Genomic DNA, 72,089 nt, shown 5'->3' on the forward strand with positions numbered 1-72,089 from the left:
CCTGACTCTGCTCCTCCCTACTTATTGTGGCGACTGATTTTGCACAAATACCGTGCCTCTGATGTTTTGTTTGAATCATGACTAAAATCTTAAACAGGATAAACTTTTTATGTTTTCTTATTGTCAGAGGTGTCATCTTACAAACCTCATTCGTGTTTCTGGGTTTCAACTCAAATGCTCGTGGGACCAGTCATTGTAAAATATACAGAGGTTGCTTAACTTTTTTCTTTATGTATAAATGTAAACTATAGGGGTGATGAGAGGGTGGCACTTATGTGGCTAACTCAGTCACTCAGAGTTAGAATACCACCCGGTATACCACACAGAGATGACATAGCCAGTATTATGTCCTCTGCTGAAATAAGAAACATCAAATTAGAAATGTCATCCAAATACTCATCCATAATATAACAGGGTCGACAAGTTTAGAAAATGATTCTGTTGTTCTTCAATAGTAACATGATTTGCAATATTTGTATCTTTGCATTCAGTATATTTTCCATACTTTTCACCGACTTTTCTGCCTCCTTCCAAAACCGTTTCGGGCGGTCGGGTAGCCTAGTGGTTAAAGCGTTCGCTCCCGAAGCGATCACGCCGAAGACGCGGGTTCGATTCCCGACATGGGTACAATGTGTGAAGCCCATTTCTGGTGTCCCCCGCCGTGATATTGCTGGAATATTGCCAAAAGCGGTGTAAAGCCATACTCATTCACTCACTCCAAAACCGTTTCCTGGATTCAAGAATGGAACACGTGCCTCCTTCAAGCCACAATGACAAAATCTGGACTTCTGAACTCACCTATGTAACAATAAATGTAACTGTAACACAAAGAAAGTATATTTTGACATTCACTAAAGTCATTTAATGAAATGACACATTAATTCAGATGCACATGTACAATATGTACAATAAGGTTAGAGAAAGAACATCACATAATATAAACAGAATGAAAGGTACAAACATCACAGTAGCTGTTAACAGAAAAACGTTTTAGTTTGTCATTTTAACGCAACAAGGTAGAGGACAGCATCACCGTATTGAAAAGCTGGTAGTCGCTCGTCCAGCTGCGGTACTTTTTCTTCTTGGGTCTGAGTAAACCTTCCGACATCTCACCATCAAGTACACACTGATCCGCTAACATGCCCACACGTGGTAACTCTATATATATCAACGTCTTCAAGTACATTCCTCCAAAAGTTTCCAATATTACCGACTTGTATTAGGCACATGGGCAATAGACTGGTTGATGTTTGGGTTGTCTTGGAATGCAGTGAGGAGAGACCCCAGCTGTGGCCACCTTTCTATATGGACAGTCTGTAGTGGAACATACAGCGCTTGAACTGGCACTGGAACTCGGCTCTGACAGAATTCTGTGATGCGGTCTCAAAATCAGTGAAAACAAAATCTTAGTAGAAAGAGTGAGTATTGTCTCATGCTGCTTTTTAGGAGTATACCAGACAGGGGAGACCAGAAATAAGCTTCACACATTGTACCCGAGGTAAGTCGAACTCAGGTATTTGGCATGACGAGCGAACACTTTTACCACTAGGTACCCGCCCACTCCAGATCAAAGCAGAAAAGATAAACAGTTTGTTCTCGTCTTCGAAACGGTAAAGGAAGTCTTTCCTGTTTGTTGTTTTGTTGTAGATGTCGTTGATGCGGTAGTGGTAGCAGTCTTTGCTCTTAGTCAGTTACTTAATGACATGAAAGCTGTACAAGGTCGGTTTGGACATCTGCCTTGGAGGACTGTAGTTCTACAATTAAGATGATAATAATCAATAACATGCACTCATTTTGTATCGTCTAACTGAAAACTATAATAATATTACTATTCATTAGACATATAATTTGTTGATAGATTTATATCAATTATTTATTAATGAGGTAAAATGAGGTATGAGTGAGTTAGGTAAAATTTAAATTCCTCTTCAATATTTCAGCCTTATCGTTACTATCAAGGGGTAAACAATATAAATACATTTAGACGATATGAAAACCTGCAAATGGAGGACAGTTAACTAAATATACTTATTACAGAGAATTATTATGTATATATTCGCATTTGCGCTATATTGTGAAATAGAATACATTCAGTTTAAGAACTTACTGTTTAGCTCTCCTTGGTAGATTGCCGGTATTAGTCGATGTAATACTGTCTCCTTCACAGTGACAAGGAATGTTCCGACGGCGATATCACTATCAGCAGGAAGATGATGGATGTTTCTGTAGCTGCTGAAGAGGTGTTGATAGTTGTTGGACATCCAGCCTTACAACACTTCCAGTAAACAGTGCCCCGCCTTCTTGACCTCTTGATGTTCAACCCCTATACTATACAAAGGGCTCTGCTCAAGTCTTCTTTTATGTTCTATATTAAACTGGAATACCCTGCATATTTTAACGGTATATTCAGTAAAACACATAGTTTACTGATATATAACTGTTGGCAGGTGAACACAGTTTCCATACTGTCAATTGACGTGTCTTGACAGGACCATTCTGGTCAGCCTGTTTTAAAATAATCAATCAAAACATTTACAGATTGTAAATTTGAAATTACCGGACCGCCAGTTTATCCCCACTTGCCGACCAAGCACCCGCATCTTCCCTTAACCGTCTCTAACCCATGCAACGCAGAGAAAACAGAACCAAGACCGTTGGGGTGGGAAGCTGTTTGTGTAACAAGTACATGCCCCTGTAATCCAATCTCCAACACTGTGACCCATTTATATTCAAACACTCCAGGTGCGGGTGCAGAGTACTGCGAGGGCAATGTTATGTAGGTCAGCTTAGCGGAGAAAGTTGTGAGTGAGTGTTACAATCACTTCTACGAGAGGATGCTTACGTTACAGTGTGCGGACATGCCTTTGTGGCCACTGCACCACACACACACACACACACACACACATACACACACACACACACACACACACCACTATCACACACACACCACACAGCTACCAATGTCACTACCACCACCCTGCTACTACTGCTACTACTACTTCTACTACTACAATTAACACTTACTATTATGAGTCTCTTCAAGTTTTATAATTATCATATTTATTTAAATTCCTCATATTTACATTAACACAGTGGTTAACATACACGTCACTGATTCGTGTATGACAATCGCACAATGGCGGATTATGCCCAGATCAGTGTGGTGGATTTTCTGTTCCATACATGGACAGCGTTTAATGCACGAATATACTGTCACTACTTCTATTCCTGTTACTACTACTACTACTACTACTACTACTACTACTACTACTACTACTACTACAACTACTACTGCTTCTACTACTATGAGTATTATCTTGTACAAATTCGACTTTGCTCATCAAGTTTTATATCTATCATATTTATTTAAATTCATCATATTTACATTAAAACAGTTGGTTAACATACACATCACAGATTCGTGTATGACAATCGCACAACGGCGGACTGTGGCCAGATCAGTGTGGTGGAGTTTCTGATCCATGTATAGACACAGTGTCATGCATGACTCTAACAGTTCACCAACATCAGCAGGAAAATGAAAACAGTAAGAGCATAACCTGCTCCAGTCAAAAATGCCTTTTAAGGGCAATATTTACAAAAAAATATTTCCTCAAACATATTCATTGGCTGGTTTCTGTTTCGTCCCTTGCCCTGTGGTCTGTAGTCAAACAGTTTGATCTGTTGGCGATACATGAACAGCAACGCATCGTCGTGACCTCCACAGCAATGTGTGAACATTTCTTCTCGTGTGGTATGTATTTAGGTTTCATGTCTGTCAAACCCAAACCTAAATTAGAGGGCTTATCTCAGTATTCAGCTTTAATAATCACTCTTAGAGATTTAGTCAGAAATGGCATTTTCCATATCTCCACCGTGAAGGTCATTCTACAAAATGAATCAAAATTGTATAGCAGACATTTCTGGGATGAGCATTGAGCGTTTCAGTATCATGAACCATGCTGTTGTCACAAATGCAATAACTCTGTCATAAGCGTAAGATATAAAGAAAGAACACCCGCTCGAGAACGAATTATATGATGTTGCACATACCGCAGGCTTACATTATATAACATTTCAAAATGTGAAATCGAAATTCGTCGATGGATTTGCAAAGAAACCAATCACCCATGTAGTTTCACCATCACAGGCCTAATGCGTGTTTGGTTATAAAAATGAAACTTTCCGATTGATGTATGGAATGGCGACGGACAACGTATAACGACATCAGGTGATTTGAACTTTAAGATCAGGCAAACACAAAACAATTATGTTGTTTCCTGGTGAGGCATAAACATCGCACCAACCTCTCATTATGACTTTTCAATAACAACAGGATTTGTTAACGGAATTTCAAGAATTAAGGAACTCATTATCTGCTCCTGTGAGACTTCATAGGCCAACTGCAGAGGAGTGTATTGAAACTTAACAATTGACAGACGACAGACAACGCTTGATGCCACTAGGTCGCTATGACTCTTGTTTAGCCCCTTAATCCCGTGCGCTGGACAGGGAAACAACAAGTACAATCTCTTAAAGTATTTTAGTATGACGCAGCCGGGAATCGAACCCCGGACTTTCCACTCTCTACCACCAGACCACGGAGGCGGTCCAGATAATTTTGGGTGTCATCTACTGTTTAAATTGTTACATGTAAGGTCTTGCTATATTTGTTTCAGGATAACTGTTCGTTATTTTAACAATGCCCATGCAGCCATGTGATGCCTTTTTCCTTGTCGAGAGACTACAAGTTAGGCATCTTAAGTGCAATTAGCAGTTAGACCTTACAGCTTGTGTACTAGTTCTGCAATACACTTTTGACAGTTCGAGCAGTAAATACTGTGAAACAATCCGATGGATTGGGCACAAGTGACACACTTACGAGGCATTCTCATTTACTGTTATCTATTTGATTTCAGGATAAGGATGACTGTGTGGCTGATTCTGTGTCTTGCATCTTTGGTTATTTCTGCACAAGGTAAGACAAGAAAAGATTCTGTATTCTGCCTTCAACTTGTCACTCCATGCCACATGCAACATCTATGTACAGTGAACGGTATTGCTACACCTGTGTACAGTTTATGGTATTGCTACACCTGTGAACAGTGAATGATTTTGCTACATCTGTGTAGAGTGAATGGTATTGCTACACCTGTGTACAGTGAATGGTATTGCTATACCTATGTACAGTGAACGGTATTGCTACACCTGTGTACAGTGAATGGCATTGCTATACCTGTGTACAGTGAATGGTATAGCTACATCTGTGTAGAGTGAATGGTATTGCTACACCTGTGTACAGTGAATGGTATTGCTATACCTATGTATAGTGAACGGTATTGCTACACCTGTGTACAGTGAATGACATTGCTACACCTGTGTACAGTAAATGGTATTGCTACAGCTGTGTACAGTGAATGGTATGACTACACCTCTGTACAGTGAAGGGTATTGCTACACCTGTGTACAGTGAATGGTATTGCTACACTTGTGTACAGTGAATGGTATTGCTACATCTGTGTAGAGTGAATGATATTGCTACACCTGTGGACAGTGAAGGGTATTGCTACACCTGTGTACAGTGAAGGGTATTGCTACACCTATGTGCAGTGAATGTATTGCTATACCTGTGTACAGTGAATGGTATTGCTACATCTGTGTAGAGTGAATGATATTGCTACACCTGTGTACAGTGAATGGTATTGCTACATCTGTGTAGAGTGAATGGTATTGCTACAACTATGTACAGTGAATGGTATTGCTACACTTGTGTACAGTGAATGGTATTGCTATACCTTTGTACAGTGAATGGTATTGCTACACGTGTTTAGAGTGAATGTTTTTGTTACACCTGTGTACAGTAAATGGTATTGCTCCACATGTGTACAGTTAATGATATTGCTACACCTGTGTACAGTGAATGGTATTGCTATACCTGTGTACAGTGAATGGTATTGTTACACCTGTGTACAGTAAATGGTATTGCTACACATGTGTACAGTGAATGATATTGCTACACCTGTGTACAGTGAAAGGTATTGCTACACGTGTTTAGAGAGAATGGTATTGCTACACCTGTGTACAGTGAATGGTATTGCTACACCTGTGTACAGTGAATGGTATTGTTACACCTGTGTACAGTGAATGGTATTGCTACACGTGTTTAGAGTGAATGGTATTGCTACACCTGTGTACAGTGAATGGTATTCCTACACCTGTGTACAGTGAATGGTATTGTTATACCTGTGTACAGTGAATGGTATTGTTACACCTGTGTACAGTGAATGGTATTGCTACACGTGTTTAGAGTGAATGGTATTGCTACACCTGTGTACAGTGAATGGTATTCCTATACCTGTGTACAGTGAATGGTATTGTTTTGCCTTTGTAGAGTAAATGGAATTGCTACACCTGTGTACAGTGAATGGTATTGCTATACCAATGTACAGTGAATGGTATTGCTACACCTATGTACAGTGAATGGTATTACCCCACCTATGTACAGTGAATGGTATTGCTACACCTGTGTACAGTGAATGGTATTGCTATACCTGTGTACAGTGAATGGTATTGCTACACCTGTGTACAGTGAATGGTATTGCTATACTTGTGTACTGTGAATGGTATTGTTACACCTGTGTACAGTGAATGGTATTGCTATACCTGTGTACAGTGAATGATATTGCTACACCTGTGTACAGTGAATGGTATTGATATACCTGTGTACAGTAAATGGTATTGCTTCACATGTGTACAGTGAATGATATTGCTACACCTGTGTACAGTGAATGGTATTGCTACACGTGTTTAGAGTGAATGGTATTGCTACACCTGTGTACAGTGAATGGTATTGCTACAACTGTGTACAGTGAATGGTATTGTAACACCTGGGTACAGTAAAAGGTATTGCTACACCTGTGTACAGTGAATGGTGTTGCTATACCTGTGCACAGTGAATGTTATTGTTACACTTGTGTACAGTGAATGGTATTGCTACACCTGTGTACAGTGAAAGGTATTGCTACACCTGTGTACAGTGAATGGTATTGCTACATCTTTGTACAGTAAATAGAATTGCTACACCTATGTACAGTAAATGGTATTCCTAAACCTGTGTACAGTAAATGGTATTGCTACATATGCGTAGAGTGAATGGTATTGCTACACCTGTGTACAGTGAATGGTATTGCTACACGTGTTTAGAGTGAATGGTATTGCTACACCTGTGTACAATGAATGGTATTGCTACACCTGTGTACAGTGAATGGAATTGCTACACCTTTGTACAGTAAATGGTATTGCTACACCTGTGTACAGTAAATAGAATTGCTGCACCTATGTACAGTGAATGGTATTGCTAAACCTGTGTACAGTGAATGGTATTGCTACACCTGTGTACAGTGAATGGTATTGCTACACGTGTTTAGAGTGAATGGTATTGCTACACCTGTTTACAGTGAATGGTATTGCTACACCTGTGTACAGTGAATGGAATTGCTACACCTTTGTACAGTAAATGGAATTGCTACACCTATTTACAGTGAATGGTATTGCTATACCTATGTACAGTGAATGGTAATGCTACACCTATGTACAGTGAATGGTATTGCTACACCTATGTACAGTGAATGGTATTGCTACACATATGTAGAGTGAATGGTATTGCTATACCTATGTACATTGAACGGTATTGCTACACCTGTGTACAGAGAATGGTATTGCTACACCTGTGGACAGTGAATGATATTGCTATACCTATGTACAGTGAACGGTACTGCTACATGTGTGTACAGTGAACGGTATTGCTACACGTGTGCACAGTGAACGGTATTTCTACACCTATGTACAGTGAACGGTATTGCTATACCTGGGTACAGTGAATGGTATTGCCATACCTATGTACAGTGAACGGTATTGCTACACCTGTGTACAGTGAATGGTATTGCCCCAAATATGTACAGTGAATGGTATTGCTACACCTGTAGACAGTGAATGATATTGCTATACCTGTGTACACTGAATGGTATTGTTACACCTGTGTACACTGAATGGTATTGCTACAACTGTGTACAGTGAAAGGTATTGTAACACCTGGGTACAGTAAATGGTATTGCTAAACCTGTGTACAGTGAATGGTGTTGCTATACCTGTGTACAGTGAATGTTATTGTTACACTTGTGTACAGTGAATGGTATTGCTACACCTGTGTACAGTGAAAGGTATTGCTACACCTGTGTACAGTGAATGGTATTGCTACATCTTTGTACAGTAAATAGAATTGCTACACCTGTGTACAGTGAATGGTGTTGCTATACCTGTGTACAGTAAATGGTATTGCTAAACCTGTGTACAGTAAATGGTATTGCTAATATGCGTAGAGTGAATGGTATTGCTACACCTGTGTACAGTGAATGGTATTGCTACACGTGTTTAGAGTGAATGGTATTGCTACACCTGTGTACAGTGAATGGTATTGCTACACCTGTGTACAGTGATTGGAATTGCTACACCTTTGTACAGTAAATGGAATTGCTACACCTATTTACAGTGAATGGTATTGCTATACCTATGTACAGTGAATGGTAATGCTACACCTATGTACAGTGAATGGTATTGCTACACCTATGTACAGTGAATGGTATTGCTACACATATGTAGAGTGAATGGTATTGCTATACCTATGTACAGTGAACGGTATTGCTACACCTGTGTACAGTGAATGGTATTGCCCCACCTATGTACAGTGAATGGTATTGCTACACCTGTGGACAGTGAATGATATTGCTATACCTATGTACAGTGAACGGTACTGCTACATGTGTGTACAGTGAACGGTATTGCTACACGTGTGCACAGTGAACGGTATTGCTACACCTGGGTACAGTAAATGGTATTGCTACAACTATGTACAGTGAATGATATTGCTATACCTGTGTACAGTAAATGGTTTTGCTACACGTGTTTAGAATGAATGGTATTGCTACACCTGTGTACAGTGAATGGTATTGCTACACTTGGGTACAGTAAATGGTATTGCTACACCTGTGTACAATGAATGATATTGCTACACGTGTGTACAGTGAATGGTATTGCTACACCTGGGTACGTGAATGGTATTGCTACCCCTGGTACAGTGAATGGTATTGCTACACGTCTTTAGAGTGAATGGTATTGCTACACCTATGTACAGTGAATGGTATTGCTACACCTGTGTACAGTGAATGGTATTGTTACACCTGTGTACAGTAAATGGTATTGCTACACCTGTGTACAGTGAATGATATTGTTACACCTGTGTACAGTGAATGGTATTGCTATATCTTTGTACAGTAAATGGAATTGCTACATCTATGTACAGTGAATGGTATTGCTACACCTGTGTACAGTGAATGGTATTGCTACACGTGTTTAGAGTGAATGGTATTGCTACACCTGTGTACAGTGAATGGTATTGCTACACCTCTGTACAGGGAATGGTATTGCTACACCTTTGTACAGTAAATGGAATTGCTACACCTATGTACAGTGAATGGTATTGCTATACCTATGTACAGTGAATGGTATTGCTACACCTATGTACAGTGAATGGTATTGCTACACCTATGTATAGTGAATGGTATTGCTACACCTATATAGAGTAAATGGTATTGCTATACCTGTGTACAGTAAATGGTATTGCTACACGTGTTTAGAGTGAATGGTATTGCTATACCTGTGTACACTGAATGGTATTGTTACACCTGTGTACAGTGAATGGTATTGCTATACCTGTGTACAGTGAATGATATTGCTACACCTGTGTACTGTGAATGGTATTTATATACCTGTGTACAGTAAATGGTATTGCTTCACATGTGTACAGTGAATGATATTGCTACACATGTGTACAGTGAATGGTATTGGTACACGTTTTTAGAGTGAATGGTATTGCTACACCTTTGTACAGTGAATGGTATTGCTACACCTGTGTACAGTGAATGATATTGCTACACCTGGGTACAGTGAATGGTATTGGTACACGTGTTTAGAGTGAATGGTATTGCTACACCTGTGTACAGTGAATGGTATTGCTACACCTGTGTACAGTGAATGGTATCGCTACATCTTTGTACAGTAAATGGAATTGCTATACCTATGTACAGTGAAAGGTATTGCTAAACCTGTGTACAGTGAATGGTATTGCTACACATGCGTACAGTGAATGGTATTGCTACACCTGTGTACAGTGAATGGTATTGCTACACGTGTTTAGAGTGAATGGTATTGCTACACCTGTGTACAGTGAGTGGTATTGCTACACCTGTGTACAGTGAATCGTATTGCTACATCTTTGTACAGTAAATGGAATTGCTACACCTATGTACAGTGAATGGTATTGCTACATCTTTGTACAGTGAATGGTATTGCTACACCTATGTACAGTGAATGGTATTGCTACACCTATGTACATTGAATGGTATTGCTACACCTATGTACAGTGAATGGTATTGCTACACCTATGTAGAGTGAATGGTATTGCCATACCTATGTACAGTGAACGGTACTGCTACATGTGTGTACAGTGAATGGTATTGCTACACCTGTGTACAGTGAATCGTATTGCTACACCTTTGTACAGTAAATGGAATTGCTACACCTATGTACAGTGAATGGTATTTCTATACCTATGTACAGTGAATGGTATTGCTACACCTATGTACAGTGAATGGTATTGCTACACCTGTGTACAGTGAATGGTATTGCCCCACCTATGTACAGTGAATGGTATTGCTACACCTGTGGACAGTGAATGATATTGCTATACCTATGTACAGTGAACGGTACTGCTACATGTGTGTACAGTGAACGGTATTGCTACACGTGTGCACAGTGAACGGTATTGCTACACCTATGTACAGTGAACGGTATTGCTATACCTGGGTACAGTGAATGGTATTGCTATACCTGTGTACAGTGAATGGAACTGCTACACCTATGTACAGTGAATGATATTGCTACACCTGTGCACTGTGAATGGTATTGCCACACCTGTGTACAGTGAATGGTGTTGCTATACCTGTGTACAGTGAATGTTATTGTTACACCTGTGTACAGTGAATGGTATTGCTACACGTGTTTAGAGTGAATGGTATTGCTACACCTTTGTACAGTGAATGGTATTGCTACACCTGTGTACAGTGAATGGTATTGCTACATCTTTGTACAGTAAATGGAATTGCTACACCTATGTACAGTGAATGGTATTGCTAAACCTGTGTACAGTGAATGGTATTGCTACACATGCGTACAGTGAATGGTTTTGCTACACCTGTGTACAGTGAATGGTATTGCTACACGTGTTTAGAGTGAATGGTATTGCTACACCTGTGTACAGTGAATGGTATTGCTACACCTGTGTACAGTGAATGGTATTGCTACATCTTTGTACAGTAAATGGAATTGCTACACCTATGTACAGTGAATGGTATTGCTACACCTATGTACAGTGAATGGTATTGCTACACCTATGTAGAGTGAATGGTATTGCCATACCTATTTACAGTGAACGGTACTGCTACATGTGTGTACAGTGAATGGTATTGCTACACCTGTGTACAGTGAATCGTATTGCTACACCTTTGTACAGTAAATGGAATTGCTACACCTATGTACAGTGAATGGTATTTCTATACCTATGTACAGTGAATGGTATTTCTATACCTATGTACAGTGAATGGTATTGCTACACCTATGTACAGTGAATGGTATTGCTACACCTGTGTACAGTGAATGGTATTGCCCCACCTATGTACAGTGAATGGTATTGCTACACCTGTGGACAGTGAATGATATTGCTATACCTATGTACAGTGAACGGTACTGCTACATGTGTGTACAGTGAACGGTATTGCTACACGTGTGCACAGTGAACGGTACTGCAACATATGTGTACAGTGAACGGTATTGCTATACCTGGGTACAGTGAATGGTACTGCTACACCTGTGTACAGTGAATGATATTGCTACACCTGTGCACTGTGAATGGTATTGCTATACCTGGGTGCAGTAAATGGTATTGCTATACCTGTGTACAGTGAATGGTACTGCTACACCTATGTACAGTGAATGATATTGATACACCTGTGCACTGTGAATGGTATTGCTACATCTGGGTACAGTAAATGGTATTGCTACACCTGTGTACAGTGAATGATATTGCTACACCTGGGTACGTGAATGGTATTGCTACCCCTGGTACAGTGAATGGTATTGCTACACCTTTGTACAGTAAATGGAATTGCTACACCTATGTACAGTGAATGGTATTTCTATACCTATGTACAGTGAATGGTATTGCTACACCTATGTACAGTGAATGGTATTGCTACACCTATGTACAGTGAATGGTATTGCTACACCTATGTAGAGTGAATGGTATTGCCATACCTATGTACAGTGAACGGTATTGCTACACCTGTGTACAGTGAATGGTATTGCCCCACCTATGTACAGTGAATGGTATTGCTACACCTGTGGACAGTGAATGATATTGCTATACCTATGTACAGTGAACAGTACTGCTACATGTGTGTACAGTGAACGGTATTGCTACACGTGTGCACAGTGAACGGTATTGCTACACCTATGTACAGTGAACGGTATTGCTATACCTGGGTACAGTGAATGGTACTGCTACACCTGTGTACAGTGAATGATATTGCTACACCTGTGCACTGTGAATGGTATTGCTATACCTGGGTACAGTAAATGGTATTGCTATACCTGTGTACAGTGAATGGTACTGCTACACCTATGTACAGTGAATGGTATTGCTACACCTGTGCACTGTGAATGGTATTGCTACACCTGGGTACAGTAAATGGTATTGCTACACCTATGTACAGTGAATGATATTGCTACACATGGGTACAGTGAATGGTATTGCTACACCTGTGTACAGTGAATGGCATTGCTACACGTGTTTAGAGTGAATGGTATTGCTACACCTGTGTACAGTTTATGGTATTGCTACACCTGTGTACAGTGAAAAGGAATTTCTACACCTTTGTACAGTAAATGGAATTGCTACACCTATGTACAGTGAATGGTATTTCTATACCTATGTACAGTGAATGGTATTTCTATACCTATGTACAGTGAATGGTATTGCTACACCTATGTACAGTGAATGGTATTGCTACACCTATGTACAGTGAATGGTATCGCTACACCTATGTACAGTGAATGATATTGCCACACCTGTGCACTGTGAATGGTATTGCTACACCTGGGTACAGTAAATGGTATTGCTACACCTGTGTACAGTGAATGATATTGCTACACCTGGGTACGTGAATGGTATTGCTACACCTGGTACAGTAAATGGTATTGCTACACGTGTTTCGAGTGAATGGTATTGCTACACCTATGTACAGAGAATGGTATTGCTACAATTGTGTACAGTGAATGGTATTGTTACAACTGTGTACCGTAAATGGTATTGCTACACCTGTGTACAGTGAATGGTATTGTTACACCTGTGTACAGTAAATGGTATTGCTACACCTGTGTACAGTGAATGGTGTTGCTATACCTGTGTACAGTAAATGGTATTGTTACACCTGTGTACAGTGAATGGTATTGCTACACGTGTTTAGAGTGAATGGTATTGCTACACCTGTGTACAGTGAATGGTATTGCTACACCTGTGTACAGTGAATGGTATTGCAACATCTTTGTACAGTAAATGGAATTGCTACACCTATGTACAGTGAATGGTATTGCTACACCTGTGTACAGTGAATGGTATTGCTACACCTGTGTAGAGTGAATGATATTGCTACACCTGTGTACAGTGAATGGTATTGCTATACCAATGTACAGTGAATGGTATTCCTACACCTGTGTACAGTGAATGGTATTGTTACACCTTTGTACAGTAAATGGAATTGCTACACCTATGTACAGTGAATGGTATTGCTATACCAATGTACAGTGAATGGTATTGCTACACCTATGTACAGTGAATGGTATTACCCCACCTATGTACAGTGAATGGTATTGCTACACCTGTGTACAGTGAATGGTATTGCTATACCTGTGTACAGTGAATGGTATTGCTACACCTGTGCACTGTGAATGGTATTGCTACATCTGGGTACACTGAATGGTATTGCTATACCTGTGTACAGTGAATGATATTGCTACACCTGTGTACAGTGAATGGTATTGATATGCCTGTGTACAGTAAATGGTATTGCTTCACATGTGTACAGTGAATGATATTGCTACACCTGTGTACAGTGAATGGTATTGCTACACGTGTTTAGAGTGAACGGTATTGCTACACCTTTGTACAGTGAATGGTATTGCTACACCTGTGTACAGTGAATGATATTGCTACACCTGGGTACAGTGAATGGTATTGGTACACGTGTTTAGAGTGAATGGTATTGCTACACCTGTGTACAGTGAATGGTATTGCTACACCTGTGTACAGTGAATGGTATCGCTACATCTTTGTACAGTAAATGGAATTGCTATACCTATGTACAGTGAAAGGTATTGCTAAACCTGTGTACAGTGAATGGTATCGCTACATCTTTGTACAGTAAATGGAATTGCTATACCTATGTACAGTGAAAGGTATTGCTAAACCTGTGTACAGTGAATGGTATTGCTACACATGCGTACAGTGAATGGTATTGCTACACCTGTGTACAGTGAATGGTATTGCTACACGTGTTTAGAGTGAATGGTATTGCTACACCTGTGTACAGTGAGTGGTATTGCTACACCTGTGTACAGTGAATCGTATTGCTACATCTTTGTACAGTAAATGGAATTGCTACACCTATGTACAGTGAATGGTATTGCTACATCTTTGTACAGTGAATGGTATTGCTACACCTATGTACAGTGAATGGTATTGCTACACCTATGTACATTGAATGGTATTGCTACACCTATGTACAGTGAATGGTATTGCTACACCTATGTAGAGTGAATGGTATTGCCATACCTATGTACAGTGAACGGTACTGCTACATGTGTGTACAGTGAATGGTATTGCTACACCTGTGTACAGTGAATCGTATTGCTACACCTTTGTACAGTAAATGGAATTGCTACACCTATGTACAGTGAATGGTATTTCTATACCTATGTACAGTGAATGGTATTTCTACACCTATGTACAGTGAATGGTATTGCTACACCTGTGTACAGTGAATGGTATTGCCCCACCTATGTACAGTGAATGGTATTGCTACACCTGTGGACAGTGAATGATATTGCTATACCTATGTACAGTGAACGGTACTGCTACATGTGTGTACAGTGAACGGTATTGCTACACGTGTGCACAGTGAACGGTATTGCTACACCTATGTACAGTGAACGGTATTGCTATACCTGGGTACAGTGAATGGTATTGCTATACCTGTGTACAGTGAATGGAACTGCTACACCTATGTACAGTGAATGATATTGCTACACCTGTGCACTGTGAATGGTATTGCCACACCTGTGTACAGTGAATGGTGTTGCTATACCTGTGTACAGTGAATGTTATTGTTACACCTGTGTACAGTGAATGGTATTGCTACACGTGTTTAGAGTGAATGGTATTGCTACACCTTTGTACAGTGAATGGTATTGCTACACCTGTGTACAGTGAATGGTATTGCTACATCTTTGTACAGTAAATGGAATTGCTACACCTATGTACAGTGAATGGTATTGCTAAACCTGTGTACAGTGAATGGTATTGCTACACATGCGTACAGTGAATGGTTTTGCTACACCTGTGTACAGTGAATGGTATTGCTACACGTGTTTAGAGTGAATGGTATTGCTACACCTGTGTACAGTGAATGGTATTGCTACACCTGTGTACAGTGAATCGTATTGCTACATCTTTGTACAGTAAATGGAATTGCTACACCTATGTACAGTGAATGGTATTGCTACACCTATGTACAGTGAATGGTATTGCTACACCTATGTAGAGTGAATGGTATTGCCATACCTATGTACAGTGAACGGTACTGCTACATGTGTGTACAGTGAATGGTATTGCTACACCTGTGTACAGTGAATCGTATTGCTACACCTTTGTACAGTAAATGGAATTGCTACACCTATGTACAGTGAATGGTATTTCTATACCTATGTACAGTGAATGGTATTTCTATACCTATGTACAGTGAATGGTATTGCTACACCTATGTACAGTGAATGGTATTGCTACACCTGTGTACAGTGAATGGTATTGCCCCACCTATGTACAGTGAATGGTATTGCTACACCTGTGGACAGTGAATGATATTGCTATACCTATGTACAGTGAACGGTACTGCTACATGTGTGTACAGTGAACGGTATTGCTACACGTGTGCACAGTGAACGGTACTGCAACATATGTGTACAGTGAACGGTATTGCTATACCTGGGTACAGTGAATGGTACTGCTACACCTGTGTACAGTGAATGATATTGCTACACCTGTGCACTGTGAATGGTATTGCTATACCTGGGTGCAGTAAATGGTATTGCTATACCTGTGTACAGTGAATGGTACTGCTACACCTATGTACAGTGAATGATATTGATACACCTGTGCACTGTGAATGGTATTGCTACATCTGGGTACAGTAAATGGTATTGCTACACCTGTGTACAGTGAATGATATTGCAACACCTGGGTACGTGAATGGTATTGCTACCCCTGGTACAGTGAATGGTATTGCTACACCTTTGTACAGTAAATGGAATTGCTACACCTATGTACAGTGAATGGTATTTCTATACCTATGTACAGTGAATGGTATTGCTACACCTATGTACAGTGAATGGTATTGCTACACCTATGTACAGTGAATGGTATTGCTACACCTATGTACAGTGAATGGTATTGCCATACCTATGTACAGTGAACGGTATTGCTACACCTGTGTACAGTGAATGGTATTGCCCCACCTATGTACAGTGAATGGTATTGCTACACCTGTGGACAGTGAATGATATTGCTATACCTATGTACAGTGAACAGTACTGCTACATGTGTGTACAGTGAACGGTATTGCTACACGTGTGCACAGTGAACGGTATTGCTACACCTATGTACAGTGAACGGTATTGCTATACCTGGGTACAGTGAATGGTACTGCTACACCTGTGTACAGTGAATGATATTGCTACACCTGTGCACTGTGAATGGTATTGCTATACCTGGGTACAGTAAATGGTATTGCTATACCTGTGTACAGTGAATGGTACTGCTACACCTATGTACAGTGAATGGTATTGCTACACCTGTGCACTGTGAATGGTATTGCTACACCTGGGTACAGTAAATGGTATTGCTACACCTATGTACAGTGAATGATATTGCTACACATGGGTACAGTGAATGGTATTGCTACACCTGTGTACAGTGAATGGTATTGCTACACGTGTTTAGAGTGAATGGTATTGCTACACCTGTGTACAGTGAAAAGGAATTTCTACACCTTTGTACAGTAAATGGAATTGCTACACCTATGTACAGTGAATGGTATTTCTATACCTATGTACAGTGAATGGTATTTCTATACCTATGTACAGTGAATGGTATTGCTACACCTATGTACAGTGAATGGTATTGCTACACCTATGTACAGTGAATGGTATTGCTACACCTATGTACAGTGAATGATATTGCCACACCTGTGCACTGTGAATGGTATTGCTACACCTGGGTACAGTAAATGGTATTGCTACACCTGTGTACAGTGAATGATATTGCTACACCTGGGTACGTGAATGGTATTGCTACACCTGGTACAGTAAATGGTATTGCTACACGTGTTTCGAGTGAATGGTATTGCTACACCTATGTACAGTGAATGGTATTGCTACAATTGTGTACAGTGAATGGTATTGTTACAACTGTGTACCGTAAATGGTATTGCTACACCTGTGTACAGTGAATGGTATTGTTACACCTGTGTACAGTAAATGGTATTGCTACACCTGTGTACAGTGAATGGTGTTGCTATACCTGTGTACAGTAAATGGTATTGTTACACCTGTGTACAGTGAATGGTATTGCTACACGTGTTTAGAGTGAATGGTATTGCTACACCTGTGTACAGTGAATGGTATTGCTACACCTGTGTACAGTGAATGGTATTGCAACATCTTTGTACAGTAAATGGAATTGCTACACCTATGTACAGTGAATGGTATTGCTACACCTGTGTACAGTGAATGGTATTGCTACACCTGTGTAGAGTGAATGATATTGCTACACCTGTGTACAGTGAATGGTATTGCTATACCAATGTACAGTGAATGGTATTCCTACACCTATGTACAGTGAATGGTATTGCTATACCAATGTACAGTGAATGGTATTGCTACACCTATGTACAGTGAATGGTATTACCCCACCTATGTACAGTGAATGGTATTGCTACACCTGTGTACAGTGAATGGTATTGCTATACCTGTGTACAGTGAATGGTATTGCTACACCTGTGCACTGTGAATGGTATTGCTACATCTGGGTACACTGAATGGTATTGCTATACCTGTGTACAGTGAATGATATTGCTACACCTGTGTACAGTGAATGGTATTGATATGCCTGTGTACAGTAAATGGTATTGCTTCACATGTGTACAGTGAATGATATTGCTACACCTGTGTACAGTGAATGGTATTGCTACACGTGTTTAGAGTGAATGGTATTGCTACACCTGTGTACAGTGAATGATATTGCTACACCTGTGTACAGTGAATGGTATTGTTACACCTGTGTACAGTGAAAGGTATTGCTACACGTGTTTAGAGTGAATGGTATTGCTACACCTGTGTACAGTGAATGATATTTCTACACGTGTTTAGAGTGAATGGTATTGCTACACGTGTTTAGAGTGAATGGTATTGCTACACCTGTGTACAGTGAATGGTGTTGCTATACCTGTGTACAGTGAATGTTATTGTTACACCTGTGTACAGTGAATGGTATTGCTACACGTGTTTAGAGTGAATGGTATTGCTACACCTGTTTACAGTGAATGGTATTGCTACACCTGTGTACAGTGAATGGTATTGCTACATCTTTGTACAGTAAATGGAATTGCTACACCTATGTACAGTGAATGGTATTGCTAAACCTGTGTACAGTGAATGGTATTGCTACACGTGTTTGGAGTGAATGGTATTGCTACACCTGTGTACAGTGAATGTTATTGCTACACCTGTGTACAGTGAATGGTATTGCTACACCTTTGTACAGTAAATGGAATTGCTATACCTATGTACAGTGAATGTTATTGCTACACCTGTGTTCTTTATATGTTATTGCTACACCTAGGATACATGAGAACTTAAAGCATCATTTCTGCTGTTGGCATGTCGTATGTTATGTTTCACTTCAAAATATGTATGATGTGTGCATTAAAGATTCACATGACCGCATGTTTGCTAACATGTCAAACACATAGAAATAATATTATTTTACGATCATTTCAGGCGACCAGTGCAAGGACAACCAGCACTGTTCCGACTGTGACAGAAGTACAGGACGTTGCCTCACAGAATGTGACACTGGGTATTTTGAGGATATGTGCAGTTCACTGTGCAGCAAGAACTGCAAAAAACGCTCATGTCAGTTGTCAGGCTCTGGCATTGGTGTTTGCACTGAGGGTTGTGTCCCCGGATATCAAGGCGCCAGCTGCATCATACCATGTGACAGTCCAGGAGGTGACTGTACAGCATGTCCAGGTGGTTGTGATGGAGGATATTGTCAGCTGGGCTCCTCCTGTGTGTCTGGATGTGTAGACTCCTACTACGGGACTGACTGTAAGACGTGTTCAAGTAGATGTAAGTTCTGCAACAGGATGATAGGATTGTGCAAGGAATGCCGCCCTGAATATTTTGGTCCAAACTGTGCGTATTCCTGTGATCACTGCCTGCGATCCTGTGCACATGAATGCACAGAGGGCTGTCGTCCTGGATTGTATGGCACTTTCTGCAACAAGAAGTGCAGTGAAAAGTGTAGACCAAACACCGCCAGTTCTACTGACAACAATCTCCTTTCACCAAAGGCTGATTTACGTGTCTGTCTCAGGGCGAGTGGAGATTGCATCCATGGATGTCGAGACGGATGGTTTGGTCCACAGTGCTCTTCTCCATGCAGTCCTAACTGCGCCAATAAACGATGCAAGTCTACAGGTGACTGTGTAGATGGTTGTGTACCTGGACACTTTGGCAGAGACTGTAAACCCTGTCCTGTCAACTGCCTTCACAACATGTGTCACTCGGACAGCGGGAAGTGTACAGACGGATGTACACGTGGCTTCTATGGTGGACTCTGCCAGAACACGTGTGAAGTGTGTCTTGATGGTGTCTGTGATCAGAAGACTGGTTCCTGCACCAATGGCTGCCACCTCACTGGACAAACGTGTGATTCTACCTGCACGTTCAACTGTTCTATAGCGGAATGTCTGAGAGTGGAACATTGCAACCAAGGTAACTATAGTACTACAATTCTTCCTGGTTTACCAGTGGCCTAAATCTGTAATCAGTTCAGTTATTTTGCTATATGAAACTCCAATACAACAATTTTCTTAAAACTTACAGAGGACACCAGTAGAAGACACAGTGGCGTACAACTAGCTACCCTACTGACATCGCTATTGTTTCTGGTGGTTGGCAGCGTGGTGTCAGTGACGATCTGTTGCCGCGGGCGTGTTAGGATGCTAGGGTGAGTGATATTCACAGTATACCTTTTCTGTATCCTTGCTCACACGGACAGTAACACGCGGTGTTAGTAGATATGTATGGGTCGTCAACAGGGGTAAGCGTTACAGTTATATAATGGTTGCCGGTAAAGCAACCGTGCAATGGCCACACAAGGGAATGGATTTTAAGGACTCTTTTGAGAAGAAGTCGTCTAAGATGTTTTCTTTTGTATGAGCAAATATGATATTGCTTCCTGGTAATAGAGCTACTGTATAATAATGGTGTTACAGCTCACTTGTGATACAGCTGCTGTATATATTCAAGACGCTATAGCTCCCTGGGGATACGGCTTCTGTATATATTCATGACATCATAAATTCGTGGTGATACAGCTACTGTAAATATATATGACGCTAAAGCTTCCTGGTGATACAGATGAAAAAGTTTCAAATTATATTACTGACGTTATAGCTCCATGGTGATTCAGCTGCTGCATGCATTTATGACGTTATGGCTTCCTAGTGATAGAGGTACTCTATACATTCATAACGTTATAGCTTCCTGGTGATAGAGCTACCGTATATATTCATGACATGATATCTCCACGATGCAAAATCTTCTGATTATATTCATGACATTATATCTTTACGATGCAAAGTCTTCTGACTATATTCATGACATTATATCTTTACGATGCAAAATCTTCTGACTATATTCATGACATTATATCTTTATGATGCAAAATCTTCTGATTATATTCATGACATTATATCTCCACGATGCAAAATCTTCTGATTATATTCATGACATTATATCTTTACGATGCAAAATCTTCTGACTTTATTCATGACGTTTTATCTTCATGGTGATAGAGCTACTCTCTATATTCATGACATTAAATGGTTCCTGGTGATGCATTTACTTAATATGTTCAAGACGTTATACCTTTTCTGGTGATATAGCTATGTTCTATGTTCATGACGTTATAGCCCCACGATTAAAAAGCTACTTTTCATATTCCCGACGTTGTATCTACCTGGCAATTCAGCCACTGTATATATTCATGACGTTATAGCTTCCTGGTGCTACAGTTACTGTATATATTCATGACGTTATAGCTTCCAGGTGATATAGCTACTGTAAATTCATGACGTAATAGCTTCCAGGTGTTACAGCTACTGTATATATTCATAACGTTACAGCTCCTTGGTGCTATACATAATTCATATATTCTTGACGTTATAACTTCCTGGTGTTATAGCTGCTGTATATATTCACAACATTCTAGGTTTCTGGTGATATACCTTCTGTATATATTCATGACGTGATACCTTCTTAGTGATTTATATAGTGTATTAAGTGACGACGTTTAACATTTCTGGTGATCATGATATAGCTAGTGTATATATTTACGATGGAAGACAGAATTCATGTAGTTGTGATACTTCCTGTTTCCGTATCTTGGACACGTACATGTTGTAGGGTTTATACAAATGTAGATATAACTGAGGTGCATAGTGAACTCATCCCTTGTTTCTTCAGAGAAAGGCCATGGCGTTAGACAGCAAACAAACTTATGCATATGTTCTCTTTCACAGACAGCCCACAATACAGGGAATAATTCCACATGAAGCACCACTTCATGGGGACCAGGTACCCCCGGACTACTGTGAAATCAGAGACGAAGACGTCAACATCGAGCTGCCAGGGATAAGAGGAGACGACTCGGTATCTAGAGCTGCTCCTGTCATGCCTGTTCTGGCAGACTGCTTTGCACCAGACTGCGATAGTGCCGTCAATGATGCTGCTACGTCAGAGGAGTCAGGTGTTGACGAGAACACATACACTCACCTCGTGCGACCAGTTGTTGTGGATGTTCCGGAAACAGTAGTGAACTATGTATCTCCAATCGAGGAGTGATACAATGTAACCACTACATGCTCAGTTTACAACGGATTTGCATTTTGGTATCAAGTTAAAACTGAAGTAATTGATCAAAATTGAACAAAACCCAACATAGAAAAAAAAACATGTATAGAAACAACTCTAAATCATAATTTATTCCTCATGATTATTTGAAGCAGTTCAATATAGAAGGGCGTTCCATGTTTCAAGTAAGAAATGTTTGATTTTATCATACTGTCAATCCTTTTGAAAAAATCTGAAAAATTACGTGTCATGATTTTCATTTTACTTTGCTGGTTCAGTTACTTTGTTAAAACTGTCATTTGACATTTCATTTCTTGAGCAAAATGCAATAATTATCAACATATATATCGACATTAGACAGACGTTTTGGGTATTGTTCATCAAACCCCTCCTTCCTGTCTCGTCACGATATGGCTGCAATATTGCCGATGTGACGTTAAATATTAACTCACTCACTCACCTCCTTCATGTACCCTATACAAGCCCCTGTATTCCTAATTACTGATTGTCACTGACAAGAAGAGTCAATCCGGCCTGTGGCTGCAAAGATGCCTCTGACTATTGACACCATCTACACTGTAAAGGTCACGTGCTAGCTACAGTCGCAACCTGCTTGATATACTACAGTCTCCACGCCTCGGGATGAACGTTTTCCGAGACAGTTTCCTTGTGTGTATACTTTGCCTCGCCGTTGATATTAATAATTATTTCCGGGTATGAGTAGGTGTATAACGCTATTGATATGACCACGTGAGTACCTCGTCTGCTGTTGCTGACTGATGATTTGTCACGACAATTATGTGACATGTTTTCTCCTTTGCATTTTTACACCACTGATTGTCGTCGCTATGTGCCAAACACGTTACAGAATGGATTTATTTGTTTTATTTTTCTAATTGCTACATTTGTTTGTTGGTTTTTGAAGTTCCAGGGATGACAACATCTCAACAGTTAACCTCTCGTTTGACTTGTACAGGATTTACAATTTTCTATTTTAAACAGACGATTCATAGACAGCATCAAGAGTGACTATTGTTTTTCTATGGACTACTAATGGCTAGTGAGTTTAATCATAATGCAGTCTGGTGAATGTCATCATAATCCATAGTGGTGAATGTCAGCATGATGTTGGCTAGCGAATAAACATCATAAAACATGAATGTCAACATAATTAAATCTAGAGAATATCATCATCATCATCGAGGCTAGTAACTATCATCTTAATGCGGGATAGTAAATGCCATGATACTCCAGCCTAGAGTATGTCATCATAATGCAGGATAGTGAATGTAATCATAATGAAGGATAGTCAATACCATAATACTCCAGGCTAGTGAATGTCATCATAATGCAGGATAGTGAATGTAATCATAATGAAGGATAGTCAATATCATTATACTCCAGCCTAGTGAATGTCAACATACGCCAGCCTAGTGAATGTCATCATACTACAGGCTAGTGAATGTCATCATACTCCAGGATAGTGAATGTCATGATACTTCAAGCAAATGAATGTCATCAGACTCCAGGATAGTGAATGTCATCATGCACCAGCCTATTGAATGTCATCATAATCCAGGCTAGTGAATGTCATCATTCTCCAGGATAGTTAATGTCATCATAATACAGGATAGTGAATGCCACCATACTCCAACCTAATGAATGTCATTATCATGCAAGATAGTGAATGTCATCATACTCCAGCTTAGTGAATGTCGTCATAATGCAGGTTAGTGCATGTCGTCATAATGCAGGCTAGTGAATGTCATCAAAATACAGGATAGTTAATGTCATCACACTCCAGCCTAGTGAATGTCATCATAGGTCAGGATAATGAATGTCATGATACTCCTGCCTGGTGAATGTCATCATAATGCAAGATAGTGAATGCCACCATACCCCAGGCTAGTTAATGTCATCATACTCCGGGATAGCGAATGTCATCATACTCCAGCTTGATGAATGTCATCAGACTCCAGGATAGTAAATGTCATCATAATCCAGCCTATTGAGTGTCATCATAATGCAGGATAGTGAATGTCATCATACTCCAGGCTAGTGAATGTAATTATAATGCAGGAAAGTGAATGCGATTATAATGCAGGATAGTGAATGTCATCATAATGCAGGATAATGAATGTCATCATACTCTAGGCTAGTGAATGTCATCATAATGCAGGATAGTGAATGTCATCATACTCCAGGCTAGTGAATGTAATTATAATGCAGGAAAGTGAATGCGATTATAATGCAGGATTGCTACATTTGTTTGTTGGTTTTTGAAGTTCCAGGGATGACAACATCTCAACAGTTAACCTCTCGTTTGACTTGTACAGGATTTACAATTTTCTATTTTAAACAGACGATTCATAGACAGCATCAAGAGTGACTATTGTTTTTCTATGGACTACTAATGGCTAGTGAGTTTAATCATAATGCAGTCTGGTGAATGTCATCATAATCCATAGTGGTGAATGTCAGCATGATGTTGGCTAGCGAATAAACATCATAAAACATGAATGTCAACATAATTTAATCTAGAGAATATCATCATCATCATCGAGGCTAGTAAATATCATCTTAATGCGGGATAGTAAATGCCATGATACTCCAGCCTAGAGTATGTCATCATAATGCAGGATAGTGAATGTAATCATAATGAAGGATAGTCAATACCATAATACTCCAGGCTAGTGAATGTCATCATAATGCAGGATAGTGAATGTAATCATAATGAAGGATAGTCAATACCATAATACTCCAGGCTAGTGAATGTCATCATAATGCAGGATATTGAATGTAATCATAATGAAGGATAGTCAATATCATTATACTCCAGCCTAGTGAATGTCATCATAATGCAAGATAGTGAATGCCATCATACTACAGGCTAGTGAATGTCATCATACTCCAGGATAGTGAATCTCATGATACTTCAAGCAAATGAATGTCATCAGACTCCAGGATAGTGAATGTCATCATGCACCAGCCTATTGAATGTCATCCTAATCCAGGCTAGTGAATGTCATCATAATGCAGGATTGCTAAAGTCCTCATAATGCAGGTTAGTGAATGTCATCATGCTCCAGGATAGTGAATGTCATCATACTCCAGGATAGTAAATGTCATCATAATGGAGGATGGTAAATGTCAACATAATCCAGGCTAGTGAACGTCATCATAATACAGGATAGTGAATGTCATCATACTCCAGGCTAGTAAATGTCATCATACTCCAGGCTAGTGAATGTCATCCTAATGCAGGATAGTGAATTGTATTGTTGTATTGTTACACCCCATGAAATGTTACTGTTCCTCTTAATGAGCTTATTTTCATCATTACCTAATAAAGCATTGCTTTTACTATGAGTGTTATATTTCTATTTGATACCCATCAATGCAATGTGAATCTGTCAAACCATAACGAAACCAGCAAGACGTTAATTTGTAAATTGGTATGGCTTTATAGCAAATCGCGGACAATATTTCATTTCAATCAGCATAACAACACTGGATCCTCGCTAATGATTACATCGGAAATTGCAACGTAAATATTATTTTTATTACAGAGCAGTAGCTGACTGTAGTACGAATTTATTGTCTTTGTTAGATACAGATAGCAATTATAAAGAGACTATCACCAGCATTTTATATGAAATATCTTAATACGAGTTGAATGAAGTAGCAACAAACACGATGGACAAACGAGACAGGATAGTCACTATTTAGAAAATAACCAGCGAGCTTTGGGGAAATATATATTTTTACAACAATATGTGATGAATAGTATAAGTCCCTTTAGATCATCCATAATTCAGAGTTTCGTGTCGGTGGGTCAAACATTTCCGCCGCTATTATGACGTCATAATGATCAACAGGCAAAACGTCCAGGAAGTGTGATTCAAAGAAGGAAAATTTACAAATCTGAATTTCACAACACACCCTCTTGTTCTTAGCCATTTTGATTTGTCAAAGTTTCCACATACCTGGAACATACCAAGTAAAATCAGTGTTTGAAATTGTCGGGTTTGGAATAGGTTCTAGCAAACAACTATTTTCTGTTAAAGTTTGGTAAACGTCCATGTCAAAAAACGTGAAATAAGCTTGCTAAAATACCATGGTGGTGATATTTATATATTGAAAAAAGAAAGCCTACTTTTACTTTATCAGAAATTTTCCTTTTACATAAAACAAGTTTTGAGTAAACGTTTTAAAATAGTTTCTGTTATGTTTGGTCTTGGCTTATATCAAAACAGCACAAAAACAAATCAATGACTCTCGTTGTTATGTTGCAAGTGATTTCGTCAGTACACTTTTCGGGAAGAACTTACAAACTGACGAAAACAATACGAGGAATATAACTGTAACAAGTTCACTAAAACAACAAGTGACGTTCTTGTTTGAAACTATGGCGTTTTTGGATGATTGATTGGTAAAGTTTTACTTTGCTGGAAGAAGTAGGGGTCACGAGTTATAGAAATAGTTGCAAAAAAACTAATTAATTTCTTAACAAACTTTATTAAAAAACATTCTGTTTTTTTATTTCAAATAAGTACATCTTATTGATAAGTAAGCAATTGCCCCAGCGAAGAATACCAAATTAAAACCTCTCCACCCCACTTGTATGTGTCTGAACTTGACCTACTCATCACCACTGTCAAAGGCTGTCAAAGGACTTGTTGACAGTCTCGGTGGTATTGACAAGTTGAATGAAGCCAGATGGCAACCCCAAAATTCAACGTTAACCTGTAGATTTGCCGGGAATGAGCCTGCTCGTACAACGTGTTTGCCTGATTGTCTTTGAGCAACCAAAGAATACATTACAGAATATGCTTTCTTCTGTATCTACCACATGTTTCACTCATGACCATTGCTAACTTATATGGCAAGGCATTCCACTAGCTTCCAGGTTTGATATCATAATAATTCTCTCTCTGTGTGTATATAATGTTTATTGATCAACCTCCTTACATTTAACATCACCACATAGTCACGTTCGGCCCAGTTTAATGACAACCCTTCCGGTGTGTTAAACACATGCCCAATGCAGTACATTTTCAACCCCAAAGTTCTATACCTCAATATTCAAAACTAAAACTTTTGCTTTGAGTCAAGATCTGACAAATTCTCCACTGGAGTAGTTGAGTAAAAGCTGATACAACGAATAATGCTGTAAGATATCTCTTACACTGATTCTTTACACTGTTTTGTTACTAAATACACAAAAATACGATTCCACTTTTACTGAAGAGAATATGGAAACGTTTAAGAATATTTTCCATAAACTAATTCACTGGCCGACGCTAAATACAGCAGACACAGGAACCGGTTGTTGTGTCAAGTTGTACTGTATCACCTGCATACATAATAATGTTTACTACAACTGTAATTTGTGTATTCAGATTACTAAAGACAAAGATAATATGTTATAATTTGGAGAGAATGTGATACCACAGCCATAATTGATGATTTCCAAAGCAGTAAGGGAAATAATATTTATCTCGCGTAAAGTCCCATCAGCTTTCAAATGAAAGTATACTCAACAACAAAAATTCCTGTGACATCAATATTTTAGTGCATTTTTCTAACAAGTAAAGTTTTGTTTTCAATATTGTAGTTCATGTATGGAATGAAGTCACAAAAACGCAACTGCTGCAGAAAAGCATGCATTCCATGCAAAAGTTGACTTTTATGCAAGCCCCATGCATTTCACTACCCAAGAATGGGTATAAAAACTTGTGCGTTAACGGGATTCCATATGCATTGTTTAGCATCGTGCTGACAACAATCATTCTGAAAAAACAACAAAATTACGCAATTATCCACGCCTGTCCGAAAATGAGCGTCTGCTAGCCATTGGTATGCTTGAAGCAGGATCGAATCAACGTGATGTTGCAAGACTCCTTCACATGAAACTTTGCCAACTCCTTTGCCATGTCCAACTCGGCCACTGACAATGTATATAATAGTATTTTTACATAAATCAACTAGCTTATAACCATGTGAGGTTGGATAGTCTTTCAACATCATTCATATAATCAACAAAATCGTTAGGGAATATATCTTCGTTAATAGAGATTGAGTTTGTTGTAATACAATCTGACAAAGTGTGTGTCCTTGTGTAGCCGGGCGTGGTATGTTGTGTCCAGCCACTGGGTTGCTGGTCAAAACATAAGGCTGTTCTTGGATGATGATGATGTTTATTACTGTGTAGCAGATGGTGGGAAGGAAGCTGGAATGAAGAGTCCTTCCTCCATAAAGAGTTCATGAAGAATATTTTAATTTAATTTAAGCCAAAAAGTAAAAAGATTAATTAATATGGCTAACTGGGGAAGCACAAGGTTAAAGCACATGGTTGAAAAATGTGTGAACTGGTAAATATTCAGAAATAACAAAGTAAATAATAATGCAATTAATTATATTTTACTTAAATGAAAAGCTGTGATACCCTTTCTATGAATATATTTGTTTCCAAAGCAGTATGGAAAGAGATAAGAATATTGAAATGCTTCTCACCTGGAAAGAAGAGTCCTCCCTCCATAAAGAGTTCATGCAGAATGCAGGAGGGCAGCTGAGAAAGGAAGTTTGAAGAAGTTGACCAAAGGGCCAATCAGAAGAAAGGTAGCATCTGACAGGTATTAAAGGAAGTCAAGATGCTTCACAGTGACATGAAGTGGTTGACATATCTAAAAATAGATAGAAGGAAGTCCAGGTTAAGCTGAAGAAATCACAGGCTGCAAAAGGGTATCAAGGTTGATGTTAGTTGGCTGACATTCAACTGCAGACAAGGACAACATATAATGAACACAGAATGAACTGATGGTGATAATAGATGAACATGTATATATGTATATAATGAATACCAGGGGGTTATAAGTGGATGGTACTTATGTGGCTAACTCATTCAGAGTTAGCACCACCACCCAGCTACACTTGCATTGAAATTCCCAATGATAAAAGTACTATTGTAGCAATCTACTGATAACTTACACACGATTTCATTGTGTATTTTTGGAAATTTTTCGCCAGAGTAATATGGCAACCCCTTTGGGGCGATATATGCGATTCCAATATAAACATACATACATATATACATATACATGGGAAGGGAGAAACCATACAGCATGTTCCGAGGATTCGGCTATTCTATGGAAATGCTGTACGTATTCATGCTTTATGGCCTGCTATACCACCTGATTTTCTTCCAGCCCTTGTAATTCTGAGTTTATAAAACATTGCATATCCAGGAATGTCAATACAATCACATTTATCTAGTTTTGTTTCAACAAAACAAAACATTTCATACTTTGTAATAAAATTCGTAAATTCAGGAATAAAAGTAATCTAGATTTCCAACCACACAGTTTAAAATGAGAACCATCACTGTTACGTGATATGAAAGCGTCTGTTGGCAAGGGCAGGTTGCTCTGTTGGTATATCATTATCTGCATGTACACGAATATGGTCACAATTAGATTCATAAGCTTTTTTGTTGTTGGATGACACATTATTGTTATGTGTAACATACACATCTCAGTGTTATCTACGCACATTTAGCGAGAAATTTACATTTTCATTTGCATTGACAGTATTAGGCCTATGTTCGTTGTATGCCTGGATATGTGTAATGTCACGGTCCTCTTCGATTCGTAGCGTTTTGTGTGGTTGTCTATCTTGGAAATGTTCAAGAACATTGGCATGCGAAGGTCTGAGTGACCACATCGACTGTCTCGAATCTTCTAACGGATTATCACCAGGGTTACACCGTCTATAGTTAATATTCAGTCTGTCAACATTTAGACTTGCCTTAAGTCGCCTGCGTTTAGCCTCTTTCAGCATAGGGAGAAACTCTCGTCGCCGTTCCACAATTTCAGATGGGAACTGTTCACTGACAACTAACTTTGTGTCGTTGACGTTTTTTTGCATTGGTTAAAACGTTCCATCTCTCATCAGACGTAGAGAATTTACCCACTATCGTACGGGTCTGTTTTCATTTTGTGGTCCCATTCTATGAACTGTCACAAGGTTAATCTCTGTGTTAGACTTCATCTCCTGCTTAACGAAGTCCTTTCGGCTCTTCACCAATCATCTACGGTGAGCCATGAAACAGGAGATTGTCTCTCATTGATCTCACTTTGAAATCCACTACAACCTCTTTCATATCCCTCTGTTGTTGGTACAAGGAGTCTACATCGTAATATATATCATCCACATCCCTACTGATTCTAGCACATTCTGACGAAGTGAAGTCTGTATGCTGTCAGCCGCTTTCGTTCTTTAGTGCTTTCAGATTTAAGTTCTAGGCTTGCTGGGACACAATTCTGGACAAGTAAAGTTTGGTTTTCAAACTTGTGATGGTCTGCTTCAGGATATTTTCCAGCAAGGTGAGTTTACCATTAATGCTGTCTACGCTCTACACCTTCTGCTGAACAAAGTGTACCATGCCAGTCGGGTAACGCATCTGATTTAACAATGTCTAGCCTAGTATTATTCGAATCAAATATCATATATCCGGGGAGGTACCAGATTCAAATTCTTCTGTAAAATGATTCAATAACCGGTCTACGTCTGATCTATAACATTCGGCAAGTAGGTGATATACTCCAGTTGACCTATTTCTTTAATACATTCCATAGAATAAATTACATAATAATGTAACTACTATATTTACTTAAATAAAGAGTACATTTATTTCTTTAACCGGATGGAAAAAATAATATTGAAATAGATCTGCCCTGTGGGGAAGAGTCCTTTCGCCATAAACAGTTCATGAAGTATGCATGTTGAGGGCAGGTGAGAAAGGAAGTTTAAAGAGAGGACCAAAGGGCCAGTCAGAAGACACGTAGCATACACACAAAGACAACAGTTAAGCACTTCTGGAAGTATGTAACACTGAAATCTCCCCGTTCGCAACAACTGCAAATTACGTGATGAAATATGTCAAGAAGGGTGTATCGTCGAAATGATAGGACAGTACAATGGCAACTGTGACGTCACAACGTAGCATGATATGCCACACATGCATTTTTTTTAAAATGTCACATCTTTTAAGAACGGTTCCGCTTAATAAGTAATTTTGTTAATTTGAGTCTGTATATCTTCATGTGGTAACTCCAATTATGATATAAAAGGTTTTGTACTTTATGTTACATGGCCTTTAATGCCAAAAACCCTGCCTGTCTATCTGTCCGTCTTTTAAAATGCAGTATCTGTACACAGTTGGGTATTATGGGTATGCATTCGACAGGCATGACCAACACACATATAGGACGTCAACTAGGGTACCATTATATGCTAACCAGCAGACTAGTACGAAAACACGAGCAAACCAATGTTGTACAGGATCTGCCACGGTCAAGGACAAGGCCCTGCTTCGGCTTGTACATCATCAACCATTTGCAACATCTCCTGTCCTGAAACACAACAATCCACTGAAAGAGTCAGGAATGAAGTCTAGAAGGGCAACCAAACGTCCCTTCCTTGCCGATCATCATTGGAGAATTCGTATAGCATGGTGTTTAGCCCAAGACATGGCGAATAAGTCCAATAAGACCTACAACCCCATATGCTGGAGATTCGGTAATGGTTTTGGGTTGCCTGTCACATGATTGTTAGATGGGTCTTGTCACCATCCAAGGAAACCTCAATGTTCATCGGTACATCTATAAATCCCTGCAACCAGTTGTTATGGCACCTTTTGACACTCGCCACCCGACCTGTGAACATGGATGACAATGCTAGGCTACATCGTTCCCGAACATTAACGGCTCTTCTCCAGAATAATGCTGTGGCGACACTGCTGCAGATCAGACGACTTACTGGAGGAATATGGTATGAAGGCTGGTAGCTGTCATCCGGGCACGTGGCACGTTTATCCACTATTGATGATTTGTGTCATGAATGTCATTTTTGGACTGAACATGACATTTTTATCATGAACCATGATGTGGAATTGTGTTCCTGACCCTGGTCCTTCCTTCTTATTCTGGCGACTGATTTTGCACAAATACAGAGCCTCTGATTTTTTGTTAGAATCATGATTAAAATCTCAAACAGGATAAACTTTTTATGTTTTCTTATTGTCAGAGGTGCCTTCTTGCAAACCTCATTCGTATTTCTGTTGTTATGTTATCAGGATTTCAATGCAAATGTTCGTAGGACCAGTCATTGTAAAATATACAGGCAGTGCTTAACTTTTTAGAAAATGATTCTGCTGCAGCTGTTCTTCAATAGTTACAATAGATTTGCAATATTTGTATATTTGCATTCATCGCATTTTTCATACTTTTCACTTTTCTGCCTGCTTCCAAAACAGTTTCCTGGATTCAAGAATGGAACACGTGCCTCATTCAAGACAATGTACTTCTGAACTCACTTGTGTGACAATAACTGTAACTGTAACACAAATATATATTTTGACATTCACTTAATTCATTTTATGAAATGACACATTAATTCAGATGCACATGCACAATACGGTTAGAGAAAGAACATCACATAATATAAACAGAATGAATGGTACAAACATCACAGTAACAGTTCATAGAAAAGGGTTTTAGTTTGTCATTTTAACCCAACAAGGTGGGGGACAGCATCCCCGTATTGAAGACCTGGTAGGATGCCCTCTTTCAGTCGCTCGTCCAGCTGCGGTACTTTTTCTTCTTGGGTCTGAGTAAACCTTTCTCACCATCAAGTACACACTGATCCGCTAACATGCCCACACATTCCTCCAAAAGTCTCCAATATTACCGACTTGTATTAGGCACATGGGCAATAGACTGGTTGTCTTGGAATGCAGTGTGGAGGGACCCCTGCTGTGGACTGTCTGTAGTGGAACATACAGCCCTTGAACTGCCACTGGAACTCGGCTCTGACAGAATTCTGTGCTGCGGTCTCAAAATCAGTGAAAACAAAATCTTAGTAGAATGTCTCATGCCGCTTTGTAGGAATATACCAGCAATATCACGACAGGGGACACCAGAAATAAGCTTCACACATTGTACCCGAGGGAAATCGAAACCAGGTATTTGGCATTACCAGCGAACGCTTTTACCACTAGGTGCCCGACCACTCCAGATCAAAGCAGAAAAGGTAAACAGTTTGTTCTTGTCTTCGAAACGGTGAAGGAAGTCTTTCCTGTTTTTGTTGTTGTTGTAGATGTCGTTGATGCGGTATGGTAGCAGATCCTTGTTCTGAATCAGTTACAGAATGACATGAAAGCTGTACAGGGTCGGTTTGGACATCTGCCTAGGTGGATTGTAGTTCTAGAATTAAGATGATAATAATCAATAACATGCATTTTATATCTAAAACTAAAAACTATATTATTATTTTTATACATTAGACATATAATTTGTTGATTTATATATATATTAATTTATTATTAATGAGGTAAAATGAGTTATAAGTGAGTTAGGTAAAATTTAGTTATCAGCAATATTTCAGCCATATCGTAACTTTATAAATACATTTAGATTATATGAAAACCTGCAAACAGAGGACAGTAAACTAAATATACTTATTACAGAAAAGTATTATTTATATATTTGCATTTGCGCTATATTGTGAAATAGAATATATTCAGTTTAAGAACTTACTGTTTAGTTCTCCTTGGTAGATTGTTGGTATTAGTCGATGGTTGAATTTTACTAGCTCCTTCATAGCGACAAGGATTGTTTCGACGGCGATATTACTATCAGCAGGAAGATGATGGATGTTTCTGTAGCTGCTGATGAGGTGTTGATAGTTGTAGGACAACCAGCCGTACAACACTTCCAGTAAACAGTGCCCCGCCTTCTTGACCTCTTGATGTTCAACCTCTACACTCTATACCTTGTATTGCAAGACAAAGAGCTCTGACTCAAGTCTTCTTGCGAATAAACCTATGTCCTTTTATGTTCTATATTAAACTGAAATACCCTGCATATTTTAACGGTGTATTCAGTAAAACACATAGTTTAGTTATATATAACTGTTGGCAGGTGAACACAGTTTCCTTCTGGACGGGAGCATCCCGCTCACCCTGTGTTAAAATAACCAATCAAATTTACAGATTGTAAACTTGAAATCACCGGACTGTTAGTTTATCTCCGCTTGCCGACCAAGCACCCAAATCTTCCCTTAACCGTCTCTAAACCACGCAACGCCGAGAAAACAGAACAAAGACCGTCGGGTAGGGAGGCGTTTTGTGTAACACGTACATGTCCCCATAATACAATCTCCAACACTGTGACCCAGTTGTATTCAAACACTCCAGGTGCGGGTGCAGAGTACGGCGAGGGCAATGTTATGTAGGTCAGCTTAGCGGAGAGAGTTGTGAGTGAGTGTTACAATCACTTCTACAAGAGGATCCTTACGTTACAGTGTGGCCACTGCACTACTCTAGGGACTGTAAGTCAGTCTATTGATGCATTCTGGTAATTATACACTAAAGGTAACGACAAAGATATGGCGTTTCACATCAGACAATAAGTGAATTCATTTTAGTTTTAAGACAGGTCGTCTAATTCTCACTCACAACACACACACACACGCAACACTCATAAAGTTTTATATTTATCATATTTATTTATATTCATCATATTTACATTAACACAGTTGGTTAACATACACATCACAGATTCGTGTATGACAATCGCACAATGGTGGACTGTGGCCAGATCAGTGTGGGGGAGTTTCTGATCCATGTATAGACACAGTGTAATGCGTGACTCTAACAGTTCACCAACATCAGCAGGAAAATGAAAACAGAGTAAGAGCATAACCTGCTCCAGTCAAAAATGCCTTTTAAGGGCAATGTTTACAAAAAATGATTTCCTCAAAAATATTTGAAATACATTGGCTGGTTTCTGTTTCGCCCCTTGCCCTGTGGTCTGTAGTCAAACAGTTTGATATGTTGGCGATACGTGAACACTTACGCATCGTCGTGACCTCCACAGCACTGTGTGAATATTTCTTCTCAAGTGGTATTTGTAAAGTTTCATGTCTGTCAAACCCAAACCGAAACTAGAGGTCTTACCTCAGCATTAAGCTTTTATGTCAAAGTAAGCAGCTGAATGTTTATATTTGTAGTCTCTGAGTAATGAGTCGGGTGAGTCTTGTTTAGTTTCTGCACATTATTCATGAAGGAAATATTTCATTGTGAAGTACGCAGTGTGATCCTCTGACAGTCTAACACATTCAAACTTTTGATGCTCTGGCTGTAAAACAATTGTTTTCTTTTGCCCCTTATAATATAGTATGACTTTATAGAGACCTAGAATCTGACAGTGGTGATTCCGGTTTGTCAGATATGACGTCACAGTACGAGTTTTCTGTCTAAAATATGTGGTAATACTGGTCTTGCTTAATCTAGAACTTGCAACTTAAAAAATCTTGGTTAATCTAGAACTTGCAACTTAAAAAATCTTGGTTTGTAAAAGAAGCGGCTCGAGCATGCTCTGTCTATGTATACTTGAAACAGCGTCATACATCTCATGCTCAAAAGTTGTTTGATCAGGGTTACAACATTCAAGGCCTTAGGAAAGCTTTTAAGAAGATTTATGGTAGACATGGGGGGGGGGGGGGGGGGGGGGGGGGGAAGGCAATTTTATGCTGAAGTGACAAAACATGATGTCCTGTGCAAATGCTTATGTGGACTTTTTTTAGGTGAACAATTGACTGGCCTTTGCATGTGTTTGTGATGGGTGCTCACCATTTCGCAAACATCTGGTATCAGCTCTATTTGATACTGATTTATAAACGTCTGCTCATGAGATACAGGAATCGTACAATCGACTCAGATGTTGCTTATGAATATGGAATGGGCTTTGTTGCCTTCTGCGGTGATAGTGTTATCCGTCAAATCGTGGTCAAACGGAGATCAGACATCACACTCAGACTAATCATTGTGAACGTGTTAGTGTTACAATAAGAATAATTCATACCACTATTAGGACATATTCTGTAAGTAAGACATTATTTCACTAATCAAGTGTTTTCTAGGACGAGAATTTGCTGATGCGACGGAAACTATTCATATAATTACTCTTAGATATTAATGCAGAAAAGGGATTATCACTTTCACTGCCGGATGGACATGTTAAGAAATGAGTGAGTGGGTGAGTGAGTTGGGCTTAACACCGCTTTTAACAGTATTCCAGTTATATCACAGCGTGTCAGCTTAATGTGGGAGGAAAGCCCGAAGTGATGCAGGTCTCAGACGTTTACCCCTCCGGTGAAACCCACGAGCACGGGTATGGTGCTGACAAACCTAGAAACATAATCGGGGCAAACCGGGATTCGAACCCACAATCATAGGTTTCTGGCGTGCCCAAGGGACCCAACTCTGTACAGCGAATTGCGGCGCCTTAGACGATTGGGCCACCCGTGCCCCCTGTTAAGAAATGGATTGAATTCTGATGCAGACTTTTTTCGGAACAACACTCGGATTAGAGTGGAATAGAAAGAAAACCCGCACGCATTTTATATGATGAAGCATATACCACATATTTCAACATGGTGAAATTCAAGATTTCAACAGCTTAGTTGTCCGGGTGGCCATGTTTCAAGTCACATCAGCAATCGCTCATGCTTTTTCATAGAAGATAATCATTGGGAGACCCATGCAGAGTTTCAGCTTCATCAAAAGATGAAGATTTACTGTTGACTGATGGACAGGCGACCGACATTGAATAACGACATAGGCTTACTTGAACTTTCAGATCAGGGAACAAACAAAACAAAAATATTGTTTCCGATTGCAGCATACGAATTCTTCAACCTCTTATCAGTATGAAACAACGGGCATTTCCGGAATTATTGAATTTCTCTATATATAGTGTTTAGATGATTGTATTCATTATTTGGACAAGACGCGACGATACTGGACGAAAGACGGGACCATGACATCACTGCGACGAACAAAGACACCATACCACACCTCCAGCTGGACATTTGATAAACAAGTGAAAACGAGGTACAATACACGTAACAATACTTCCTGTTAACGACACTATACACTTAACAACTAATTAACATAACATGAACTTCTGCTGAACACTTAACAGCCCTTTGAGTGTCGCCCCATAAATCTGTCTCATATGTATTCACAAGGTCAGGTATAGGTTACAGTTTCTGCTTGTATAAACTATTAAAAGTGAGTGAGTGAGTGAGTGAGTTGGGTTTAACGCTGCTTTTAACAGTATTCCATTTATATCACAGCGTGGGAGGAAAGCCTGAAGTGATGCAGGTCTAAGACGTTTACCACCTAGGTGAAACACACGAGCACGGGTATGGTGCTGACGAACCTGGATTCGAACCCCAAAACATAGGTTTTTCACGTGCCCAAAGGACGCAACTCTGCAGAAATAACCCATGCCCCATAACAATGAGGACAAATGAGCACCCTGCTGAGACAGCAGGAATGAAAACCCCATCGTGTCAAAAACCTTTTAAACGCCACATAAAGCTTACCATTTCTCTTTTGTAGATGTGACTGAATAACTGCAGTACGCTTATCCATGAATGAATAACCGTTTCTAAACCCATCCTAAAAATTATCAAAAATATCCGTCAACACACGGAGACTGTTTCAAATAACAAATTCAATTCATTTTCAGAAAATACTGATAATTAAGATGGATTAGTATAGCCACTGGGATACTACATGCTTTACATCCGGGGAGGTACCGGAGTCAAATTCTTCTGTAAAATGATTCAGTAACAGGTCTATAGGGGAGCTGAAATGGTGACGCATGCGTGGCTAACTCACTCAGAGTTAGTATACCATCCGGATACACAGAGATGAAATAACGAGCATTATATCCTCTTCTGAAATAAGAAACATCAAGTTTGATATGCCATCCAATTACTCATCCATGACATCTATACAAACCGGGTCAACACGTTTACAAAATGATTCTGCTGTTCGCCAATACTTATATGATTTTACAATATTTGTATAATTGCATTCAGTACATTTTTTACACTTCTCACCTATATAAGAACGAGACGAGGCCGATTCGAGGCCTTCTGCGGCCGGATTTGTTAGTTATCGATTTGCCCAATGCAGAGGGGATACTTTTCTGCCTGCTTCCAAAATTGTTTCCTCGATTCAAGAATGGAACACATGCCTCATTCAAGACAGAATGACAAATTCTGGTCTTCTGAACTCACCTAGGTAACAATACCTGTAACTGTAACGCAAATAATGTATATTTTAATATTCAATTTATTCATTTTATAAAATGACATACACTAAGCAGCAAAAGAAAGAATAGGTTGTCAATTTGTAATTTTCCTAAAACAATGAGGACAAATGAGCACCCTGCTGAGACAGCAGGAATGAAAACCCCAACGACTGTCACAGGAGCAGAGATAAAGAGAGAGAGACTGAGAGAGAGAGAGAGAGACAGAGAGAGAGAGAGAGAGAGAGAGAGAGAGAGAGAGAGAGAGAGAGAGAGAGCCATCGGTATGGCCGAAATGGGGGCAACACAGGTCTAAATTGCCAGAAGGTTTGGTTGTACACCATTGACAGTAGCCAGGCTGATTCAACGGTACATGCAGACAGGGAGGACACATGACAGGCCTAGAACCGGACGACCCCGAGTGACAACACCACTGGAAGACGGTCAGATACGGCTCATTAACCTGCGAAACAGATTCGTAACGGCGACGGCGACGGCAGCAACAGCGTTGGGACATCCCATTAGCCAACGTCCAGTACTACAACGACTTCGTGCTGCTAGAATCCGAGCGTATCGTCCTTTCCGAGGAATGGTACTGACTGCTCAACATCGACGCCTGAGACTGCGATGGGCGAGGCAGGTTCGATGCTGGCAAGTGAGAAATTGGCGTCGAGTGATGTTTACTGATTAAAGTCGGTTTAACTTGTTTCGAAATGATGGCAGAGAACGAGTTTATCCATGCAGAGGGGAACGTTTGATTTTCGACGTGTATTCGAGAGGTCCATTCTTTCGGCAGGGGGAGGTGTAATGGTGTGGGGCGGTATTTGTGGAGAAGAAGACTGATTTGGTGATTATACAGGAAAACCTGAACGCTGTGCAGCACAGAGACCAAGTGTTGCAGCCAGTTGTGCTTCCGTTCTTACAAAACCAACAGCAGGGGAGTTTGTTTCAACACGACAATGCCAGGCCCCATAGGTAATTTTCTAAACCAGCAGAACGTTGACGTTTTGCCCTGGCCTGCCCACTCACCCGATGTGAATCCTATTGAACATCTGTGGGTCCATCTTTGACAGACATAATAGAGCACGCCATCAGCACGTCAACAGACAAGAATTGCAGCAGGCCCTGAGAGACGAGTGGCAACGGATTCCAGTCCACGTCATCAGAAGACTGACGTCGTCGATGAGCATGCATGCATTGAGGCAGCTGGAGGTCATACACGCTATTGAAGGCAACTGTGTCGACAGTGAACTTGTAGTGTGTCTGACAATTGTTTGGTGACATTTCAGACAACTTTTGAAAATGAAATTTCTTACCCCACCATTGTTTACCTTGAGCTTACATTACCTGTGATTGCACAATTTCATTCAAACTGTGGTTGATCAATCATTTGTTACCCCTCCCTTGATTATATAATAATTCACACCAAAATCTCATCTTGTTATTTTTTTATCGATCATGGAACTCGACCTATTGCCGGCCAGTTTATTAATTCAGATTACAGAAAGTCTCCAATATTACCGACTTGTATTGTGAAAGAGCTGCAACATGGGCATGATGTTTGAGTTGTCTTGGTGAGGTGAAATGGGGTTCAACGTCAAGATTATTGCACTTATATAGCGATGTGCATGCACGTGTGTGTGGCTGCTGGTACTAGTCCGGACTGATGCTGATTTAGATTTCTAGCCCATTGAGATACCAGATTAACATGAATACCCCACTCAGACATAGTATACTGACTCCGAGCCTCAAGCCCCTTAATGCCTTGCGCTAGACAACAAGTACCATCTTTTAACGTCTTCTTTTAACGACCTTCCGCTCTCAGGGCGGACGCTTTACCACTAGACCACGTATGAACTCATTTTATATCGTCTAACTGAAAAATATATTACTATCATAATTATTATTATTATTATTATTATTATTATTATTATTCATTAGACGTATAATTTGTTGATTTATTTATATTAATTATTTATTAATGAGGTAAAATGAGGTATGAGTGAGTTAGGTAAAATTTAGTCATTGGCAATATTTCAGCCATATCGTAACTATCAAGGGTATAAATTCATTTAGACTATATGAAAACCTGCAAACAGAGGACAGTTAAATAATTACCCTTATTACAGAGAATTATTATGTATATATTCGCATATGCGCTATATTGTGAAATAGAATACATTCAGTTTAAGAACTTACTGTTTAGTTCTCCTTGGTAGATTGTCGGTATTAGTCGATGGTTGACTTTTCCTGGCGCCTTCATAGCGACAAGGAATGTTTCGACGGTGATATCACTATCAGCAGGAAGATGATGGATGTTTCTGTAGCTGCTGATGAGGTGATGATAGTTGTTGGACAACCAGCCTTACAACATTTCCAGTAAACAGTGCCCCGCCTTCTTGACCTCTTGATGTTAAACCTCTCTACTTTATACCTTTTATTGCAAGACAAAGCGCTCTGCTCAAGTCTTCTTGCGAATACACCTATGTCCTTTTATGTTTTATATTAAACTGAAATACCCTGCATATTTTAACGGTGTATTCAGTAAAACACATAGTTTAGTGATATATAACTGTTGGCAGGTGAACACAGTTTCCTTCTGGATGGGAGCATCCCGCTCACCCTCAAAAGATTTACAGATTGTAAACTTGAAATCACCGGACTGTTAGTTTATCCCCGCTTCCCGACCAAGCACCCAAAGCTACCCTCAACCGTCTCTAAACCACGCAACGCCGAGAAAACAGAACAAAGACCGTCGGGTAGGGAGGCGTTTTGTGTAACACGTACATGTCCCCATAACACAATCTCCAACACTGTGACCCAGTTGTATTCAAACACTCCAGGTGCGGGTGTAGAGTACGACGAGGGCTATGTATGTTATGTAGGGCAGCTTAGCGGAGAGAGTTGTGAGTGAGTGTTACAATCACTTCTACGAGAGGATGCTTACGTTACAGTGTGCGGACATGCCTTTGTGGCTACTGCACCACACACACACACACACACACACACACACACACACACACACACACACACACACACACCACTATCACGCACACACCACACAGCTACCAATGTCACTACCACCACCCTGCTACTACTACTACTACTACTTCTACTACTACAACTACTACAATTAACACTTACTATTATGAGTCTCTTCAAGTTTTATAATTATCATATTTATTTAAATTCCTCATATTTACATTAACACAGTGGTTAACATACACGTCACTGATTCGTGTATGACAATCGCACAATGGCGGATTATGCCCAGATCAGTGTGGTGGATTTTCTGTTCCATACATGGACAGCGTTTAATGCACGAATATACTGTCACTACTTCTATTCCTGTTACTACTACTACTACTACTACTACTACTACTACTACTACTACTACTAGTACTACTGCTTCTACTACTATGAGTATTATCTTGTACAAATTCGACTTTGCTCATCAAGTTTTATATTTATCATATTTATTTAAATTAATCATATTTACATTAAAACAGTTGGTTAACATACAAATCACAGATTCGTGTATGACAATCGCACAATGGCGGGTTGTGGCCAGATCAGTGTGGTGGAGTTTCTGATCCATGTATAGACACAGTGTAATGCGTGACTCTAACAGTTCACCAACATCAGCAGGAAAACGAAAACAAAAAGAGCATAACCTGCTTCAGTCAAAAATGCCTTTTAAGGGCAATGTTTACAAAAAAAGATTTCCTCAAACATATTTGAAATTCATTGGCTGGTTTCTGTTTCGCCCCTTGCCCTGTGGTCTGAAGTCAAACAGTTTGATTTGTTGGCGATGCATGGAGACTTACGCATAGTCGTGACCTCCACAGCACTGTGTGAACATTTCTTCTCGAGTGGTATGTATTTAAGTTTCATGTCTGTCAAACCCAAACCTAAACTGTAGGTCTTACCTCAGTATTAAGCTTTAATGTCGAAATTAATACAAAGAAAACAGTTGAAGGTCTATATCTATGTTATAAAGATTTTGAAAAGCGAGGTGTTTAAGTCTTTAGTGGACTCTTCAGACTAACATATTATCTAACACGGACATATTCAAGCTCTTGATTCTCAACCTTATTATCCTTCTTTTCTTTCACGTGATAGAATATAATATGATTTTGTAGATACCTAGAATCTGACAGTGTGTATTAAATGCATTCCTTTATCTATAGTTCTTTTGTTACAAACCAATGTGATCATAGATACAGTTAATATGTTTCTACAGAGGTTCGAGGCAGTTTCTGAGGTTTACTGAGAAGACAATACGTGACTCCCTCATTCATAACATCTATGTAAATTTTGGACAAGAAGTAGGCATCGTCGAGGGCGCCAGTTGCGCTCCCCTTTTTCTGATCTGTTTCTTTATGCATATGAATCGGAATTTCTGTCAAAACAAGGTATTATGGGCACTAAGTTGAACTGAGCTAAAGGGACGTGAATGGTCTGCTATCCTTCAATAACCATCAAGTAGTCATTTTCCAATAGTCAACTGTCCTTACATGTCGAGCAATATTCCTGCAGTGCCAGTATTTGTTGTTTATATTTCACAACTTTTGAGATACACTCAAGCAGGATCCCTGGTACCATCACTATTTGAGATTTCTTATGAATATCGAAAGCGTTTTGTCACTATATTCATGTTAATTGGGTCATCTTTAGATCAAAGGCTTGCCAGAATACAAGATTTTGAAATGTCATAGTAAAATTGTAGAATAATAATCAATACAAATATTTGAACAGATTTCTGATGTGTTACAATATATTTTGCTGATGCGCACAAACTTCTAACATGATCACTCATAGAGATTTAAGCAGAAATGGCATTTTCGATATCTCCACCGTGAAGGCCATTCTACAAAATGAATCAAAATTGTATTGAACCATGCTGTTGTCACAAATGCAATAACTCTGGTATTAGCAAGAAAACCCGCTCGAAAACGCATTATATGATGTTGCATATACCACAGGCTTACATCATATAACATTTCAAAATGATGAAACAGAAATAGCTCAGCTATGTTTAAAGTCAAATCGAAATTCGTCGATGGATTTGCAACGAAACCAATCACCCATGCAGGTTCACCTTCACAGGCCTAACGTATAACGACATCGGCTGATTTGAACTTTAAGATCAGGCAAACACAAAACAATTATTTTGTTTCCTGGTGAGGCATAAACATCGCACCACCGTCTCATTATGACTTTTCAATAACAACAGGAATTGTTAATGGAATTTCCAGAATTAATGAAACTCATTATCCGCTCCTGTGCGACTTCATAGGCCAACTGCTGAGGAGTGTATTAGGTCGTTATGACTCTTGTTTTAGCCCCTTAATCCCTTGCGCCAGACAGGGTAACAACAAGTACAATCTCTTTTCGTCTTTTGGTATGATGCAGCCGGGGATCGAAGCCCGTACCTTCCACTCTCTACCCCTTGACCACGGAGGCGGTCCAGATAATAAGAGTGTCATCTACTGTAAAATCTTTACATGTAAGGTCTTGTTATATTTGTTTCAGGATAACTGTTCGTTATTTTAACAATGCCCATGCAGCCATGTGATGTCTTCTTCCTTGTCGAGAGAATACAAGTTAGGCATCTTAAGTGAAGTTAACATTTAGACCATACAGCTTGTGTACTGGTTCTGCAATACACTATTGATAGTTCGAGCAGTAAATACTGCGAAACAATCCAATGGATTGGGCACAAGTGACACTCTTACGAGTCATTCTCATTTACTGTTATCTATTTCATTTCAGGATAACGATGACTGTGTGGCTGATTCTGTGTCTTGCATCTTTGATAATTTCTGCACAAGGTAAGACAAGAAAAGATTCTGTATTCTGCCTTCAACTTGTCACTCGATGCCACATGCAACATCTATGTACAGTGACTGATATTGCTAAACCTTTGTACAGTGAATGGTATTGCTACACCTGTGCACAGTGAATGGTATTGTTACACCGGTGTACAGTGAATGGTATTGCTACACCTATGTACAGTGAATGGTATTGCTGCACCTGTGCACAGTGAATGGTATTGCTACACCGGTGTACAGTGAATGGTATTGCTACACCTGTGTACATGAATGGTATTGCTTCACCTGTATACAGTGAATGGTGTTGCTACACCTGTGTACTGTGAATGGTATTCCTACACCTCTGCACTGTGAGTGGTATTGCTACACCTGTGTACAGTCAATGGTATTGCTACACCTGTGTACAGTGAATGGTATTGCTACACCTGTGTACAGTGAATGGTATTGCTACACCTGTATACAGTAAAAGGTATTGATATAACTGTGTACACTGTATGGTATTGCTACACCTATGTACAGTGAATGGTATTGCTACACCTGTGCACAGTGAATGGTATTGCTACACCGGTGTACAGTGAATGGTATTGCTACACCTGTCTACATGAATGGTATTGTTTCACCTGTATACAGTGAATGGTGTTGCTTCACCTGTGTACTGTGAATGGTATTCCTACACCTCTGCACTGTGAGTGGTATTGCTACACCTGTGTACAGTCAATGGTATTGCTACACCTGTGTACAGTGAATGGTATTGCTACACCTGTGTACAGTGAATGGTATTGCTACACCTGTATACAGTGAAAGGTATTGCTATAACTGTGTACACTGTATGGTATTGCTACACCTATGTACACTGAATGGTGTTGCTACACCTGTGCACAGTGAGTGGTATTGCTACACCTGTGTACTGTGAGTGGTATTGCTACACCTGTATACAGTGAAAGGTATTGCTATAACTGTGTACACTGTATGGTATTGCAACACCTGTGTACTGTGAATTGTATTGCTACACCTGTGCACTGTGAGCGGTATTGCTACACCTGTGTAGAGTGAATGGTATTGCTAAACCTGTGTACTGTGAATGGTATTGCTACACCTGTGTACTGTGCATGGTATTGCTACAACTGTGTACTGTGAATGGTATTGCTACACCTGTGTATTTTGAATGGTATTGCTACATTTGTGTAAAGTGTAAGGTTTTGCTACACCTGTGTTCAGTAAATGGTATTGCTACACCTGTGTACAGTAAAAGGTATTGCTATAACTGTATACACTGTATGGTATTGCTACACCTATGTACACTGAATGATGTTGCTACACCTGTGCACTGTGAGTGGTATTGCTACACCTGTATACAGTGAAAGGTATTGCTATAACTGTGTACACTGTATGGTATTGCAACACCTGTGTACTGTGAATTGTATTGCCACACCTGTGTACAGTAAATGGTATTGCTACACCTGTGTACAGTGAATGGTATTGCTACAACTGTGTACTGTGAATGGTATTGCTAAACCTGTGTACTGTGAATGGTATTGCTACACCAGTTTTCTGTAAATGGTATTGCTACACCTGTGTACTGTGAATTGTATTGCCACACCTGTGTACTGTGAATGGTATTGGTACACCTGTGTACTGCGAATGGTATTGCTACACCTGTGTACAGTAAATGGTATTGTTACACCTGTGTACTGTGAATGGTATTGCTACACCTGTGCACAGTGAATAATATTGCTACACCTATGTACAGTAAATGGTATTGCTACACTTATGTCCAGTGAATGGTATTGCCTCACCTGTGTACTGTGAATGGTATTGCTACACCTGTGTACAGTGAATGGTATTGCTACACCTGTGTACAGTAAATGGTATTGCTACACCTTAGTAAAGTAAATGGTACTGCTACACATGTGTACAGTGAATGGTATTGGTACACCTGTGTACAGTGAATGGTATTGCTACATCTGAGTACAGTGAAGGTATTGCTACAGATAGATACTGTGAATGGTATTGCTACACCTGTGTACTGTGAATGGTATTGCTACATATGTGTACAAGGAATGGTATTGCTACACCTATGTACTGTGAATGGTATTGCTACACCTGTGTACTGTGAATGGTATTGCTACACCTGTGTACAGTGAATGGTATTGCTACATATGTGTACAAGGAATGGTATTGATACACTTGTGTACTTTGAATGGTATTGGTACACCTGTGTACAGTGAATGGTATTGCTTCACATGTGTACTGTGAATGGTATTGCTACACCTGTGTACTGTGAATGGTATTGCTGCACCTATGTACTGTGAATGGTATTGCTACACCTGTGTACAGTAGATGGTATTGCTACACCTGTGTACAGTCGATGGTGTTTGCAACACCTGTGTACAGTGAATGTCTTTTCTACACCTGTGTACAGTAGATGGTATTGCTACACCTGTGTACAGTGAATGGTATTGGTACACCTGTGTACAGTGAATGGTATTGGTACACCTGTGTACTGTGAATGGTATTGGTACACCTGTGTACAGTGAATGGTATTGGTACACCTGTGTACAGTGAATGTTATTGATATACCTGTGTACTGTGAATGGTATTGCTACACCTGTGCACTGTGAGTGGTATTGCTACAACTGTATACAGTGAACGGTATTGCTACAACTGTATACAGTGAATGGTATTGCTACACCTGTGTACAGTGAATGGTATTGCTACACCTGTGTAAAGTAAATGGTATTGCTATACTTGTGTCCAGTGAATGGTATTGCTGCACCTGTGTACAGTAGATGGTATTGCTACACCGGTGTACAGTGAATGGTATTGGTACACCTGTGTACAGTGAATGGTATTGGTACACCTGTGTTATGTGAATGGTATTGGTACACCTGTGTACAGTGAATACTATTGCTACACCTGTGTACTGTGAATGGTATTGCTACACCTGTGTATTGTGAATGGCATTGCTACACCTGTGTACTGTGAATGGTATTGCTACACATGTGTACAGTGAATGGTATTGCTTCACCTGTGTACAGTGAATGGTATTGCTACACCTTAGTAAAGTGAATGGTATTGCTACACCTGTGTACAGTGAATGGCATTGGTGCACCTGTGTACAGTGAATGGTATTGCTACACCTGTGTACAGTGAATGGTATTGCTACACCTTTGTACAGTGAATGGTATTGCTACACCTGTGTACTGTGAATGGTATTGCTACACCTATGTACTGTGAATGGTTTTGCTATACCTGTGTACAGTAAATGGTATTGCTACACCTGTGTCCAGTGAATGGTATTGCTTCACATGTGTACGGTGAATGGTATTGCTACACCTGTGTACTGTGAATTGTATTGCTACACATTTGTACTGTGAATGGTATTGCTACCCCTATGTACTGTGAATGGTATTGCTACACCTATGTAGTGTGTATGGTATGGCTGCACCTGTGTACTGTGAATGGTATTGCTACACCTATGTACTGTGAATCGTATTGGTACACCTATGTATTGTGAATGGTATTGCTGCACCTGTGTACAGTAGATGGTATTGCTACACCTGTGTACAGTGAATGGTATTGCTACACCTGTGTACAGTGAATGGTATTGCTACACCTGTGTACTGTGAATGGTAATGGTACACCTGTGTACAGTGAATACTATTGCTACACCTGTGTACAGTGAATGGTATTGCTACACCTATGTACAGTAAGAGGTATTGCTACACCTGTCCCAAGTGAATGGTATTGCTACACATGCGTACAGTGAATTGTATTGCTATACCTGTGTACAGTGAATGGTATGACTACACCTATGTACAGTGAATGGTATTACAACTTCTGTTTACAGTGAATGGTATTGCTACACTTGTGTACTGTGAACGGCATTGCTACACCTGTGTACAGTGAATGGTATTGCTACATCTGTGTGCAGTGAACGGTATTGCTACACCTTTGTACAGCGAATGGTATTGCTACATCCTCGAAAGTGAACAGTATTGCTACACCCTCTATAGTGAATGGTATTGCTACACCCTCTGTATTGAATAGTATTCTTAAACCCTCGACAGTGAATGGTATTGCTACAGCCTCGATAGTGAAGGTTATTTCTACTCCCTCTATAGTGAATGGTATTGCTACACACTCGACACTAACCGGTTTTGCTACAACCTCGACAGGGAATGGTATTGCTACACCCTCGATAGTGAATATTGAGTTTATGTTCATTCAAGAAAAGCGTCACATGACAGTATGTTTGTTTACATGTCATATACTTTGAAATGATCATTTCAGGTGACAAGTGTAAGTACAACCAGCATTGTTCCGACTGTGACAGAAGTACAGGACATTGCCTCAGAGACTGTGACCCTGGGTACTTTGATCAGACCTGCAGTTCAGTATGCAGCAGGAACTGCAGAAATCACTCTTGTCAGTTGTCAAGCTCTGGCTCAGGTGCTTGCACTGAGGGTTGTGTCCCTGGATATCAAGGTCCTGGGTGCAACGTAGGCTGTGACAGTCCAGGGGGTACCTGTGTAGCATGTCCAGGTGGTTGTGATGGAGGATATTGTCAGCTGGCCTCACCCTGTGTGTCTGGATGTGTAGACTCCTACTTCGGGACTGACTGTAAGACGTGTTCAAGTAGATGTAAGTCCTGCAACAGGATGACAGGATTGTGCAAGGAGTGCCACCCTGAATACTTTGGTCCCAACTGTGCTTATTCCTGTGATCATTGCCTGGGATCGTGTGAACATGGATGCGCCCTGGGTTGTCTTCCTGGATTGTATGGCACTTTCTGTGAGAAGAAGTGCAGTGAAAAGTGTGGACTAAACACTGCCAGCTCTACTGACAACCTTCTCCTTTCATCAAAGGCTGATTTACGTGTCTGTCAAAGGACGAGTGGAAATTGCCTCTATGGATGTCGGGAGGGATGGTTTGGTCAACAGTGCTCTTCTCGATGCAGCCCTAACTGTGGACACAACACGTGTCAGTCTGACAGCGGGAAGTGTACAGACGGATGTACACGTGGCTTCTATGGTGGACACTGCCAGCACACGTGTGAAGTGTGTCGTGGTGGTGTCTGTGATCAGAAGACTGGCACCTGCACCATGGGCTGCCACCTGACTGGACAAACGTGTGATTTTACCTGCACGTTCAACTGTTCTGTTGCGGAATGTCTGAGAGTGGAACATTGCAACCAAGGTAACTATAGTCCTATAATGCTTCTTGATTGACCAGTGGTCTAAATCTGTAATCAGTTTAGTTATAATGTTATATGAAACTCCAATACAACCATTTTCTTAAACCTTACAGAGGACACCAGTAGAAGACACAGTGGCATACAACTAGCTACCCTACTGACATCGCTGATGTTTTTGGTGGTTGGCAGCGTGGTGTCAGTGACGATCTGTTGCCGCAGGCGTGTTAGGATGCTAGGGTGAGTGATATTCACAGTATACCTTTTCTGTATCCTTGCTCACACGGACAGTAACACGTGGTGTTAGTATATCTGTATGGGCCGTCAACAGGGGTAAGTGTTACAGTTATATAATGGTTGCCAGTAAAGCAACCGTGCAACGGCCACACAAGGGAATGGATTTTAAGGGCTTCATCTAAAGTCGTCTTAGATGTTTTCTTTTGTATGAGCAAATATGATATTGCTTCCTGGTAATAGAGCTACTGTATAATAATGGTGTTACAGCTTACTTGTGATACAGCTGCTGTATATATTTATGACGTTATAGCTTCCTGGTGATACAGGAACTGTATATATTTATTATGTAAAATCTTCCCAGTGTTATAGCTTATGTATAAATGTACGACGTGATAGCTTCTTAGTGATATAGCTACTGTATATATTAATAACGTTATAGATTTCTGGTGATATAGAAAACTGTTTATAGGTATGATGTAGAATCCTACTGGTGATATAGCTACGGTATTTATTCACGAAGTAATAGCTTCTTAGTGACATAGCTGCTGTATATATTTATAACATTATATATTCATGACGTTAAAGTTTCCTGGTGATATAGGTACTGTATATTGTCATTGCGTCATAGCTTCCTGGTGCTATAGCTATTGTATATATTTACGTCCTGGTGATATAGGAACTGTATATGGTCACGATGTTATAGCATCCTGGTATTATAGCTACTGTACATATTCATGATGTTATAGCTTCCTGGTGATGTAGGGACTGTATATATGGATGGATAAATTCTTTCTAGTGTTATAGCTACTGTGCATATTCATAACATTATAATTTCTTAGCGATATTGATACTGCTTATGGTCATGGCGTTATAACTTCCTGGTAACATCTCGCTAGGCATGACATTGTGTACCCCAGTCGTTCGAGGCGCCGCAACTCGGTTCGAATCCCAGGTTTGCCTTAGTTTGTCAGCATCATCTGGGTGTTTCCTTAATGACCAGCATCATCTTTGTATCTATTACAAACTGACATTTACGTTTTGATTATATAGTCTATATTGCAATGCATAAATTGTTATAAGTCTGACTATCACAGTTGTTGAATCAAGATCCGGAATTAATTTGTTCGAATCCCCGATTGTTTCTGTTTATGATCCTATATATGTCAATACCATACCCTTAACAGTCCGGATGTCTTACAACATCGACGTTGGTAAAACAAGCACCACCCACGGCCAGGAAGATGTTTTGTGTCCCTAAAGACAGAATTCTGGTAGTTGTGATACTACCTGTTTCCGTATCTTGGACACGTACATGTTGTACAGTTTATACAAATGTAGATATAACTGAGGTGCATAGTGAACTCAAAGCGTCCCTTGTTTCTCCAGAGAAAGGCCAACGCATTAAACAGCAAACAAACAAACTTATGAATATGTTCTCTTTCACAGACAGCACACAATACAGGGAGTAATTCCATATGAAGCACCAAGTGATGAGGACCAGGTACCCCCGGACTACTGTGAAATCAGAGACGAAGATGTGAACATCCTGTATGAGCTGCCAGGGATAAGAGAAGACGAATCGGTAGCTGGAGCTGCCCCTGCCATGCCTGTTCTGGCAGAATGCTCTGCACCAGACTGCGATAGTGCAGACAATGATGCTGCTACGTCAGAGGAGTCAGGTGTTGACGAGAACACGTACACTCACCTCATGCGACCGGTTCTTGTTGATGTTCCGGAAACAGTAGTGAACTATGTATCTCCAATCGAGGAGTGATACAATATAACCACTACTTGCTTAGTTTACAACGGATTTGCATTTAGGTATCAAGTTAAAACTGAAGTAATTGATCAAAATTGAACAAAACCCAACATAGAAAAAATAAAACATGTATAGAAACAACTCTCAATCATAATTTATTCCTCATGATTATTTGAAGCAGTTCAATATAGAAGGGCGTTCCATGTTTCAAGTAAGAAATGTTTGATTTTATCATACTGTCAATCCTTTTGAAAAATCTGAAAAATTACGTGTCATGATTTTCATTTTACTTTGCTGGTTCAGTTACTTTGTTAAAACTATCATTTGACATTTCATTTCTTGAGCAAAATGCAATAATTATCAACATATATATCGACATTAGACAGACGTTTTGGGTATTGTTCATCAAACCCCTCCTTCCTGTACCCTATACAGGCCCCTGTCGTCCTAATTACTGATTGTCACTGACAAGAAGAGTCAATCCGGCCTGTGGCTGCAAAGATGCCTCTGACTATTGATCTTTACACTGTAAAGGTCACGTGCTAGCTACAGTCGCAACCTGCTTGATAGACTACGGTCTCCCCGCCTCGGCATGAACGTTTTCCGAAACAGTTTCCTTTTGTTTATACTTTGCCTTGCTGTTAATATTAATGAAATTATTTCCGGGTATGAGAAGTTGTATAACACTATGGATATGAACACGTGAGTACCTCGTCAACTGGTGCTGAATGTTGATTTGTCACGACAATTATGTGACATGTTTTATCCTTTGCATTTTTACACCACTGATTGTCGTCGCTATGTGCCAAACACGTTACAGAATGGATTTATTTGTTTTATTTTTCTGATTGCTACATTTGTTTGTTAGTTTTTGCTTTCTGTGTTTTTGTTTGTGCTTTGATTTGATTTTTTGATTTTTGAAGTTCCAGGGATGACAACATCTCAACAGTTAACCTCTCGTTTGACTTGTACAGGATTTACAGTTTTCTATTTTAAACAGACGATTCATAGACAGCATCAAGAGTGACTATTGTTTTTCTATGGACTACTAATGGCTAGTGAGTTTAATCATAATGCAGTCTGGTGAATGTCATCATAATCCATAGTGGTGAATGTCAGCATGATGTTAGCTAGCGAATAACATCATAATCCATGCTAATGAATGTCATCATGATATAATCTAGTGAATATCATCATCATCATCATCGAGGCTAGTAAATATCATCTTAACGCAGGATAGGGAATATAATCATAATGCAGGAAAGTAAATGCCATAATACTCAAGCCTGGTGAATGTCATCATACTCCAGCCTAGAGAATGTCATCATATTCCAGGCAAGTGAATGTCATCATACTCCAGCCTTTAAATAATTATAATGAAGGATAACGACTTATAATGTAGGATAGCGAATGCCATCATACTCTAACCTAATACATGTCATTATAATGCAGGATAGTGAATGCCATCATACTCTAACCCAATGAATGTCATTATAATGAAGGATAGTGAATGCCATCATACTCTAACCCAATGAATGTCATTATAATGCAGGATAGTGAATGCCATCATACTCTAACCCAATGAATGTCATTATAATGCAGGATAGTGAATGCTATCATACTCTAACCTAATGAATGTCATTATAATGCAGGATAGTGAATGCCATCATACTCTAACCTAATGAATGTCATTATAATGCAGGATAGCGAATGCCATTATACTCTAACCTAATGAATGTCATTATAATGCAGGATAGTGAATGCCATCAAACTCTAACCCAATGAATGTCATTATAATGCAGGATAGTGAATGCCATCATACTCTAACCTAATGAATGTCATTGTAATGCAGGATAGTGAATGCCATCATACTCGAACCTAATGAATTTCATTATAATGCAGGATAGTGAATGCCATCATACTCTAACCTAATGAATGTCATTATAATGCAGGATAGTGAATACCATCATACTCTAACCTAATGAATGTCATTATAATGCAGGATAGTGAATGCTATCATACTCTAACCTAATTAATGCCATTATAATGCAGGATAGTGAATGCCATCATACTCTTATCTAATGAATGTCATTATAATGCAGGATAGCGAATGCCATTATACTCTAACCTAATGAATGTCATTATAATGCAGGATAGTGAATGCGATCATACTCTAACCTAATGAATGTCATTACAATGCAGGACAGTGAATGCCATCATACTCTAACCTAATGAATGTCATTATAATGCAGGATAGCGAAAGCCATTATACTCTAACCTAATGAATGTCATTATAATGCAGGATAATGAATGCCATCATACTCTAACCTAATGAATGTCATTATAATGCAGGATAGTGAATGCCATTAAACTCTAACCTAATGAATGTATTTATAATGCAGGATAGTGAATGCTATCATACTCTAACCTAATGAATGACTTATAATGTAGGATAGCGAATGCCATCATACTCTAACCTAATAAATGTCATTATAATGCAGGATAGTGAATGCCATCATACTCTAACCCAATGAATGTCATTATAATGAAGGATAGTGAATGCCATCATACTCTAACCTAATGAATGTCATTATAATGCAGGATAGTGAATGCCATCATACTCTAACCCAATGAATGTCATTATAATGCAGGATAGTGAATGCGATCATACTCCAGGCTAGTGAATGTCATCATACTCCAGGCTAGTGAATGTCATCATACTCAAGCCTAGTGAATGTCATCATACTCAAGCCTAGTGAAAGTCATCATACTCCAGGCTAGTGAATGTCATCATACTCCAGGCTAGTGAATGTCATCATACTCAAGCCTAGTGAATGTCATCATACTCCAGGCTAGTGAATGTCATCATACTCCAGGCTAGTGAATGTCATCATACTCAAGCCTAGTGAATGTCATCATACTCAAGCCTAGTGAAAGTCATCATACTCCAGGCTAGTGAATGTCATCATACTGCAGGCTAGTGAATGTCATCATACTCAAGCCTAGTGAATGTCATCATACTCCAGCCTTTAAATAATTATAATGAAGGATAATGAATGCGATCAAACTCTAACCTAATGAATGTCATTATAATGCAGGATAGTGAATACCATCATACTCTAACCTAATGAATGTCATTATAATGCAGGATAGTGAATACCATCATACTCTAACCTAATGAATGTCATTATAATGCAGGATAGTGAATGCCATCATACTCTAACCTAATGAATGTCATTATAATGCAGGATAGTGAATACCATCATACTCTAACCTAATGAATGTCATTATAATGCAGGATAGTGAATGCCATCATACTCTAACCTAATTAATGCCATTATAATGCAGGATAGTGAATGCCATCATACTCTTATCTAATGAATGTCATTATAATGCAGGATAGCGAATGCCATTATACTCTAACCTAATGAATGTCATTATAATGCAGGATAGTGAATGCGATCATACTCTAACCTAATGAATGTCATTACAATGCAGGATAGTGAATGCCATTATACTCTAACCTAATGAATGTCATTGTAATGCAGGATAGTGAATGCCATCATACTCTAACCTAATGAATGTCATTATAATGCAGGATAGTGAATGCCATTATACTCTAACCTAATGAATGTATTTATAATGCAGGATAGTGAATGCTATCATACTCTAACCTAATGAATGACTTATAATGTAGGATAGCGAATACCATCATACTCTAACCTAATAAATGTCATTATAATGCAGGATAGTGAATGTGATCATACTCTAACCTAATGAATGTCATTATAATGCAGGATAGCGAATGCCATTATACTCTAACCCAATGAATGTCATTATAATGAAGGATAGTGAATGCCATCATACTCTAACCTCATGAATGTCATTATAATGCAGGATAGTGAATGCCATCATACTCTAACCTAATGAATGTCATTATAATGCAGGATAGTTAATGCCATGAAATTCTAACCTAATGAATGTCATTATAATGAAGGATAGTGAATGCCATCATACTCTAACCTAATGAATGTCATTATAATGCAGGATAGTGAATGCCATCATACTCTAACCCATTGAATGTCATTATAATGCAGGATAGTGAATGCCATTATACTCTAACCTAATGAATGTCATTATAATGCAGGATAGTGAATGCCATCATACTCTAACCTAATGAATGTCATTATAATGAAGGATAGTGAATGCCATCATACTCTAACCTAATGATTGTCATTATAATGAAGGATAGTTAATGCCATCATACTCTAACCTAATGAATGTCATTATAATGCAGGATATCGAATGCCATCATACTCTAACCTAATGAATGACTTATAATGCAGGATAGTGAATGCCATCATACTCTAACCTAATGAATGTCATTATAATGAAGGATATCGAATGCCATCATACTCTAACCTAATGAATGTCATTATAATGCAGGATATCGAATGCCATCATACTCTAACCTAATGAATGACTTATAATGCAGGATAGTGAATGCCATCATACTCTAACCTCATGAATGTCATTGTAATGCAGGATATCGAATGCCATCATACTCTAATCTAATGAATGTCATTGTAATGCAGGATATCGAATGCCATCATACTCTAACCTAATGAATTTCATTATAATGCAGGATAGCGAATGCCATTATACTCTAACCCAATGAATGTCATTACAATGAAGGATAGTGAATGCCATCATACTCAAGCCTAGTGAAAGTCATCATACTCCAGGCTAGTGAATGTCATCATACTCCAGGCTAGTGAATGTCATCATACTCAAGCCTAGTGAATGTCATCATACTCCAGGCTAGTGAATGTCATCATACTCCAGGCTAGTGAATGTCATCATACTCAAGCCTAGTGAATGTCATCATACTCAAGCCTAGTGAAAGTCATCATACTCCAGGCTAGTGAATGTCATCATACTGCAGGCTAGTGAATGTCATCATACTCAAGCCTAGTGAATGTCATCATACTCCAGCCTTTAAATAATTATAATGAAGGATAATGAATGCGATCAAACTCTAACCTAATGAATGTCATTATAATGCAGGATAGTGAATACCATCATACTCTAACCTAATGAATGTCATTATAATGCAGGATAGTGAATACCATCATACTCTAACCTAATGAATGTCATTATAATGCAGGATAGTGAATGCCATCATACTCTAACCTAATGAATGTCATTATAATGCAGGATAGTGAATACCATCATACTCTAACCTAATGAATGTCATTATAATGCAGGATAGTGAATGCCATCATACTCTTATCTAATGAATGTCATTATAATGCAGGATAGCGAATGCCATTATACTCTAACCTAATGAATGTCATTATAATGCAGGATAGTGAATGTGATCATACTCTAACCTAATGAATGTCATTACAATGCAGGATAGTGAATGCCATTATACTCTAACCTAATGAATGTCATTGTAATGCAGGATAGTGAATGCCATCATACTCTAACCTAATGAATGTCATTATAATGCAGGATAGTGAATGCCATTATACTCTAACCTAATGAATGTATTTATAATGCAGGATAGTGAATGCTATCATACTCTAACCTAATGAATGACTTATAATGTAGGATAGCGAATACCATCATACTCTAACCTAATAAATGTCATTATAATGCAGGATAGTGAATGCCATCATACTCTAACCTAATGAATGTCATTATAATGCAGGATAGCGAATGCCATTATACTCTAACCCAATGAATGTCATTATAATGAAGGATAGTGAATGCCATCATACTCTAACCTCATGAATGTCATTATAATGCAGGATAGTGAATGCCATCATACTCTAACCTAATGAATGTCATTATAATGCAGGATAGTTAATGCCATGAAATTCTAACCTAATGAATGTCATTATAATGAAGGATAGTGAATGCCATCATACTCTAACCTAATGAATGTCATTATAATGCAGGATAGTGAATGCCATCATACTCTAACCCATTGAATGTCATTATAATGCAGGATAGTGAATGCCATTATACTCTAACCTAATGAATGTCATTATAATGCAGGATAGTGAATGCCATCATACTCTAACCTAATGAATGTCATTATAATGAAGGATAGTGAATGCCATCATACTCTAACCTAATGAATGTCATTATAATGAAGGATAGTTAATGCCATCATACTCTAACCTAATGAATGTCATTATAATGCAGGATATCGAATGCCATCATACTCTAACCTAATGAATGACTTATAATGCAGGATAGTGAATGCCATCATACTCTAACCTAATGAATGTCATTATAATGAAGGATATCGAATGCCATCATACTCTAACCTAATGAATGTCATTATAATGCAGGATATCGAATGCCATCATACTCTAACCTAATGAATGACTTATAATGCAGGATAGTGAATGCCATCATACTCTAACCTCATGAATGTCATTGTAATGCAGGATATCGAATGCCATCATACTCTAATCTAATGAATGTCATTGTAATGCAGGATATCGAATGCCATCATACTCTAACCTAATGAATGTCATTATAATGCAGGATAGTGAACGCCATCATACTCTAACCCATTGAATGTCATTATAATGCAGGATAGCGAATGCTATTATACTCTAACCTAATGAATGTCATTATAATGCAGGATAGTGAATGCCATGAAATTCTAACCTAATGAATGTCATTATAATGAAGGATAGTGAATGCCATCATACTCTAACCTAATGAATGTCATTATAATGCAGGATAGTGAATGCCATTATACTCTAACCTAATGAATGTCATTATAATGCAGGAAAGTGAATGCCATAATACTCTAACCTAATGAATGTCATTATTATGAAGGATAGTGAATGCAATAATACTCTAACCTAATGAATGTCATTATAATGCAGGACAGTGAATGCCATCATACTCTAACCTAATGAATGTCATTATAATGAAGGATAGTGAATGCCATCATACTCTAACCTAATGAATGTCATTATAATGCAGGATATCGAATGCCATCATACTCTAACCTAATGAATGACTTATAATGCAGGATAGTGAATGCCACCATACTCTAACCTAATGAATGTCATTATAATGCAGGATAGTGAATGCTATAATACTCTAACCTAATGAATGACTTATAATGCAGGATAGTGAATGTCATCATACTCCAGGATTGTGAATGTCACCATAATGGAGGATAGTGAATGTCATCATTCTCCAGACTAGTGAATGTCATCATAAGTCAGCATAATGAATGTCATTATACTTCAGCCTAGTGAATGTCTACATACTCCAGGCTAGTGAATGTCATCATACTGCAGGATAGAGAATGTCATCATACTCCAGGCTAGTGAATCTCATCATACTCCAGGCTAGTGAATCTCATCATAATTCCAGGCTAGTGAATGTCATCAAAATGCAGGCTATTTTAATCTCATCATAATGCAGGAAAGTCATCATACTCCCGGATAGTGCATATCGTCATAATGCTGGATAGTGAATGTCATCATATCACAGCCTAGTGAATGTCATCATAATGCTGGATAGTAAATGTCATCATAATGCAGGATAGGGAATGTCGTCATAATGCAGGATAGTGAATGTTTTTATCATAATGTAGTGTAATGAATGTCATCATAATGAAGGCTAGTGAATGTCATTATACTCCAGGCTGGTGAATGTCATCATACTCTAGGCTGGTGAATGTCATCATACTCCTGGATAGTGGATTTCATCATACTCCAGGCTGGTGAATGTCATTATAATGCAGGATAGTGAATGTCATCATAATGCAGTGTAATGAATGTCATCATCTTCAAGGCTAGTTAATGTCATCATAATCCAGGCTGGTGAATGTCATCATACTCCAGGCTGGTGAATGTCATCATAATGCAGGATAGTGAATGTCATCATACTCCCGGGTAGTGAATGACATCATACTCCAGGCTAGTGAATGTCATCATAATGCAGGATAGTGAATGTCATCATTCTCCAGACTAGTGAATGTCATCATAAGTCAGGATAATGAATGTCATCATACTCCAGGCTAGTGAATGTCATCATACTGCAGGATAGAGAATGTCATCATACTCCAGGCTAGTGAATCTCATCATACTCCCGGCTAGTGAATCTCATCATAATTCCAGGCTAGTGAATGTCATCAAAATGCAGGCTATTTTAATCTCATCATAATGCAGGAAAGTAAAAGTCATCATACTCCCGGATAGTGCATATCGTCATAATGCTGGATAGTGAATGTCATCATATCACAGCCTAGTGAATGTCATCATAATGCTGGATAGTGAATGTCATCATAATGCAGGATAGGGAATGTCGTCATAATGCAGGATAGTGAATGTTTTTATCATAATGTAGTGTAATGAATGTCATCATAATGAAGGCTAGTGAATGTCATCATGCTCCAGGCTAGTGAATGTCATGATAATCCAGGCTAGTGAATGTCATCATATCACAGCCTAGTGAATGTCATCATACTCCAGGTTAGTGAATGTCATCATGCTCCGGGATAGTGAATATCATCATAATGAAGGATGGTGAATGTTATTATAATCAAGGCTAGTTAATGTCATCATAATGGAGGATGGTGAATGTCAACATAATCCAGGCTAGTGAACGTCATCACTATCCAGGCTAGTGATGTCATCATAATGCATGGTAGTGAATTGTATTGAAATGTTACTGTTCCTCTTAATGAGCTTATTTTCATACCTAATAAAGCATTGCTTTTACTATGAGTGTTATATTTCTATTTGATACTATCACCAGCATTTTATATGAAATATCTTAATACGAGGTAAATGTAGGTTTCAAACACGATGGCCAACCTTACCGGACAAATGATACAGGGTATTCAATATTTAGAAAAATAACCAGCGAGCTTTGGGGCAATATATATATTTATAAGAATATGTGAAAGAATAGCCCTTAAGATCATACATAATTCAGGGTTTCGTGTCGATGGGTAAAAAATTTCCGCATCTATTGTGACGTCATAATGATCAACAGGCAAAACGTCCAGGAAGTGTGATACAAAGAAGGAAATTTTACAAATCTGAATTTCACTAGCTTCCAGGTTTGATATCATATTGATTTTCTCTCTGTGTGTATATAATGTTTATTGATCAACCTCCTTACATTTAACATCACCACATAGTCTCGTTCGGCCCAGTTTAATGGCATTCCTTCCGGTGTGTTATACACATGCCAAATGCAGTACATTTTCCATCCCCAAAGTTTTACACCTCAATATTCAAAACTAAAACTTTTGCTTTAAGTCAATATCTGACAAAATCTCCACTGGAGTAGTTGAGTAAAAGCTAATACAACGAATAATGTTCATATCTCAAATATTGGTGTCACAGGAACGTTTGTTGTTGAGTGTATGTTATTGGATATTGTTGGTGGTCTTATATTCGACAAACGGTGCGCCAAAAAGCAGCCATTGTCGATTTGCAATGTCATAAACGGCATTGAATTCCCATCTGTTAAAAAATGTCATGGAGGAGAACAGTAAAGCAAAATGCACGTGCAAGTTATGGCATTCGTAACTCGTGGTTGTGGCTATAACAAAGCAAGCATGAGCCATGAATTTGTCAATCAATTGTCAACAGTTTTCAAGTTCGAAAATGCCGAGACTCAGCGCTGCCGATCGGAACATCGCCATAGGACGTAATCCAAAGAGGGGAATCGCAGTCTTCTGCTGCAAGTCACTTAAACGTCCATCACAGCACCGTTTGCCGCCGTTGTGACCATGCACACACTTCAGTTTCACTGCAGACCGTCCAAGACCAAGGATCGCTACAGTCAACTGTTCCACCTACGTCATCGCAATGCCACAGCTACGGAGAATGCAGGACACATCCCTGGTTTGAGGAGGATATCGGACCAGACTGTCAGGAACCATCTTCGCGAGGCTGGAATCCAACCTAGAAGACCAGCTATAGTCGCTGTTTGCAACAGATCCATCGACAGCGACGCTTGCGTTGGTGCCATACCTTACAGCCTTGGAATTTGAGAAGCTGGAGAAAAGTGTGGTTTGGAGATGAATCACGATTTCTTCTTCATCGGCGAGATGGAAGACAACGTGTTTATCGTCGTTGAAATGAGCGTCTTGCCCCACATTATGTACGAGAATTCGACAATTTCGGTGGCTGTAGGGTCATGGTGTAGGGGGCCATATCCTTCACCAGGAGATCTGACCTGGTTGTGGTTCAAGGAAATTTGACAGCAAATCTCTACATGAATCAAATTCTTCAACGTCACCTTTTTCCAATCATTGACCGCCGGAGGGAGCTGTTTCAGCTGGACAACGCTCCACTGCACACAGCTCGTGTCACCGAAGACCATCTTTATAATGCCAACATCAACATCCTGCCCTGACCGTCGAGATTTCCAGATCTCAACCCAATCGAACACCTCTGGGATGAACTCGATCGACGTGTAGGTCAATGTCAGAACACGCCTCAGACACCCAACAACTGGCCAACGCGTTACAAGCAGAATGGCGCTGAATTAGTATACTTGTCCAGTCAGTTCCGAGGAGATGCAGAGCCGTGATTGCTGCCCTGGCGGTCACACGAGATACTGAGTTTGTTGCACTCTTGTGGCCTTATGTGACATGATAATGAACAGTTTTCAATGCCTTTGTACACCGACCACATGTGACTATCAAGCTCCCAAATTGCATATCCGAACTATGATATTGAATTAAATATATCGACTTTATGAGGTACAAAAATTTACTAAATATCTACCTGTGCGTTTGTTTTTTTGAAGAGTGTATGATTCAGATCATAAGTATTTGTGACCAATAACACTGGATCATCTGCGTACAGTAATACAAATATTGTGATAATATGTTCGATTCGATCATAGAATTCATCTGGTTTCAATTTGACACCCTTACATAAATACTGTACAAGTGCCGCTTCGAGGTCTTTTAAAAATATCGCAAGCATGACAGGTGACAGGTTTTCTCCTTGTCTTACTCCAGATTTATATGAAAAGAAACTTGTTGAATTATCATTACAGGAAACACATGATTTGATACTCTTGTACATATTATAAATAACGTTAAAACAGTTTCCAGATATGTTATTTGGTAATAGTTTTTGCCAAAGTCCTGATCGCCAAACTATAGCAAATTGTTTTTGAAATCTACAAACGCACAAAATATTTTCTTTTCCCCAGCTTTTAATAATTCTCTGAGGTCATATAGAGCAAAAATGTGATCACTGGTAGAATAATCCTTTCTGAAACCTGCCTGAGCTTCCGACAGTATGGAGTTCGTTTCGATGAATGTTTGCAAACAGTTATTTAAAACTACTGTAAACAGTTTAACAAAACAGCTCAGCAGGGTCATAGGTCTGTAATTTTCGGGGTTTCGTGGGTCAACTTAACCCTTAAAACTAGGTTTAATAGCAGATATATCCATTAATCATATTATCAAGACAAGCAGCTTTGTTATTGTTTAAATTCTGCATACAGTTTATAATTTCACCTCTTGTTTTTGCTGCATCAAGTATTGTGCTTTCTTCCATGGTTGCTTTACGTCAAAGATTATCAAAGTCGTCATCTGCCGAAACTTCATCTAAAGTTTTAAAAAAGCTGAATAATGATTCACTATCTGGTAGGTTTTCATCACTAGATTGCCTTTGCTTACAAAATATCCAAAATGAACGTGTGTGATCGTTTCTTTCGACATTATATAATTTGTCATGAAGTCTTTTTAAATGCATATTTTAAAATTTATGAATGCAGTTTTTACAATTTTTACCTTCATTAACTAGTCGTTGTTTATTTTGAAATGTTTGAGTAATTTTGAAATATCTCTTGGCCTCAAAGAATTTTTCCAAGGGCGATTTTACAGTGTTTACCAAGCCAAATTTTAGAGCGCTTGTTTGATGTTGATTTTCTCTTACTCTTTTTAACAAATCCGAACACTTTGCCAGCAGTAAAAGAAGCACATGACTTATTTTGTCATTTACGTTTGTTATAACATCGATTTGATTACAATAATCAGCACAAAGTAGCCCAGATTCAATGGATTGTATAACCTCTTCGTCAATGGAATCGACATATTCAGCACCTAGCGTCCCATTCCATAGTCTAAGGCGTTGGCTTGTGTCGTTCTGTGGCCTTAACGCTTGGGGTGAAACAAGCTTACCGATGTTTTTGCTAGCGTTACAGTGATAGGTGAGTGGATGTCTGAAAACAATGGTTCAAAATCAAGGACTTCGAATTAAACATTAGCGCTCACTTCAATATAGTCAACCAACCTTACTCCTTCACATGTAACTTTGCAACTCCTTTGCCATGTCCAACTCGGCCACTGACAATGTATATATCATTGTTTTTACATAAATCAACTAGCTTATAACCATGTGGGGTTGGATAGTCGTTCAACATCATTCACATAATCAACAAAATCGTTAGGGAATATATCTTCGTTAATAGAGATTGAGTTTGTTGTAATGAAATCTGACGAAGTACGTGTCCTTGTGCAGCCGGGCATGGTATGTTGGTATGAGGCAGTTCTTGGATGATGATGATGTTTATTACTGTGTAGCAGAGTTCATGCAGAATATTATAATTTGATTTAAGCCAAAAAGGAAAAAGATTAATTTATATGAATAAGTGGGAAGCACATGGTTGAAGCACGTGGTTGAAGACCATGTGCTCAATTAATGTAACACAAAATGTGTGAACTGGCAAATATTCAGATATAATTATAAATTAAATAGTAGTGCAATTAATTATATTTTACTTTAATGAAAAGCTGTGATACCCTTTCTATGAATATATTTGTTTTCAAAGCAAGATGGAAAAAGATAAGAATATTGAAATGTTTCTCACCTGGAAAGAAGAGTCCTCCCTGCATAAAGAGTTCATGCAGAATGCAGGAGGAAGGCAGGTGAGAAGGGAAGTTTAAAGAAGTGGACCAAAGGGCCAATCAGAAGAAAGGTAGCATCTGACAGGTATTAAAGAAAGTCAAGATGCTTCACAGTGACATGAAGTGGTGGACATATCTAAGAATAGATAAGGGCAAGTCCAGGTGAAGCTGGAGAAATAACAGAGGCTGCAAAAGAGTATCAAGGATGATGTTAGTTGGCTGACATTCAACTGCAGACAAGGACAACATATAATGAACACAGAATGAAGTGATGGTGATAATAGATGAAAATGTATATATGCATATAATGAATACTAGGGGGTTATAAGTGGATGATACTTATGTGGCTAACTCATTCAGAGTATACAGTTAGACTTGCCTTAAGTCCTTTGCGTTTAGCCCCTTTCAGCAAAATGGAGAACCTCTCGTCGCTGTTCAACAATTTCAGGTGGGAACTGTTCACTGACAACAAACTTTGTGTCGTTGACGTTCTTCGCACTGGTTAAAACGTTCCATCTATCATCAGACGTAGAGAATTTATCAACTATCGTACGCGTCTGTTTTCATTTCGTGATCCCATTCTATGAACTGTCACAAGGTTAATCTCTGTGTTAGACTTCATCTCCCGCTTAACGAAGTCCTTTCGGCTCTTCACCAATCATCTACGGTGTGCCATGAAACAGGAGGCTGTCTTTCATTGATCTCACTTTGAAATCCACTACAACCTCTTTCATATCCCTCTGTTGTTGGTACAGGGAGTCTACATCGTAATATATATCATCTACATCCCTACTGATTCTAGCACATTCTGACGAAGTGAAGTGCTGTCAGCCGCTTTCGTTCTTTAGTGCTTTCAGATTTAAGTTCTAGGCATGCTGAGTCACAATTCTGGACACAAGACTCAAGTTTACCTACCCTTGTGATAGTCTGCTTCAGGGTATTTTCAAGCGAGGTCATTTTACCATCAATCACTGTGAGTTAAACATAGTGTACCACGCCAGTCAGGTGACGCATCTGATCAAACAATGTCTAGCCTAGTATTATTCGAATCAAAACTGACCTGACTCTGAGATCCCGATATGTTCATCTGGCTTGGATAGTCCATATCCTGTGTATTTCCCAATGTTATTGGTGGGTTAGGCAGTTGTTTGGTAAATCCTAACCACTAATTATACATAAAAGTTGAACACTAAAAAGCAGACACTGAAAAATAATTAAATAAATGTGTACACTAGTTACATCTGTCACATTATTATGATCAGTAAAGACATTGGGATACTACCTTCTTTAGACCATATATCCGGGGAGGTACCAGATTCAAATTCTTCTGTAAAATGATTCAATAACCGGTCTACGTCTGATCTATAACATTCGGCAAGTAGGTGATATACTCCAGTTGACCTATTTCTTTAATACATTCCATAGAATAAATTACATAATAATGTAACTATTATATTTACTTAAATAAAGAGTACATTTATTTCTTTAACCGGATGGAAATTTTTTTATTGAAATAGATCTGCCCTGTGGGGAAGAGTCCTCTTGCCATAAACAGTTCATGAAGTATGCATGTTGAGGGCAGGTGAGAAAGGAAGTTTAAAGAGAGGACCAATGCCAGTCAGAAGACACGTAGCATACACACAAAAACAACAGTTAAGCACTTCTGGAAATATGTAATACTGAAATCTCCCCGTTCGCAACAACTGCAAATTACGTGATGAAATATGTCAAGAAGGGTGTATCGTCGAAATGATAGGACAGTACAATGGCAACTGTGACGTCACAACGTAGCATGATATGCCACACATGCATTTTTTTTAAAATGTCACATCTTTTAAGAATGGTTCCGCTTAATAAGTAATTTTGTTAATTTGAGTCTGTATATCTTCATGTGGTAACTCCAATTATGATGTAAAAAGTTTTGTACTTTATGTCACGTGGCCTTTAATGCCAAAAACCTGCCTGTCTGTCTGTCTGTCTGTCTGTCTGTCTGTCTTTTAAAATGCAGTATCTGTACACTGCAATTGTGGGTATTTAACGTAATCAGAGGCGCGACAATTATGGGTATGCATTCGACAGGCATGACCAACACACGTATAGGACGTCAACTAGGGTACCATTATATGCTAACCAGCAGACAAGTACGAAAACACGAGCAAACAGGATCTGCCACAGTCAAGGACAAGGCCCTGCTTTGTCTTGTACGTCATCAACCATTTGCAACATCTCCTGTCCTGAAACACAACAATCCACTGAAATTGTCAGGAATGAAGTCTAGAAGGGCAACCAAACGTCCCTTCCTTGCCGATCATCATAGGAGAATTCGTATAACACAGTGTTTAGCCCAAGACATGGCGAATAAGTCCAATAAGACCTACAGCCCCATATGCTGGAGATTCGTTAATGGTTTTGGGTTGCCTGTCACATGATTGTTAGCTGGGTCTTGTCACCATCCAAGGAAACCTCAATGCTGATCGGTACAACTATAAATCCCTGCAACCAGCTGTTGTGGCGCTTTTTGACATTCGCCACCCGACCTGTGAAAATGGATGACAATGCTAGGCCACATCGTTCCCGAACAGTAACAGCTCTTCTCCAGAATAATGCTGTGGCATGCCATGCATCAGATCAGACGACTTTCTGGAGATATGAAGGCTGGTAGCTGTCATCCGGGCACGTTGCACATTTATCCACTATTGGTGATTTGTGTCATGAATGTCATTTTTTGACTGAACATGACATTTTTCATCATGAACCATGATGTGGAATTGTGGTCCTCCCTACTTATTGTGGCTACTGTTTTTGCATAAATACACTGCCTCTGATGTTTTGTTAGAACCATGATTAAAATCTCAAACTGGATAAACTTTCTATGTTTTCTTATTGTCAGAGGTGCCTTCTTGCAAACCTCATTCGTGTTTCTGGTGTTTATGTTATCAGGGTTTCAATTCCAATGCTCGTAGGACCAGTCATTGTAAAATATACAGGGGGTGCTTAACTTTTTTCTTTATGTATAAATGTAAACTATAGGGGTGATGAGAGGGTGGCACTTATGTGGCTAACCCAGTCACTCAGAGTTAGAATACCACCCGGTATACCACACAGAAATGACATAACCAGTATTATGTCCTCTACTGAAATAAGAAACATCAAATTAGAAATGTCATCCAATTACTCATCCATAATATCTATATCAACAGGGTCGACAAGTTTAGAAAATTATTCTGTTGCAACTGTTCTTCAATAGTTACATGATTTGCAATATTTGTATATTTGCATTCAGTATATTTTTCATACTTTTCACCGACTTTTATGCCTGCTTCCAAAACTGTTTCCTGGATTCAAGAATGAAACACGTGCCTCATTCAAGACACAATGGACTACTGAACTCACTCGTGTGACAATAACTGTAACTGTAACACAAATAAAGTATATTTTGACATTCACTTAATTCATTTTATGAAATGACATATAAATTCAGATGCATATGTACAATAAGGTGAGAGAAAGAACATCAAATAATATAAACAGAATGAATGGTAGAAACATCACAGTAACTGTTCACAGAAAAGGGTTTTAGTTTGTCATTTTAACCCAACAAGGTGGGGGACAGCATCAACGTATTGAAGACCTGGTAGGATGCCCTCTTTCAGTCGCTCATCCAGCTGCGGTACTTTTTCTTCTTGGGTCTGAGTAAACCATCTGCGGCCAGTTGAAGGATCAGTGACAACCTTCCATTCAAGGCCTTTCGACATCCCATCATCATGTACACCCTGATCCGCTAACATGCCCACACATTCCTCCAAAAGTCTCCAATATTACCGACTGGTTGACGATTGGGTTGTCTTTGAATGCAGTGTGGAGAGACCCAAGCTGTGGCCACCTTTCTGTATGGACTGTCTGTAGTGGAACATACAGCCCTTGGACAGGTACTGAAACTCGGCTCCGACAGAATTCTGTGATGCGGTCGCAAAATCAGTGAAAACAAAATCTTAGTAGAATGTCTCATGCCGCTTTTTAGGAATATACCAGCAATATCCCGACAGGGGACACCAGAAATAAGCTTCACACATTGTACCGAGGGAAATCGAACCCAGGTATTTGGCATGACGAGCGAACGCTTTTACCACTAGGTACCCGACCACTCCAGATCAAAGCAGAAAAGGTAAACAGTTTGTTCTCGTCTTCGAAACGGTGAAGGAAGTCTTTCCTGTTTGTTGTTTTGTTGTAGATGTCGTTGATGCGGTAGTGGTAGCAGATTCTTTGCTCTGAATTAGTTACAGGATGACATGAAAGCTGTACAGGGTCGGTTTAGACATCTGCCTTGGTGGATTGTAGTTCTAGAATTAAGATGATAATAATCAATAACATGCACTCATTTTGTATCGTCTAACTAAAAACTTTAATTTTATCATTATACATTAGACATTTGTTAATTTATTTATATTAATCACAATGAGTGAGTGAGTGTGTGAGTGAGGTAAAATTTAAAGTCATATCCGCAATATTTCACCCATATCGTAACTATCAAGGGTTAAACTGTATAAATACATTTAGACTATATGAAAACCTGCAAACAGAGGACAGTTAAATACATATTCTTATTACAGAAAATAATTATTTAGATATTCGCATTTGTGCTATATTGTGAAATAGAATACATTCAGTTTAAGAACTTACTGTTTAGTTCTCCTTGGTAGATTGTCGGTATTAGTCGATGGTTGACTTTTACTGGCTCCTTCATAGCGACAAGGAATGTTTCGACGGCGATATTACTAGCAGCGGGAAGATGATGGATGTTTCTGTAGCTGCTGCTGAGGTGTTGATAGTTGTTAATTTGAAATCACCGGACTGTTAGTTTATCCCCGCTTGCCGACCAGGCACCCACATCTTCCCTTAACCGTCTCTGACACCATGCAACGCCGAGAAAACAGAACCAAGACCGTCGGGTAGGGAGGCGTTTTGTGTAACACGTACATGTCCCCATAATACAATCTCCAACACTGTGACCCAGTTGTATTCGAACACTCCAGGTGTAGAGTACGACGAGGGCTATGTATGTTATGTAGGGCAGCTAAGCAGAGAAAGTTGTGAGTGAGTGTTACAATCACTTCTACGAGAGAATGCTTACGTTACAGTGTGTGGACATGCCTTTGTTGCCACTCCACACACACACACACACACACACACACACACACACACACACACACACACACACACACACACACACACACACACACACACACACACACCCCACAGCTACCAAGGTCACTACCACCACCCTGCTACTACTACTACTACTACCACTACTACTACTACTACTACTACTACTACTTCTACTACTACAACTACTACTATTAATACTTACTATTATGAGTCTCTTCAAGTTTTATAATTATCATATTTATTTAAATTCATCATATTTACATTAACACAGTGGTTAACATACACATCACTGATTCGTGTATGACAATCGCACAATGGCGGGTTGTGGCCAGATCAGTGTGGTGGAGTTTCTGATCCATGTATAGACACAGTGTCATGCGTGACTCTAACAGTTCACCAACATCAGCAGGAAAATGAAAACAGTAAGAGTATAACCTGCTCCAGTCAAAAATGCCTTTTAAGGGCAATGTTTACAAAAAATGATTTCCTCAAACATATTTGAAATTCGTTGGCTGGTTTCTGTTTCGTCCCTTGCCCTGTGGTCTGTAGTCAAACAGTTTGATATGTTGGCGATACGTGAACAGCAACGCATCGTCGTGACCTCCACAGCACTGTGTTAACATTTCTTCTCGAGTGGTATGTATTTAGTTTCATGTCTGTCAAACCCAAACCTAAACTAGAGGTCTTACCTCAGTATTAAGCTTTAATAATCACTCTTAGAGATTTAGTCAGAAATGGCATTTTCCATATCTCCACCGTGAAGGTCATTCTACGAAATGAATCAAAATTGTATTGCAGACATTTCTTGGATGAGCATTGAGCGTTTCAGTATCATGAACCATGCTGTTGTCACAAATGCAATAACTCTGGTATTAGCGTAAGATATAAAGCAAGAAAACCCTCTCGAGAACGAATTATATGATGCTGCACATACCACAGGCTTACAACATATAACATTTCAAAATGATGAAACAGAAATAGCTCAGATATGTTTAAAGTCAAATCGAAATTCGTCGATAGATTTGCAAAGAAACCAATCACCCTTACAGTTTCAACTTCACAGGCCTAATGCATGTTTGGTTATGAAAATGAAACTTTCCGATTAATGGATGGATAGGGGACGGACAACATATAATGACATCGGCTGATTTGAACTTTCAGATCAGGGAAACACAAAACAATTATGTTGTTTCCTGGTGAGGCATAAACATCGCACCAACCTCTCATTATGACTTTTCAATAACAACAGGAATTATTAATGAAATTTCCAGAATTAATAAAACTCATTATCCGCTCCTGTGCGACTTCATAGGCCAACTGCTGAGGAGTGTATTGAAACTTAACAATTGACAGACGACAGACAACACATAGGTCGTTATGACACTTGTTTTAGCCCCTTAATCCCTTGCGCCAGACATGGTAACAACAAGTACCATCTCTTTACGTCTTTTGGTATGACGAAGCCGGGAATCGAGCGCCGGACTTTCCACTCTCTACCACTAGACCACGGAGGCGGTCTTGATAATTGGGGTGTCATCTACTGTTTAAATCTTTACACGTAAGGTCTTGCTATATTTGTTTCAGGATAACTGTTTGTTATTTTAACAATGCCCATGCAGCCATGTGATGTCTTCTTCATTGTTGAGAGAATACAAGTTAGGCATCTTAAGTGAAGTTAGCATTTAGACCATACAGCTTGTGTTCTGGTTCTCCAATACACTATTGATAGTTCGAGCATTAAATACTGCGAAACAATCCAATGGATTGGGCACAAGTGACACGCTTTCCAGGCACTCATTTACTGTTATCTATTTCATTTCAGGATAACGATGACAGTGTGGCTGATTCTGTGTCTTGCATATTTTATAATTTCTGCACAAGGTAAGACAAGAACAGATTCTGTATTCTGCCTCCAACTTGTCACTCGAAGCCATATGCAACATCTATGTACAGTGAACGGTATTGCTACACCTGTGTACAGTGAATGGTATTGCTACATCTGTGTACATTGAATGGTATTGCTACATCTGTGTACACTGAATGGTATTGCTACACCTGTGTACAGTGAATGGTATTCCTATACCCGTGTACATTGAATGGTATTGCTACACCTGTGTATAGTGAATGGTATTGCTTCATCTGTATACAGTGAACGGTATTGCTA

General features: G+C 39.2%; 3 protein-coding genes across 3 annotated transcripts in view; all 3 read left to right on the forward strand.

Annotated features, from left to right (window-relative positions):
* Positions 1 to 4,926: 4,926 nt before the first annotated feature.
* Positions 4,927 to 22,632, forward strand: LOC139477253 (multiple epidermal growth factor-like domains protein 10). The gene is made up of 4 exons (XM_071259804.1): positions 4,927 to 4,978; positions 19,501 to 20,499; positions 20,611 to 20,734; positions 22,311 to 22,632. The coding sequence occupies exons 1-4, from the start codon at positions 4,927 to 4,929 to the stop codon at positions 22,630 to 22,632; spliced, it is 1,497 nt and encodes a 498-aa protein (XP_071115905.1).
* A 21,957-nt stretch (positions 22,633 to 44,589) lies between these two features.
* Positions 44,590 to 51,846, forward strand: LOC139477255 (multiple epidermal growth factor-like domains protein 6). Its single transcript, XM_071259805.1, has 4 exons — positions 44,590 to 44,641; positions 48,935 to 49,840; positions 49,952 to 50,075; positions 51,519 to 51,846. Exons 1-4 carry the CDS (start codon positions 44,590 to 44,592, stop codon positions 51,844 to 51,846), a joined length of 1,410 nt encoding a protein of 469 aa, XP_071115906.1.
* A 19,908-nt stretch (positions 51,847 to 71,754) lies between these two features.
* The window catches only part of LOC139477256 (scavenger receptor class F member 1-like), a 7,747-nt gene continuing 7,412 nt past the window's right edge, over positions 71,755 to 72,089 (forward strand). The window contains exon 1 of the mRNA XM_071259806.1: positions 71,755 to 71,806. Within this exon, the coding sequence (XP_071115907.1) occupies positions 71,755 to 71,806 (52 nt within the window). The remainder of the gene's footprint in view (positions 71,807 to 72,089) is intronic.

This window comes from Haliotis cracherodii, unplaced genomic scaffold, assembly GCF_022045235.1.
Source record: "Haliotis cracherodii isolate W230 unplaced genomic scaffold, xgHalCrac1.p SCAF_32, whole genome shotgun sequence".
Lineage (NCBI taxonomy): Eukaryota > Metazoa > Mollusca > Gastropoda > Lepetellida > Haliotidae > Haliotis > Haliotis cracherodii.

What these genes read in the sequence shown, in the direction of transcription:
- LOC139477255 (XM_071259805.1), top strand. Translation starts at nt 44,590, where the DNA reads ATGACTGTGTGGCTGATTCTGTGTCTTGCATCTTTGATAATTTCTGCA. An exon ending in TTTGATAATTTCTGCACAAG is followed by an intron (nt 44,642 to 48,934) that starts GTAAGACAAGAA and finishes TGATCATTTCAG; the next exon opens with GTGACAAGTGTAAGTACAAC. An exon ending in AGTGGAACATTGCAACCAAG is followed by an intron (nt 49,841 to 49,951) that starts GTAACTATAGTC and finishes TAAACCTTACAG; the next exon opens with AGGACACCAGTAGAAGACAC.
- LOC139477253 (XM_071259804.1), top strand. Translation starts at nt 4,927, where the DNA reads ATGACTGTGTGGCTGATTCTGTGTCTTGCATCTTTGGTTATTTCTGCA. An exon ending in AGTGGAACATTGCAACCAAG is followed by an intron (nt 20,500 to 20,610) that starts GTAACTATAGTA and finishes TAAAACTTACAG; the next exon opens with AGGACACCAGTAGAAGACAC. An exon ending in GGGCGTGTTAGGATGCTAGG is followed by an intron (nt 20,735 to 22,310) that starts GTGAGTGATATT and finishes TCTCTTTCACAG; the next exon opens with ACAGCCCACAATACAGGGAA.